The sequence below is a fragment of the Colias eurytheme genome, chromosome 12 (assembly GCF_061535395.1).
Source record: "Colias eurytheme isolate Ceu_HAF_F1 chromosome 12, ilColEury1 Martin Lab GWU primary, whole genome shotgun sequence".
In the NCBI taxonomy this organism is placed as follows: Eukaryota; Metazoa; Arthropoda; class Insecta; order Lepidoptera; family Pieridae; genus Colias; species Colias eurytheme.
Window position 1 is genome coordinate 1,637,392 of NC_142991.1, and position 72,089 is coordinate 1,709,480.

General features: G+C 32.6%; 1 protein-coding gene and 1 pseudogene across 1 annotated transcript; one reads left to right on the forward strand and one right to left on the reverse strand.

Moving 5' to 3' along the window:
• Nucleotides 1-15,223: 15,223 nt before the first annotated feature.
• Rgk3 (Rad, Gem/Kir family member 3) lies at nucleotides 15,224-52,842 on the reverse strand. The gene is made up of 5 exons (XM_090108184.1): nucleotides 52,818-52,842; nucleotides 51,910-52,119; nucleotides 22,760-22,845; nucleotides 16,720-16,909; nucleotides 15,224-15,599 (listed from the first exon to the last, which is right to left on the reverse strand). The coding sequence occupies exons 1-5, from the start codon at nucleotides 52,840-52,842 to the stop codon at nucleotides 15,322-15,324; spliced, it is 789 nt and encodes a 262-aa protein (XP_089964310.1). The 3' UTR covers nucleotides 15,224-15,321.
• Nucleotides 52,843-58,427: 5,585 nt separating this feature from the next.
• Nucleotides 58,428-59,778, forward strand: LOC149903808 (uncharacterized; annotated as a pseudogene).
• The last annotated feature ends 12,311 nt before the right edge of the window (nucleotides 59,779-72,089 follow it).

Genomic DNA, 72,089 nt, shown 5'->3' on the forward strand with positions numbered 1-72,089 from the left:
CAAAATTATATAATATATTTTATTTGAGTAGTGCTTATTAAGAAGTGATAACATATACCTACATACTTACATACTATAATTTATTCTTATATCTGTGTTCTTACAGCTATATCATTGGATATTAGAGTTCAATTTTATTTTTCCAAGTAGAAAAAATAAAGAAGGAAAGCATAACTAGGTCATACATGCACATTACCATGTCAATAATGAAGTATATGCTCATAATAAACAAGGTTTTGGCAACCGAGAGCGTCACGTTGGAGCTCATTATAAAATGGCCGCGCTCCGCCATCTTGTTGCTTGCCAACAACCATATAGTGTTCCGTTCCAAATTTGAATTTTCGAATGTTGTGAATTTTATTCTTTAAGCGACAGCCATTGCGACAGCTGTATTTTTTATGAAACACTGTGATTTAACGATATAGCAAGCCGAAGAAAAAAGATAACAACTTTCAAGCTCTTAGTTTTTGTATTTTTAAATAGTTTGGAAAATCCAAAAGTGCACGCCTCATAATTTTTTTTTAATAATTATTTATTAATTATTATTTTCGTTTATTTAATAACAATTAAACCACATCGAATCAGACCCTGAAAAATGAAAGGGTTCTATTCCTGAGCATACTCAAGCGTAAGAGAAAAAAAAAGACTCGATTAGTAAAGTATTTCGGTCGCTATCGTGTTAACAAGAAAATCCTCCGCACATACAGACACACGGACGTCCAAGACAGAACTTTTTTAAACTGTTTTTTAACTAGTTTAAATAACAAAAATGATATCAAAAATATCATGAATGTTAAAAATAGTGTTTTTTCTTAATATGTGTGTGTATGTATTATCTATACAAATATTATAAAGAGGAAAGGTTTGATTTTTTGTTTGTTTGTTTGTTTGTATAAATTGAATAGGCTCCAAAACTACTTGGCAGATTTGAAAAATTCTTTCACTGTTGGAAAGCTACATCATTTCTGAGTGACATAGGCTAGGTTTTATCCCGGAAATCCCACGGGAACGGGAACTATGCGGGTTTTTTTTTTGAAAACGCGGGCGAAGCCGCAGGCGGAAAGCTAGTCTTACATAAAGACATTTTAAGTTTGAAAAATCAGATGTTTTGCGCGAAGTGACAGTAGTACCCACCTCAACGCTTCGCTTATGAGGCGTGCAATAATAATTTGCTTTATAATAAACTAGCTTTCTGCCCGCGGCTTCGCCCTTATTACACCTTCCTTGAATCACTCTATCTATTAAAAAAAAGCATTAAAATCCCTTGCATAGTTTTAAAGACTTAAGCATACATAGGGACATAGACACAGTGACAGAGAAAGCGACTTTGTTTTATACCATGTAGTGATGATATGTGATGGATATAACATAGCAACAAAGACATAATTGATTATATTAGCCAGGTCAAATTTACTAATTAATACAAATCATTGAATTGATAATGCATAAAGCCGTAACTCAATTAGTCAATTGGGATCAATGTGATAATACAGTAGTACCTAATACTTATTAAAATATAGATTTTTCATTTGTTTTATAATATGGCCTAGGATATGCATTGTTAATAGGGAAAAATTATACCATGTAATTATCATGATTATAAAAATATTGAAAACTAGCGGTCCGCCCCGGCTTCGCCCGTGGTACATGTTTACGTTTTCTCTAGGTACATAAGAACCATCCTCGTACTTCAAGGAATATAATAAAAAAAGAATTATCGAAATCGGTTCAGCCGTTCTCGAGTTATGCGCTTACCAACACATTTTGCGATTCATTTTTATATATAACTAGCGGTCGGCCCCGGCTTCGCCCGTGGTACATGTTTACGTTTTCTCTACATAAGAACCATCCTCGTACTTCAAGGAATATAATAAAAAAAGAATTATCGAAATCGGTTCAGCCGTTCTCGAGTTATGCGCTTACCAACACATTTTGCGATTCATTTTTATATATAATTTAAAATTTAATAAGAAGTTTTCATTTCATTCATCCGACGCACAGAAAACGTCCTCTTTTAACGAATACAAAAACCACCCTAAAGTGATTTAAGCGTCGATGGAGATTCCACAAAATTTTTCCTCAACGAAAAATTTGAATGCATTAAGCTCTTCAGTTATTATTAATATTTGAGTTACTTTTGAAGACGTTATCGAAATTAATCGCTTTTCAAGTTCTGCCCCCGTACTATGATGTTTTAAAGCAGTATTATATCCAGTGTGGAAAAAAGACAGCGCTATAAAGGTCGTCTAGCGCCATCACGTTCCCACGCTGGAAATAATACTGCTTTAAAACGTATTGGTTGTAATTGAAATAAAATTGGCCTGAAGTACCATTTATGGAATAACTTTAACAAGTTTTTATGGGTCAACGATTTATAATTGAATGTTATTCTGGGGTAAGGATTTGCTATTTGTAACTAAGGGTTAAAGGAAATTGGAAAGGGTTGACCGTTTTCTTGGTATATGGGTTGATGTATATAAATGTTACGAATTAGGGTATTCTGTTGGCTGAACCTGTGATGTCACTAGCGAATTGAAATATTGGTCTGTGGAATAGACGTTCTTCGTGATCAATCAAATATAGAATCACTTTTGTGTTGTCATTTCTTTAAAGGTAGGAAATAAAATTATAACATCAGAAAAATATAAGAAATCTTACATGATATACTCGTACTATTAGGTATTATGTGCTCTTAGATTCTTAGTTCTGGTCATTTATATATACTTATTCACTTAATTATCATCAAAACATCGGGTTTTAAAATTGAAAACTATTGCATTTCATATTGTATGACTTTACTGAACTAGGTTAAAAAAATGGGATTCCCTCATTCATTGCTTAAAATTCACATAATTTACTATAAATTCCTTTTGGTAGTGCTTTTCAAAAGATCTCAATACGTAAAGATTATAGAGAGTATAAGTTGAATAAAAGTAACTACGTTAAAAACAACCGACTTCAAAAGCGGAAAAGTAAAAAATAAAAAAGATTTGATATTATTAATTACTATGTATTATTTAGATGTGCTATTTATTAAATAGGTTTGAAGTCGGTGCCAAGCACTAAGGCCTAAGCACTTGGTATTAAGCGCGTGCACGTAAAAATAAACGTAGTTAATTTTATTTAATACTTTTTAGTATATTTTTCAACACGATTCAAACGAGCCCAAACTGGTTAAAGTTGAGTCAATATATTACTGGAGTTCCTATGGCCACCTTCCGATTCCATCATCAAATTAGCTCTATGTCATGATAATGTTTTATCGCTTTCAAATTTACATACGTATACAAAATTTCAGCTCAATCGGTTACCGGGAAGTGAATCAAAGTTACATGCAACAATTTAATTAAGTCATCGAGATCAGACAAAAATGCTCATAAAATAAAAACTAGCAAGCCTATCCGAATCAAATTTATGGGACCAATTCGACACCATTCCGCATTAAACACGACAAGAATCACGTAAACGGGTTCAGAAATCTCGGAGTAATCGGTGTACATACATAAAAAATAGCGACGTATATAAAAAAGCTTAACCTGTATATCGACGTATGAAAAAAGCTCAACCTGTATATCGACGTATGATAAAATCTCACATGTAGAATGACGTATAAAAAAAAGCTCAACCTGTATATCGACGTATGATAAAATCTCACATGTAGAATGACGTTTAAAAAAAGCTCAACCTGTATATCGACGCATGAAAAAAGCAACCAGTATATCGACGTATGAAAAAATCTCACATGTAGAATGACTTATAAAAACAGCTCAACCTGTATATCCACATACAAAAAAAGCTTAACCTGTATATCGACGAATGATAAAATCTCACTTTATATCGACGTATAAAAAAAAGCTCAACCTGTGTATCGACGTACAAGAAAAGCTCAACCTGTATATCAACGTATAAAAAAAAGCTTAACCTGTATATCGACATAAAAAAAAAGCTCAACCTGTATATCGACGTATAAAAAAAGCTCAACCCGTATAAAAAAAGATTAATCTGTCTATAGACGTATGAAAAAAATCAACCTGTATATCGACGTATGAAAAAAGCTCAACCTGTATATCGACGTATGAAAAAACTCACATGTAGAATGACGTATAAAAAAAAGCTCAACCTGTATATCGACGTATGATTAAATCTCACATGTAGAATGACGTTTAAAAAAAGCTTAACCTGTATATCGACAAATGATAAAATCTCACCTTATATCGACGTATAAAAAAAAGGTTAACCTGTATATCGGCGTATAAAAAAACCTCAACCTGTATATCGACGTATAAAAAAGCTCAACCTGTGTATCGATGTATAAAAAAGCTCAACCTGTATATCAACGTATGAAAAAAGCTCAACCTGTATATCGACGTATAAAAAAGCTCAACCTGTATATCGAAGTATGAAAAAAGCTCAACCTGTATATCGGCGTATAAAAAAGCTTAATCTGTATATCGACGTATGATAAAATCTGTATACACAGATATCGACATAAAAAAAGCTCCACCCGTATAAAAAAAAGATAAACCTGTATATCGACGTATGAAAAAAAATCAACCTGTATATCGATGTATGAAAAAAGCTCAACCTTTATATCAACGTATAAAAAAAGCTTAACCTGTATATCGACATAAAAAAAAACTCAACCTGTATATCGACGTATAAAAAAAAGTTCAACCTGTGTATCGATGTATAAAAAAGCTCAACCTGTATATCGACGTATGTAAAAAGCTCAACCTGTATATCGACGTATAAAAAAGCTCAACCTGTATATCAAAGTATGAAAAAAGCTCAACCTGTATATCGGCGTATAAAAAAAGCTTAATCTGTATATCGACGTATGATAAAATCTCACCTGTATATCGATGTATGAAAAAAAATCAACCTGTATATCGACGTATAAAAAAAGCTCAACCTGTACATCAACGTATGATAAAATCTCACATGTAGAATGACGTATAAAAAAAGCTCAACCTGTATATCGACGTATAAAAAAGCTCAACCTGTATATCGACGTATGAAAAAAGCTCAACCTGTATATCGGCGTATAAAAAAAGCTTAACCTGTATATCGACGTATGATAAAATCTCACCTGTATATCGACGTATAAAAAAAGCTCAACCTGTATATTGACGTATAAAAAAAGCTCAATCTGTATATCGACGTATAAAAAAGCACAACCTGTATATCGACGTATAAAAAAAAGCTTAACCTGTATATCGACGTATAAAAAAAGCTCAACCTGTATATCGACGTATGATAAAATCTCACATGTAGAATGACTTATAATAAAGTCGTATGATAAAGTCTCACCTGTATATCGACGTATGAAAAAAACTCAACCTGTATATCGACGTATGAAAAAAGTTCAACCTTTATATCGACGTATGATAAAATCTCACCTGTAGAATGATGTATAAAAATAGCTCAACCTGTATATCGACATATAAAAAAAGCTCAATCTGTATACCAGTAAATCGGTCAGGAAACCTCGGAGAAATCGATGTACATACATAAAAAAAAACATACAAGCCGAATCGATAACCTCCTCCTTTTTTTTGAAGTCGGTTAACAAAGAACAAGTTATTAAGTCGCATGGGAGCTATTTTAAGGTATAATTTTTGAACCTGAAGATAGAAAAAGTATAGAGTGATCTAAGCCCCTTTTTTACAGCGGTGGAACATCTCATTCTTAGGGGATTTTCCTCTGGCTACTAAAATAATAAAAAAATGAATTTGTCTAGTTTTTTCAATTTATCCTTAACATACATAAATCATTGTTTCCAATTTGTTTCCTATAAATAGAAGATTAGATAACACAGCATTGTCATGAAAGCAGGTGTAGGAACAATAATTATTTATGACAATATAAGTCTTCGGGCTGTGACTGACAGTTTCAACAAAGGCACAGACAGACAATGTGACCGTACGTTGTAGCTGGAGGCTTAATATTAATGTCAAATATATATTGTATCTGTATAACTGACTTATCTGTGTAGGTGTTAGTATACATATAGTCTGTTCATTGTAGAAGCTGGTGATGCATTTTGGGTAGTAAAACTTGTTTTTTTTTAATTTATGTGGGGCAGAATAAATTTCTTTTAATAATGAGTAGCCTTCTAAAACCTAGTAAATTATATATGTACTAACACCTTCCTCGAGAACCACTCTATCTACTAAAAAAATCCTATCAATATCTGTAGTGTAATTTTAAAGATCTAAGTTTGTACTATGTAGTAATTTAAATGTATGAATGAATGAATGAATGAAATACTCTTTATTGTACATACACAGTGATAAAGTTACATAGTTAAGATAGCTTATAGTAGAGATGTACAAAGAGCGGCTTTATCACTCGTGAGCGATTTCTTCCAAGCAACTCGATGTAGATAAAGATACAGTGAGCAAGAATTAAAGAGTAGAGTAAGACAAGGAAAGAAGAAAGAATAAACATAGAAAAGTATTATACATAATGAAGGACACATAAGTTGATACATTAATATTACAATAAGATTAAAATTATATAGAAGGAAAAACTTAAATTTAGATTTATTTTAACGATTTGTCAGTGATCGTGCGAAGGTAGTAGTTCTTCAATTGACTTTTAAAGGAGTGAAGGGTCTGTGCTTTTCTTATCGTGACTGGTAAGGAGTTCCACAACCGGATTGCTTGAACGGAAAAGGAAGAATGGAAGAAATTAATATAAAATAATTAATATAAATAATAAATATAAATAATTAAGCACATTTTTTTTACTAACCTGGGCCTAAAATTATGGAATCAATGTTTTGTTTATCATTTAACAATTTATTATTTTATTTTATTTTACAGACCAGACAGAACGAGGCTATCGATGAATGAAAAATATTTGTAAAATATTGATTGAGAGCTTTTTCTATCAGATTCACTCATTGTTATGAATAATTTTCTTTTCTAACAGGATAATTTCTATTGCATATTATTTCTTTCAAATTAGTTACCAATATAGTATTCCAGCGATTGCTTCAAACGGGAACTTAATATGTAACAAATATAGACAGCACAATTAATGTAACGCGAGATTCGTTTCGATATTTCTGATAAATAAGGAAACCGTATTACAGTTTATTATGTTAGACGCTTTCAGGCTGAAATTGATGATGGGTTTACGAAATAACATTTGCGCTAAATGACGTAGATTTGATGTGGCTGCAAAATCGTTTGCTTTTTAAAAACGAATGAAGTATTCGTAATTAAGATAAAATTTATGTTTGAGCCATGTTTCAAATGGTTCCCTATTACTGAGAAGGAATATAGCATGTATATTGTATAAGCAAAAGTTAAGCTATCACGTACCTATTATTTTTTACTTTGATGGAATTTAAACATTCATAATGAGATAACAAATTATTGTCTGTAATAATTATTATGAAAAAGAAACGTTAATAAGTTATTATAAAGGTAATAAAGCTTTACCAGTTTAAAAAAATTAAAAAGACCTGAGAAAAATAAGCTACTAGTTTTGAACTTTTTTTTACAGAACTCTACATTTTTTTATACAAAAACCAAATAATTCAAGGTCTTCAGCGCCATTACATTTCGTGGTCTTGTTTTACAATTACGTTAGGCCACATGATTCATGAAAGAAAAGAGACAAACCTTACGAGAGAGCAAAATTGATGTCTTCTGTAGGGTTGACTCGTATTAGTTGAAAAATTGTGCGTTTTATTGTATTAGCACCATAATATATTATAGCTGAATATTCTGTCTTCGCTGGGCTGCCCTATAGGACACTCGGTAAATAATAATCATCTACTAGTTAGTATGTAGTAGGTATTTTATTAAATTGGTCGAGTAGTTTTTGAGTAATCGTAACAGATACAGAAATAAGTTACATTTCATATAAAAATAATTGATTCTAAAATATTAGTCATTTCTTTATAACATCGGTTTATACTTCTTAATACCAATTCTATATCTACTTTTATAAAAGTACACTTTTTATGGAAGAAACAATGGGCTAAAGTTAGTTAAAATATATTTCAATTAATTGACCGTAAAGAGGGAAGAGTTAATTTTATACGGACCGTAGCCTCGAATATGTGTTCAAGAGTGAAAAATTTTAGAAACAATTTCGTATAAATACACTTTTTAATAATAATCCATTCAGCAGATTTTGCCATCAAAACCATACACTTAAAAAATCATATTTATAAAATTAAGTACGGTCATTCTATAGGTATGTATTTGGGATAAAAAGAAAACATTACAGTAAACAAAATTTATTGTCAATCGGTTTATTTACAACGAGACTAGCATCTTACGTTAATCATTATAATACATTTACAACTGGTGATAATATATTAATTTCGGTATATCAAAACAATACAAATAAATAGATAAAAAAGACGTGTGGCACTCGGGGACTGCCGCGGTAAAGCTATTGCATGCTATGCCTTCAAGCCACACCACACCTCCGCGCCCGTCGGAGTGGGGAGCGTGAGGTTTTTCGTTACTAAATTTCTGGATTCGGTCCCCGCGCTCAAGGCCCGCGATAGAAGCTATGCAATAGCTTAAAAATACATTCCATAAAAATCAACATAATGTTCCGTACGCTGAAAATACTAGGAAAAAATATTTTTATATTTGCGTTAAAAATTCATAATCGAATGTTCATTATAAGCTCACACATTTGATTTAACATTTCCAATGTAAACAAACAATTCATTTATTATACTACCAATTAATAAAAGCATTCGCGTAATATGCAAATGGTTGAATATTGAAATTTTCTCTGCTCTAATTCAAACGCTGTACTCCTAAATTCTGCAGTATTAACGCTATTGTATTGAACGGGAACATTTGCGAGTTTGCTTCCATTTTGGTAATACATCTAAAATTATAATTTGAGCAGTATTTATGTTTATTAAAGATATTTAGGGCCGATTTTTCAATGCTTGGATAAAAGTTAAAACTTAAATCCGTCTAATAAAGTATTACACGATAATATTAAAATGTCACGTAAACTGTCAAATACGGGCAATTAGAATACTTACGTTTTTAAAATGGTAGTTTTATACATTATTCGACGAATAAGTTTTATCCAAGCATTGAAAAATCGGCCCTTAGAATATCAAATTATCAAGTTATAGTAGGTAATGGTACTTACATCCTTTTGTTTTGATAAGTACTGGGGCTGTATTATGACCACTTATTTCTAAACAGATTACAACGTAATTCATATTATGATCGCAATAACCAGCCATGGTTAATAATTATGGTATTATATGAATTTGCCAGTCAGTTCAATTCACGGCGTAAACTGACTGGGGATAAGGTCATAATACGGCCCCTGGATACGAACCCCTATTTGTTTTATAAAATAAACTACTTTTTATTAATTCCCTTGTTTACAATGTAGTTGCAAAAGTTTAGGTTTTCTATCTCGTTTTTATTCCGCATGCATTTTTTAAAAGTTTGTTTCAACAATGGTTTCAACTTTAGTTTTTGTAGTTTGATCAGTTGTAGCATTTATCATGGATTTCATTTTATCCTTTTATTTAGAAATAATTTTTAAAAACAATATGGTTTGAAAAACATCCTGTTTAATGAGTAAGGTGAAGTACCTATAGATAAAAAAATATATTATCATGTCTTCATGATAATAAAATTAACGAAAATGGGCATTAATTATAAATTTCCAAACATAAATACATCAAACGAGCTTGAAAACTCTGTAATTTGAAGCGATGTGCTTTTAAACTTTTACATAAGTAATTAACGGTAATTTTGAAATATACCGAAACCTTAGATTACAAAATAAAATACAGATGGAGCATGACAACCGCCCGTCGCCCTTGTCAAAGAAAATACGAAATCAAAAGCAAATACGTCGCTGCTCCAGTGCTATAGCGCATATAGTGTCATGCAATACGTCAAAAAGGGTTTGCAATTTTAGTAAAAAAATGCTGTCTTGTGATAATAAAACGCTGTAAAATTTGTTCCCGAAAACAAAAAAAAAGATAAAACATCGTTTCACAGGTTTTCTGTAGATTATTTGGCTGATTCATTTCTTTATACGAATAATAATTTTACAGATACGAAGGATTACAAAACTTCAACGTATGTTGCCAGTATTTTGAAAATGAATTTGCCATTTTTATTGGTAAAACGGTAAAACGGTTAAAAGATCTTCAGGGTAATGCTGTTGGATTTTTCGATCGTGAATGTGATTATTTGTAAAGTGCACTAAAGGTTCATGATCATTATTAGTTTATTTTAATAAGCATAATACATTATTTTGTTACTTTTATAAAGCTTAAAAACGCCATGGTCGTTTTCGCTAGTGATTTAATTTATGTTCAAACTCCATGATGGATATGATGAAAATAAAATATCCCGTATTCTCGACTAAAAACTACCGCTATCTGCATTCATATATTTTGAAAAATAATATAATTATTATAGTTAATATTGAAATTTTCTTTATCGGGGTTGGAAAAAAATTTAGTGTAACATTTTTTCGTTTCGTTAGGTGCCATCTTTTTCTTGTCCCTACCACGCGTGATTCGACGTATTTCTGTAAAGTTGCAAATGATTTTTTGAAAAATAAGGTCATAAAGAAGTTTCACTTCTTACGCGTGTACACTAGTACACGCACACATTTTTTTATGTAATTTATTTAATTAAATATTTAATACAATTATTTTGTCCATATATAACTTAAGTAGGCAGGTACTTTATATAATAAAAGATTTTTTACAATATTATAAAAAAAATATATCAACAAACCCGAAATAATATTAAAATAAGAATTAAAACTTGACTGCTAATTTATGTATATAGCCTACGTCACTACCGCCACTAACATAATAATTCAGATGATTGCAATGAAACCTCACAACTCAAAATCGGTCCAACGGTTTATACTGCAGGGCGTGTCAAAGAAATATTATACATACATACATAAACTCGAAAAACATAACTCTCTTTTTTCCGTAGTCGGGAAAAAATTTGGGAAATTTTTCAATATCTGGTAACATTACACGCACACAGAAGCACCGTGTACGTACAGTGCAGCGGCGAAATGACAGCACACATAGCTTTATTGAAAATGACGATAAATCATTCGGTTTAGTTCGGCAACGCTCCATCTGTCTTTTATTTTGTAATCTAAGACCGAAACGTTGTATATTACCACCAGAAATTTCTACTTAATAAATGTCAAATGACGTCATACATCAAATCTCCCCAAACACACGCTTTGTGAGTTCCTAATTACATTTTAAAAAGTTACAGTAATAAAGTAGGAAATTTAGCGAATAATATACAAACTTTTTAGAGATTTGCCGTCGTTTCCATATTTTTATATGGATTTATTTAAATGTAAGAATATCCAATGGTTTTTTCATTATATATTTGAATGATTAGTTCTTGTATCCAGCTTGATTTTAAAACATATCTTAGCTGTATGTTATTATGTACCAAAATACTGGCCAGTGTAATTGCTTTTAATTTATTTTGAATATGTACCTAGTCTTAATTTTAAGATATAGTAGATAGACTCTTCGTAATGGTAGAGAACAATTCAAATATTATAGCTTTCAAATTGTTTTTGTTTGTATATGTGATGAAGATTATATTCTGATGTGTTGAAATGGGCGACACTTTTTTTTGTAGTACACTTGGGCCAGTACAGTAGCTTTTTCTGATTGAAGTATTTTTAACAGAACTTTATACAAGAGTACATTAAATGTAAGGTATTGCGAATAAGTTGCTAGAATATTTGTATACGAGATGTAAAAACTTTATTTAAAATATTATCTCACTGTTATTAGAATGCTTAGCAAAGCACATACATTGTGACATTATTGCATTTTTATAAACACTAAACATACAACAAACCACATAATCTATAAACATAGTGACCTAGCGTCATATAAAAATTTGTATTATAACTAATCTTAAACATAGGTATACATTTGACGAACAATGAAAACATTAAATACATTGAGGTATTATTACTACGTATAGAGAGGACACAGGCTAGTGAGTCATACACTATGTAGATATTCTGCCTCTTATTACTTATAAATTAAAACCAATCAACGTAACAAAAAATATTGTTTATCTTATTAAAAAAATATGAATAAACTTATCAATTAAAACCAATCAATGTAACAATAAAAAATTTGTTTGCAACGATTGGTTCTAACTCGTGTTACAAATAGTCTAGTAGCGATGTCCTCTCTAGTACGTAGTACATAGTAACTCAATGATTAAATACAATAATTATTTAAGACATTAATAAGAATAAAAGGCACTACACATTTATATAAATTTAATTATAATTAAAAATTACAAGTATTGGTTAGTCAAATTGTACACAGACGATTCTTGGTAAGAATCAAGTAATACAATAAAAGTAATTGATAATATAAAAATAAATAAGAAATTATTAAATCGACGTCGTGAATTACGAATAACGTAGCAAGAAACATATTATATTGAAAAAAAGTGATTCATAAATGAAAATGTTATGTTTCTCTCATTTGTTCCAAGTATTATCTTGTTTAGATTATTTCCAAGAATCTGCTGCTACAATATATTTCTTTGTTCTTTAAATATTTGTTAAAATTAACATCTAAACGGGTATAATAATATGTGAATAATTATAAACACATTTAAAGGTATCATCTTGCTCTATCATTACACGAAGAAAAAGGACAGATGATTTTTCAGCTTTCGTGTTCAATAGAAGCTTAGCTTCCTCTGTCCTTTTTATTTACATGTGGTTAGAACGAGATACACATTTTGAAATATGGCTACATCAGTTTTTATTAGTGCTATAGTCAAATTTATAATAATAATTACAACATCAAATCCCTCTGTGCATACGCAATTATTATTTACATTTATTTTAATAAACACATATTATAACTATATTATTACCGTAATTTATATTAATTTTATAATACAAGGCAAGGATACAAAATCTATTGAATTTTCTTAATAAATAACGAAGGATTTGTGGTTTGGAAGGAAGGGATTACAATGGACCCTGAATAATTGTATTATTCAAATTTAAGAATTTTGTACAGCCTGAATTATATAGATTTAAATTTAATTATTTAATGGTGGCTACTCAGTGTCATTGAATTAAAAATCGGTATTAATGTTTGCATGATCAACCTAAGTCTCATGCTATTTGACTGTGTAGTTAGGCTAGGCTTCTTTACATTTTTAAACCACATAAGGAAAATATCTCTGAACGATTTTTAATATTCCAAACTATGATTATATTAATAAAAATGTAGATATACGTATATGTATAATACGCATTCACATAAATGCATCTTAAAACTAGGCCAATTAATCTAGTGTGCTATTTTGTTAAAGAAAATGAAGCATGTATTCATCTCTTTCTTACATTAGTTAGAGAATCAGCGTGCTATCTCATTTCTTTCACGAAAATGCACATTTTTTATGATTTTGAAAATAATATTTTTTAAAAGTAACTTTTTAATTATATAATCACACGCCTGAATCTATCGTTTATCGTTCCTTGATGCTATTGAAATTTACGTTATAAATTTTATCATTAATATTACTAGCGTACATCGGAAAAGATATTATAAAATACTAAATATATGATATACATTGTTATTACTTATTAACCTAAATATAATAAATAGGACTCTACAAACTCCTACTTAAAATATTGCTGATACGTTATTTTATGATAACACGAAGTTTATGCACGATTTCTATAGTCAATGGTCTATTATTTTAATAGATTTACTTGAAAATATGTAAAATATAAACCATAGATTATAGAAATCAGGCATAAACAAGGAGAAAATACTGCATCTCTTAATCCTAAATATTCTAAACATGTATTTAATAAATTCTTTCAAACGTTGGCACATATCACTAGGTATATCTTTGGCTTTGTTTTAAGGCCGCCATGTTAGATTTCATCCTGATGAAGCAAAGGTATGGTCAAATTGACATCTGTCAATCTTTTTTTTTAATTTTGCTGTGATAGGATTGTCTGAGGAAAATATTAACTGTTTCTGAATTAATTACCTTCTTATTTAGAGTTAACCAAGATTGCAAATTACAATAGAAAGTTGCAGCAATTTAAATTCAAGGATCTGGTTGGAGTTTAAGAAAAAAGAGGCAATTAACTTCGCGTAATTAACGCAATGGAAGGAAAGAAAAAATCCTTTTATTTTTGGCAAAATTAAAATATTACCTGAACTGTATAGCACAGATGTAGACTGTATAGACAGACGTAATATTTTTTAAGAACTTATGATTTGTGATTTCGACATTAATCTGTCTACTTAACTCAATCCAATTTGAGATTTTAATCTTTAAAAGGGGCTATCTAATTTGGATTCTAAATTGATTAAAATATATATCGATGAAATTGCATAAATAAATTAAAATCGAATAGCCAGATTGTTTATTACTTTATCTTCACTGTTGCTTCTCATTTAATATATTGAAATATTTGAACTGATTAATATTTGCATATAATAAAAGATAGATACAATGTGAACACACCTTTACATTTATTAAGAAGTTACACGACAAAAATCTTTTTCTTTCAAACAGAAATGGTTAATACAACGAATAAGTTAAGAATGTGACAGCTAGCTTTAGTAGAGCCCTCGTAAAAGGTTCAGATCGTCATAAAAGTTCTATTTGGAGGAAAATATATCCCCGGCTTTGGCTTTATTATTATAAAATTATGCGCTGTAAAAGAATTTTTCAACAGATATTCGTGAATTCTTTTAATTTTCAAACGTAAGCGTAATTTTCAGGGGGTCAAATTGAATAGATTAATAAAATGTGTAATTTTGGGGACGAATGTAACAGATGTTCGCTAAATTGAGGAAAAAGCGACACCTGAAAGAATATAGATAGGAAATTTATTGCATTCATCTCAACTAAATTTCTATATTTTCTTCATCTCATATATCTATATTATTAGTTGTGGTAGAATTGTATATATTGGTTGAATAGGTAAACTTATAACTTTACGTACCTACATATTACGCCACAGTATTACGCCAATATTAGGATGAGTATACATTCGTCTTTAATATAAACAGCATTTTTATAATTGAAATTAAGAAATTAAACTGTTAAAGGTATACAATGATTTATTACAAAGAAAATACTCTCTTGTCCTTAGCCTTATAAACTGTAAAAAAAAATAACTCAAAAATTCGATCACGGATTCGGAATTTAACATGGCGCGTATTTACACTTAACATGGTAACACTGTCCACCCGCGTTTTATAGTCTATACAAAAACGGGGCCTTCGCTCTCCACTCACAGGACGTGTAAGTTCTCACAGTTTTTGAATTTCGAATCTTCCTTGCCGAAAATCCACGTGAGCATTTGCCGCGCTTTCATACTGGCGCGAACAACGCCTCGGGATTTGTACCAATGTGCAGGGGAAGATTCCCGGCCACCTTCCGCGGAGTACTGCTGCTTCTTCAGGCGTATCTGATTGAGGATTCCGACGAGCAACTCGTCCACATTGTGGTTGATACCCACTGACACTTCGATGAACTTCGCTTTGTATGTGCAGGCTAGGCATTTGCCGTCTGTGGACAAAGACGATTGATTAGTATTTAATAGTATTATAATATTATCTATGATAGGTTATGTCTAAAGTGACATGGATTGAATATAATGGACTAATAATTATTGAATTGGCCTCTTAAGTTAATAAAACTCATATTTGATAGGCACTTAATTAAGTCAGATAATAAATATGCTTAATATTACAGATTGAAATTAATGTTGATTCTTTTCTAATTGTTAAATCACTAGGGGATCACTACCTAAATTAAACACTCACAAAACTTGTAAAAAAACCAAACTAAGTATATTTCATATACCAGTAAAATACTTATTGAATATTAAAAACAATTCTATAGCGCTATATAATTATTATTAAGGAGACGTAAGAATATTAAAGAATAAAAGTTTTGAATATTCAGTAAGTACTTAGGATAGTTCATAAAGAATAATTAAGATACAATATTTTCTTCTCGTTAATGATACAGTTACGAAAACTTCAAAGTCACTTTAGAATCGTTAACAAAGTCTTTGTATAAACATCAGATAAAATACATAATTACTTAGCGAAGTAAATTTCCTGTAAAGTTCTGAAGTCATTTTTCTCTTCTATAATGTCATTAGGAAAAATATGGCGGGAATAATTTGAGGCCAGAGTCGACTCTGGGGAAATCACTTTGCCTTCATAATAAGAGCTAATGAATGAAGCCAATTTTGTCCGTTAGTCCGTCCTGGAGACTGGCTTATTGATTGTGGAATGACAGTGTAATTGAATTCAGAGGATTTGGTTGAGGATTCCTACGATTCGTGTCTCTGAGAGTCGGTATTTTCTGAGGGGAATTTTCATACAGTAAATATATTGAAATAGTAATATTGTAACTGTGAGCATAATTTTTAGTTTTGCTAAATTAATCTCAATTGAGATAACAATTTTAGTGTTAATGAATTACTTACATGCAGTAGTTTCAAACATAATTTTAAATTTTTACATAACGTTACGAAGAAAGAGAAGATACAATTGGTAACCTTACATGATACATCGCATACACCTTTGCTATAGATTTGCTACATCTAAGACCATTCACGTTCCAAAAAAGTGTCCAGAAAAGTATAAGTAATATAAATAATACGATAAAATATTACCTTGTGTAGACACAGCACGACTCCTAGCCAAGTCGATCTTGTTGCCGACCAGCACAGCTGGCCTCGACCGCAGCATGTCACAATCCAGCAGTCTGGAGAGTTCCTGTTCAGCCTTCTGGAAGGATGCCTTGTCTATCACGGAGTAGATGATCACGAACGCATCTGGAGGCTCCGAACGGTCTATTTCCTCCTATAGAAAGATAGAAGAGAAAACATTTTACAAAAACACTTTATTATAACTAGACATTTTTAGGGTTCCGTAGCCAAAATGGCAAAAACGGAACCCTTATAGTTTCGTCATGTCCGTCTGTCCGTCTGTCCGTCTGTCCGTCTGTCACAGCCGATTTACTCGGAAACTATAAGTACTACAGTGATGAAATTTGATGGGAATATGTGTTGTATGAACCGCTACAAAAATATGACACTAAATAGTAAAAAAAAGAATTGGGGGTGGTGCCCCCCATACATGTAACTGAGGGATGAAATTTTTTTTTTCGATGTACATACCCGTGTGGGGTATCAATGGAAAGGTCTTTTAAAATGATATAAAGTTTTCTAAAAAACATTTTTCTTAAAGTGAACGGTTTTTGAGATATCAGCTCTCAAAGTCGTAAAAAGTATGTCCCCCCCCCTCTATTTTTATAACTACGGGGTATAAAATTCTAAAAAAAATAGAGGTGATGCATGCTAATTAACTCTTTCAACGATTTTTGGTTTGATCAAAGTATCTCTTATAGTTTTTGAGATAGGTTGATTTAACTGTAATTTATTATATTTGCTGCTACGGAACCCTTTGTGCGCGAGCCCGACTCGCACTTGGCCGGTTTTTATTCAGAAGTGCTTTTGAATCGAAAATATACATAGATAATTTAATATTTAACGCAGAAAACAGTTTCTATAGAGAAGAGACATGTTCTGTTAAAATCATGTCAACATCATTTTACTTTATCGTTACATTTGAATAAATAATTAATTAAATAAATATAATATGTATAATAAACTGAAATGAAACACAGGTGTTTCATAATTTCAGATTAATTCTGAAACATGATCAAGCAACGCTATTTTATCGGTTAGAAGAGTATTTTTTGTGTTTGATTTTAAAAGCGATTCATTTAATACCCTATTTTAGTCATGAAATGGAAATAATGTTTTACTTTAAATATGTGATGAAAGTTCAATGACCTGTGATAACATTACCAGCGTAAAGGTACAATTCAAATAGAATTTCGATCAAAACTGGCCCAGCCGTTTCAAACATAAGCTATAATAAACAAAATGGATAAGAACTTTACCATTGAGACTCTATTCTTTATATATAAAAATGAATCGCAAAATGTGTTGGTAAGCGCATAACTCGAGAACGGCTGAACCGATTTCGATAATTCTTTTTTTATTATATTCCTTGAAGTACGAGGATGGTTCTTATGTAGAGAAAACGTAAACATGTACCACGGGCGAAGCCGGGGCGGACCGCTAGTTTCTCGATAAAAATGTTCTTGTCCAGTATATCTAAATCTCTATAACAAAAACGAGGCGTGAAAGAAACCTTTATCTAAAGGTCAATGTATCATTATTGGGGAATTTGAATGATAAATGAACGTTGATTGTTTCAGTATTTGATTTATAGGCGCTATATGATTGATTACGAAGCGATGGTTCCTATTGTTGTGAATTTGATTTAGTTGATATGATTTATCAATCTTCTTTGTTAAACTTATTACCTTCATAATGTCAAAACTAATAAAGTCTAGACAATTTTGTATAAATATAAAATGTTCCTCACGTAGTAGTTAGATATGAATATAAAGATAATTCTTAGTTAAAGTTCGTTGTAAAAATAACAGTTTAATTTTAGATAAGCAATTCTTAAGCTGTTTGTCTGTTTGCATGTATCTTGTTAATCACCGAAACGCTCGAATTTCTTACGGGTTTACGTACTCTTGTTTAAGTAAATGAATTAGGGCTGGTATAAAAATTATCTTATTAACTCCTGACGTTTGCAAAGTGATGGATGACGGCTCTAGCAAATTCAAGGAACTCCGACCTTGGTATTTACATAAGCTAATTAGACGAAATTAATAAAATATGTAGAAAATGTTGTACAGAAAATAATAATTATAATAGTCGTACTTGTAAAGTGAATCTTAATGTGCGTGTTTTAATAATAAATATGCGCAGATATTCGTTATCACACCGATTTATTCAAAAAATATAATATAGTGATGATCAAACAATCTGGTAAGAACAAGTTGGTATAATAAAAATATCAAATTAGCCCAAAAACAACAAACTAAAAAGTAAAAATATACTTTTTTAAATGTCCCAAAAGTAACTTTAATGTGACCGTGAAGCTTTTTACGTTCATGTCTACACCTCCAAAGGTGTCCTATGTTATCTAATATCTAAAATAATACAATTCTTGAGCAAACACTGAAAGAATTTTGCAACGAAAACGTTATTGGAAACACCATTTGTATAATATTGTAAATGGCATTTCGTGAGAACAATATAGTTAGGGAGCCAGCAGCAGATTTTATGACCAAGTTCCTCTCAAGCGGTAATTTGTAAAATGCATCAAAGTATAGTATTATGAAGCCTCGTGAACGTCAGCTGGAGCTCGGTTGGGGGGATGAGCGGCTGTAGCCTCCCACGCACGTAGGAAAAAAAATATATATTCAGTCATTTCCTCTCAGCTAAAAATTTGTCAAATTGTAGCTAACCCAATATCTCAACGAAAAAAAATAATCAGCTGGTTACAACGTGGTGTATTGTACGTCAGCTGGTGTCTCGAACATGAAAAAAGAACAATTATTTTCCGTGATTTCCTCTCAAACAAAAATTTACCTGATGATAGCTTATATGTAACTGTGGATAAATATATAAGTCAGCTGGCTGTATCTTGGTGGAAAAACCGTCAGCTGATACTTTGAAAGTTATTACATAGGAGTTAGACAGAAGCATCTATTGCCAATTTATATGCATCAGCTGACTAGGTTTTCCTCAACTTATTGCTAGCTGATTTTTTTTATTTATCGCATCAGTATATTAACAATCAGCTCACAAATTTTCATCTGAGAGGAAATGACGTATCTTTAATTATTCGACATTGCGCTTCAATATAAGAGTTAAGTTGAAATAAACATTCAGTATCAATATTTTTGAAACGAATAAGTATGAAATCAAATAATTTTATATATTTAAATAATTAAATAATCAATTAGCAATAAATGAACTAGTTACTCGATAAATAATATTTATTATATAAACTTGATAAAACATGATAATGAGAACAATATGATTTATTCGTTTTCGCTCTGGCTTGAGTCACTTTCCTCTCTTTCCGATTCATTATCAGAGTCGTTATATACCAACGATGTAAGTTTTGCAGGACGTCAACATAAAGTCAGATTGAAATAATTTCTCGTAAATGTTAATAAATGTTAAATGAAGAGTTTGTTTGCCATATGTACGGATTTAATCGTCTAAAAAAGATCAATGATTAACGTAGTTATTTTTATTTAATACTTTTTAGTGTATTTTTCAACACGAATCCAACGAGCGCAAACTCGATACCTAAAGTTGAGTCAATATATTACCGAGTTCCTATGGCCACCTTCCGATTCCATCATCAAATCAGCTCTATATCATGATAATGTTTCATCGCTATCCAATTTACATACGTATACAAAATTTCAGCTCAATCGGTTACCAGGAAGTGAATCAACTTTACTTGCTTCATTTCAATTTAGTCATCGAGATTAGACAAAAATGTTCATAAAATAAAAACTACTGGGCCTATCCGAATAAATCCGAATTCGAATTTTTATGGGACCAATTCGCATCAAACAAAAAAAAAAGAATCACGTCAATCGTTTCAGAAACCTCGGAGTAATCGGTGAACGGTTTGGACGAGAAACTACAGTGGGGAGCCCATGTCAACACCGCTGCAGGTAAGCTCAGTTCTGCTGCATATGCAGTCCGAAAAATAAGGCATCTCACCGATGAAGATACGGCTAGATTGGTTTATTTCAGCTACTTTCATAGCATTATGTCCTATGGAATTCTACTGTGGGGCAGGGCTGCAGATATAGAAACTATTTTTATCTTACAGAAAAGAGCCATTCGCTCTATATAATATAATTTACGTGCTCGGGACTCACTAAGAGATCATTTTAAGAATACTGGTATCCTTACTGTACCATCACAGTATATATTTAATAATATCTTGCATGTACACAAAAGCTCTGACTTAGACACGATTATGGCACAAGGAACAAGAATAGAATTGAAATGCCATTTTTCCGATTAGCTAAAGTTAAAAATTCATTTATGGGTCAAGGTATACGCTTATACAATAGAATTCCTCACAATATTAAAGTTCTAAATTTAAAACTTACATAAAAAATGTACTAGTTCAGAGAGCGTACTACAGTATTCAGGAATATATGGACGATAAAGACCCATGGAGGGTTGTCGCGTAAAAACCACAGGACAGTTCTTTGGCATATTATGTAGTTAGGTAGATATAAGTTACATATTATGTAAATTTATTGACATTATTTAAAAGAGCAACTATGGAGTTTCTTGCCGATTCTTCTCCATAGATACTGCTTTCCGAATCGGTGGTAAATGTTAAAAATACTATGTAATGACGATTCGAAAGTGCTACTAAATAGTAGTCTAATTGAATAAATGAATGTTTGAGTTTGAGTTTGTTTGTTTGAACATACATAAAAAAAACATACCGGCCGAATTGATAACCTCCTCCTTTTTTTTGAAGTCGGTTAAAAAATCAGCTAGCAATAAGTTGAGGAAAACCTAGTCAGCTGATGCATATAAATTGGCAATAGATGCTTCTGTCTAACTCCTATGTAATAACTTTCAAAGTATCAGCTGACGGTTTTTCCACCAAGATACAGCCAGCTGACTTATATATTTATCCACAGTTACATATAAGCTATCATCAGGTAAATTTTTGTTTGAGAGGAAATCACGGAAAATAATTGTTCTTTTTTCATGTTCGAGACACCAGCTGACGTACAATACACCACGTTGTAACCAGCTGATTATTTTTTTTCGTTGAGATATTGGGTTAGCTACAATTTGACAAATTTTTAGCTGAGAGGAAATGAATGAATGTATTTTTTTTTCCTACGTGCGTGGGAGGCTACAACCGCTCACCCCCCCAACCGAGCGCCAGCTGACGTTCACGAGGCTTTATAATATTATACTCTGATGCTTCTGACGAATTATCTCTTGAGAGGAAATAATGAACCCAATTTGCACCTGGCTCCCTAACCAATAGTTATTTCGTTGTTTCAAATCATTTGAATACGCGGTTTCAAATTTAGTGAGTTTATTTTGATGCTATATGAAAAATAAATGTTAGAGGTGTTAAAAAAATCTATACTATAATATTATAAAGCTTTAGAGTTTGTTTGTTTGTTTAAACGCGCTAATCTCAGGAACTACTGACTAACTGGTCCGATTTGAAAAATTATTTCGGTGTTAGATAGCCCATTTATCGAAGAAGGCTATAGGCTATATATCATTACTCTAAGACCAATAGGAGCGGAGCAATGTGGGTGAAACCGCAGGGCACAGCTAGTAAAATATAAAGCTGTAGTTCTATGAAATTGTTCTTTGACACACACGCACGAAAGCACAATAATGAACATTGATTTTCATATTTAAACAGATATTTTCGTATGGAATCGATGGAAAACTAACATAATCCCCGGAGCATTTAAAAAATGTGCTTTGATCTAAATAACTAAAGTGAAAAGTTGCAAAAACAGTTACAACATAATTAATGGGTAAAGAAACTACAGCTACGTAGAAAAAGCGCTCAGTCTGTTTCTGCTGTGTTCCATATGCATTTCACATTTGTTTCACTGATTGATTTTCTTTAGGGACAACAACATTTGATCAGATCGAGACATTTTTGATTAGTTTCCATAGGAAATCGAACCCAGGATTCCTTACGATCACGCGACAAAGAACTAGAGAACTTGGTAAGTAGTAAAATAATATTTACCTTAGTACCGGTGCAATTAACAAAGTAAAGTTCTGACTCCTCGCCGTTTAGTAGAATCGATACTTTTTGCTCTGTGCCATCTGCATCTGTAAAGGAAATATTAAGTCAATATAATTTATTTTAGAATTTTATTTAAAACTAGCGGTCCGCCCCGGCTTCACCCGTGGTACATATTTCGCAATAAAAGGTAGCCTATATGTTCTTTCTCAGGGTCTAAAGATTATCTGTGCCAAATTTCATCAAAATCAGTCCAGTAGTTTATGCGTGAAAACCATACATACATACAAACCTTTCCTCTTTATAATATTATTATATATTATATATAATATAATATTAGTATAGATATAAATTGTTTGTGTGCTATTTCGAATCAAGTTGAGATAACATTATTTGGATCTGCAATATTCACAATGTAGTATATATACATTGGAAGTATTTAAAGAACTACTGACTGAACTAAAATATGTAGAATTGTCTTAACATGAATTAAAATGTTATGAAAAATCCTTTAACATCGTCTAAAGAAGCTTTAATTACCAAGTGTACGTATACATTAATTGTGAATTATCACATATCTTGATACTCTATAAAATAAATACTTCAAGTAAAAATCATTGTCTAGTTTCGATAACGCAAATTTTGCTCATCTAGCTAATTTTGTTGTGTGAAATATCCAAAAATAGCATCCAAGCTTATTGAGTCATTTCCTGATTTAAATAAAAAGCGTATAATTTACGGAACAGTCCAAAGTTTTATTTTATACGATGCTGGCGAAAAATAAAACTTCACAAAATGCCTCCGGGAGTTTTCGTGACGTTTTTATATTGTGGACCAAAACAGACCCTCTTAAGATTTACGAGACCAACTTTTGGTCATACCGCAGCCATTTTCTTAAATAACGGTAATGGAAAATTATTAAGGAATTGGTAAATTTTAATTGAATAATCGGCAATCGGACTTTAAATTATTTGTTTCTTCAGTGTTTTTAGAGGGTGTTTTAAGCAAAAGTATAAATAAAAGAAGATACAAAGAAATAGATGCAAAAAGCTATGAGTAGATCCAGAGATTACACTACAACGTTACAAACTCACAAACTTTACCTGTTTATAATAAAAACAACATATTATAGGCTACAATTTAAAAACTTATCAATAACAATGTACTCAAGGCGGCCTTGTCGCTGGCAGAGATGTCTACCAGGCAATCAAGAAAAGACGAAGAAAATATAGTCATGGTGGTGCATAATAAATAATATAAGTATAGATAATATTATGTATTTTCACAGTTTGTTAAGTATCACTTTATGACGTGTAACTTGTAGACAACTAACAAGCAATTTCTAAGGAAGTTGCTCCTTTGTGTGATTCTTCAGTATAATTATGTTATGTTCATGTAACTTAAGTTAAGGTAAGTTTATAAATTTATAAAGAATAGAAAAAAGGTATAGGTTAAGGTAAGTTGTCTCAAGCGTAATCTATGACTTTATAGTGGTAGGAACATTCTCAGTTTAACAGTCAGTTAAAAACAATAAACTGCAGAATATATGTACATACCTACCTACATAAATATTCTTAGAATATAATTTTAATGTTATTAGAAATTGCTTATTTTTTGTATACAATGTGGAAGGGACTTTTTGAACAAAGGTTAAAATTAAACAGATCTAGATTCAATAGCAATTTAATAAATAAAACATTCCCAAAAATTATATACTTAGATGACTGAATTTTGATTAATGTTTCATTTATTTTAGGTCAAAATTCGATCCGAACGGAAAATTAATCCCTGAGAACTGGAGTATAAGAAGCTAAGTTCAGATTCGATGTCAGATTGAATTATAGAGTTATTTTACTAAATTTTAAGTTTAGTAATAAATATAGAACTTTCAATAATTTACACCGAAGTTGTTATAAAACACGGGTTTCCCTAGCGACACAAGGGTAGATTCATATCACAGAACAACAATCGATTACAATATATTTATGAACACTTTACATTCACGTTGAAGGAAAATGTAAAAAGCCGAGCCCAGCTACTGTCTATGTATTTGCTAAATTTTTATTTCCGATCCAAACTAAATTACTGCCTATTTGTTAAATTTTTATTTTTGGTTGAACAAAAAATAATGTATGTTAAAAATATATTTTTTATTGTCTTAATCCTGTTTTCTTTTTCAAATTTTTGTAAAGATTTGTGTGTGTTCCTGACAAATCTACTATTCCAAAACTTCATACTTCTAACTAATATATGCACGAATTTAAACTACACACTCAAAACTACAGCTCTTTAAGTTCTAAAATGTTGTACACTAAATATTTAAACAAACATTAAGCTCAAATACGTTCAGAAACAAGTCAGATTATTCAAGTAAACTTGAATCCTTCAATTTCGTTTATGAATATATTTCAAAGGACGCGCGTGTGAAATGTTAGCCTCAAACGAGTCTTGAATATTTAGGTTATATTTCGGCCGTTCATTATACAAATTAATTTTCCGTTTGAATATTTGCTTGATTACAACCTGGGAATGTTACTGTTGATTTGGAATTACATTTGTCATACGTGGTACTTATGAGTCGGGCTTGTTCAAATCATTCTAATCTATACTAATATTATAAAGCTGAAAAGTTTGTCTGTTTGTTTGAACGCGCTAATCTTAGGAACTAGCTTATTAGTAGCTAGCTTGATAGCCCATTTATCGAGAAAAAAGGCTTTATATCATTACGCTATGACCAACAAGAGCGGAGTCACGCGGGTGAAACCGTGGAGCGCAGCTACTAGCTAGTATGTATGTACATACTTTTAATGACTTGGAAAGAGAAAATATTTTGAGTTTCTTGTCATTGGAATCTGATCATGTTGTACAAAGAAGTAAGTATATTACTTTTTAATTTTATTATATTATGTACAGCAAGCTATTACTTTCACCTCATGAAAAATAAATTTATTCCTTTCTATTTGATTTAAAAAATATTCTTATTACATAATAGGATACATTTTAAAATAACATTTAATATTAACTACTAAACATTAAATATTCGTAACTGTTGAAAAAGTTTTGTACAACTATTACAACAGTGCATATAACAATACTTTTGCATTTAAAATTAATTACAAGCGAATTGCTACTTATTACGTTGACAAATGTGTAATTTCGCTTTTAGTGATTTAAATTGTTTAACCATTAACCACGAGTATGGTTAATAATGTCGAAGCAATATATCTATCTATAGGTACTAATATTATAAAGTGGAAAGGTTTGTAATGATGTATGTATGTTTGTATGGTTTTCACGCATAAACTACTGGACCGATTTCAAAAACTCTTTCACCATTCGAAAGCTGCATCTTCACTGAGCAACATAGGCTATATTGCATTTTCAAAAAAATTAGAGATCCTTACCAAAAATGCAATAATGTAACCCAAGGTGTAAAAAATTCCTTAATAAAAATTCTGTCATCGCGTGCGCTGCGGAATCTATTCCTTAAGTACGAGGATGGTTCTTATGAAAAAAAAAAACGTAAACATGTAGGTACCACGGGCGAAGCCGGGGCGGACCGCTAGTATTAACATATATTTTATAGTGGCTGGCTGAAATCCTCTTGTGATAGAGGTTGGCAATATTATAGGCTTTTCTCGTTTCGTAGTATTATTATAGTTTTATAGATACGTTACAAATAGCGAAGATAGAAGTTAGGTATTCCGACAATGACATTTATAAAGGTTTTATTTTTACCTATCTTGAATCTACTGCAATGTTATTTTCAAATTATAACTACTGTGTTTTTTATGAAATATCTAATTAGTTTCATGGCGTATTAACAATCGAAATACACGTAATTCAGATAATAAATCTATTTTCAGATATATTTAACACAAATAACAAAGTTTGAGTTTTGTAAGAAGTCAAAACACTTTCAAATAAAGGCAAATATTTCGACATTTATTGGTCTTAAACAATTCTCACTACTATATAATTTGGGTATATTATTTAGGTACATGAGTGATGTAGCGTGTACAAGCTCGGACAGCAAACAGATTGAATCTCCGGTCACCAGTTTACATGCACGTCAGCTAAGACACACAACGATGTGCAATCATGGAGCGATTTGCAACTAAATAGCATTTAGATCAACAGGTTGACTATGTAATTAATTTGTATTGCTAAAGCTTAAAAATTAAAGCTCAAATTAAATTTTTCCTAAATTAAAGTAGACTTTTTTAAAAACCGCTTTGTAAGTAAGGAAAACACGCGACCCCAGGCATCTTCGAATATAAATAAAAACTAGATAAACTAGACTAAAACATAAATAACTCCATGTAAACAAAGCATGTACCTAAATTGAAATAGGTAACTACTAGTCAATTCAGTTTAAGCAATTTTTTGAATAGGTATATTATTTTTTTGCTAAAGATGGATCCAAATTGAAATATAATATTGTAAGTTTAAGTATTAAATTTAGATTAAAATGTAGTGTAAATTGTATAAGAAAGATGTATTAAAAAGGGGCTACATCTGCCAACAAACTGTTTTACAGTTTAGCAGAGTACTATGTTGTTATGTATGTGTTTTTTGTTCTGGAATGAAAAATAAAATAGTGTGGACACTGGCAAACGAATATTAAGAACCGCGTCGAGGGTCGAATAAATCTCATAAGATAATATCTAAATAACTTGGTTAAAAATAAGATACCTCTACATTTCGGCGGTTTATATTTTCCCCAAAAGATAAATCAATTTCAGAAATTTCCCACTAGGGACACAGGATTTAGTTACTATATTTAATAGAAAGCCCTGCTTCGGGAATGAACCCTTAACCACAGACTTCCAATATATCGTAGATTGATATTTAAACCTATTTCAGGTTGGCTAAGTAAAACTTATAAACAACCAATATACATATTTTGGGAACAAATCTATAGGTAGGTACCTACTAATATTATAAAACTGAACAGTTTGTTTATTTGAACGCGCTAATCTCGGGAACTACTGGTCCGATTTGAAAAATTCTTTCGGTGTTAGATAGCCTATTTATCGAGGAAGGCTATAGGCTATAATATATCATCACGCTAACAAGGAGCGGAGCAATGCGGGTGAAACCGCGGGGAACAGCTAGTATTAGATTTAAATAAAAGTATTCGTATGAAATTCAACAATGAATTCATATTGTGGTCCATTTTACAAAGGCATTGAGACTATTTATTCAATAGTTTCTTGTCTCATTATAAATATTTATCAAACTTTAGCCATATAAATATAAATATTTATAAACTTTAGCTATACTATCATATAGTTATATCAACCCTTTATAGAATATTTTTCAATTTATTTTCCTTTCTTTCTTTGTACAATTTGAGATATAAACTCATAAAAAAGAGTTGGTCTGGCGCAGCACAAAAGGCTGATATCGTTCTGGCTCATAGAGAGAATCGATTTCAAAATACGCAGCTTATAATGCACCAGGGAATGCAATGTCCATTTTAGACACAATAAATACTTTACTAGCTTTCGCTCGTGAATTCGCTCGCGTGCTTTACATAAAAATATATAAGTCCACCCTTAGTACATATCGACACGTCCCACACATAACTCACTAACTGAAAATCGCGAATTTTACAGCAGCGCCGATTGAATATTGACATTGCTCTAGCGTCTAAAATCCTGCAGGTATCAACTTGAAATTTGGCAGTTAAGCTTTTTTAAATATAAATTTCATATTACTGTACTTGTTTTTGATCTAGTCCTTTTGGAAATGTGAAATATAGCATTTAAAGAGTTATGTTTCGGAATTGATCGTCCATTTTGTTGTTTATATGCCAGATAGATAGTTATACATGGGGAAAAAATATTAAAGGCAAAAACTAACTGCCACATAGAATGTTACGCCCTGGCATTCTACCCTTACTGTTTTTTGTAAGTGGCACATTACGAGTTATATTTGGGAAAATAATACGAAAATTACGGTATAAATACTTCAGTAAGTTATTTTAAGTATATAAATTTCGCCAATAAAAAACGGTTTTGTTATATACTTTTATTGAAATAGAGAACAAGAGAACAAAAAAAAAAGTAAGTAGGTATTCTTCCATATCTAATTAAGTAGGTACAACGTTATTAAGTAGGTACAACGTTATTATAACGTTAATGATGAAGCTGAAATGAATGATAATTTTTAATAGGTACTAAAATTATTAAAAATTATCATTCATTTCATCTTCATCATTGCCACCAGGCACCAAAGATTGATAGAAGCTATGGTATTTACCTGGAATAATTTGGTGGTCACATAGATATTTTAAATCTTGAAATTTATTTTTTGGTACTGGAAACTTATTCAAATAAGCTTTACACAAGACGTCGCCAACAGTTTCTCTTTGGCGACGTCTGGGGTTGAGTTGGCGATGAGTATATAAAATTATTGAATCATATTCATGACTACAAAAATCAGTCTTATAGTAAATCCTATCAGTCTCATTTGGTAATACCTGAAGTTGTCGAATTTGCGACCAGAAGACTCTATCACCTTTAACATTAGTTACCCAGTTAGGGCCAGATAAAAGCTTCTTAAAGTCAATAAATTCCGATGTTTGCATCTCTACTACATTATACGGTTTATCATCTTGTTTGGCCCATCGAATCATATTGTACCAGTCATCCGGAATGTATATCATTTTGTTTTTAGCAAATCTCTCAATGAGGGCGTGTACAGAATCACCTTCATTCTGGGTATGTCCACGCTCCAAAAATGTATGGGTGATAGTTACCTTGAAGTTTCTAGCCGCAAGCAAGTACGCTAAAAATACGATCCGATTCCTGTTCTGACCACCACAATTATCACTAATAAAATTGAAATTCAGGATCCCTTTTTGTCTATGTTCACTAATATATTTATAAACACAACTGGCTACTTCTGTTGCCCCCTTTTTAGCAACTGTCTCATCCCAAACATAACATGTACCTTCTTTCTGACCAAGGCTGTAAAAAGTGAGATTAAACACTGATAACTTCCTCTTGTAGTAGAGAATGCTGGCTTGACCATGTGGGATCCCGTGAATTTTTTGAAAATCATAGGTCGTTGTGAGTGTTTTATCATAATCTGAAATGGATATTTCCTTGTATTTATTTTTTAATGCTCGGGCTATTTCCTTATTTCTAATATGGTCACTATAGGTTTTAAATTCAGTTTCCGGAACAGGTTTAGGTGAGTTTTTGTAAACGTGGCATATATCGCATTGATCCTTACGAGGGGCATGAAACCCTATATTAAAATGATTATTTACTATATCCCTGTATTGCCGTATGGTTCTAGCTGGATTACTATATTTTGATGCATTTTCATGAATCCACTCCTTATACAACATAAACATGCGACTATAAGACAGCCCTTCATCCAAATAAAGTTTGGATGTGCGACTGCGAACGTAGTGTGATTCAACCAGGTGAAAACAATTAACGTGGTCACAGACGCTGTTGATCATTTCTGAATCAATAATCAATTTTCGATTATTGGCGCCACCTCTGCCATCGGGTGTTATTACACCATTTCCATCTTCAACCTTCTTCAATGCGGTTGTAACCATACCAGCGCCAATTCCCAACGTGTTTAAAAACATGACTTTACACACAGAGACAGGGTCAGCAAAGACATCCGCAGTTGGCAAACTATAAGTAATAGTGTTCTGTCTTCTGGATGGCATTTCTGTGGTACGCCTTCGTTTGGTGATTTTTTTGCAATATTTAGTTATAAAATCCCATTGTCTAACGTTACTCCCGATGCCCCAAAAACGATCAAATATTTGTTGTCTATGTATGTCAGAAAACTTTTTTGGACAGTAGAATTTACATTTATTACAAAAAGGTTTCATTGTCCTAGCTGGTCGTTCAGTGCCATTCCTACTTACGTATATTTTTCCTGAATTTCTATTTGCTTTCCTTTTGATGTCCTTCCACTCATTTTTATGTTCCCTTCGGCCTTTTCCCTTATATTCTTTTATTTCTCTATTATTTATATTCGAACTGGTAGTCATTTCAATTGATAGAGGGCTATGTATCGGCAACAAAGAGCTACCGGTAGCGCTGGTCTCTAAAGGTGACGGTGGAATAGAATTAATTCCATCTAAATCTAGCAGAGAGCCAATGCATGGCACTGGGGTATTAAGTGTCAAAATTATTGGCGATTGTGGTACTGATTCCAAATTAATTAAAGTGTTAACACAAGAATCAGGGCCATTGTTTGATGATAACATAGGGTCGCTATTGACACATACGGAAGCATTGTGATCTTCAATACAATAGGAAGAAGTATTTTGATCCTGGTCTTCATTTTTATTTAACACAGTGTATGTCTTGATCACACCCTGGTCTAGATCTTCAATTGAGATATTTCGGTTTTGGTCTTCTATCTCTAATGGTAAACTTACTATATCTTTGTGTACATTGTTGTCTTGCTCTCTAAGTTTAGGTTCTTCCAGGTCCTCTAAATTACCATCTTCGAATGGATTATTATTGGCCCAAAACGACTTTTCTGCTTCGGTGAAGACCGGCACAGGTGATTCTGAAAATATCCAATTATATTTACCCAACCACCACCATGATTTTAAGTTAGTTAAATCATTCGCATGCCCTTATTTGAAGTTAGTTAAATAAAATATTTTATTTACTGTACTGTACGGTAACTGTACTTAGACGGTTCGCCACAATTAATATAGGTACCAATAAAAACTCTCTAAGTGGTAGATACCTATATAAATATTTTTCGAATACAACGCATATTTTAGTAAGTAGTAGTTAGAGCTATATTTTAAATAGTTGACCCAACGCATACATGCTTATCTGGCAGATAGCTAAAAGCTGTGATTATATATCCCAAGCAAAACTCAATAAATGCATCATACTTTCAAATATTCCGAAGCAAAACTCTTTAACTGCGGTAGATAAAGAGTTTTTCGTCGGACTTTATAAAAACTATAAAAAGTAAAAGTTATCTTATAGATTTTAATAAAAATATTAAAAGAACATTTATAATACAAATATAATATCATCAAGCTAGTGACTTATTAAATAAATACTTTAACTCCATCAATAAATATAACAACATGTAAGTAAATACATACCTGTTTTTCTAGTTCCACTTGAATGAAAAGTATTTTTTGTTTCACAAGCCTTTTTTAAGTTTTCCCTAAAATGCATTCGTTCACGGCTCATTTTTGATCAAATTTTATTAACTCTATTTTATACTCTATTTTATTAACTCCCGCGCACTTCGATCGCCGCAGCCAAACTGAGTAACTGGTAGATCCCCTCCCACCCGCGCCGTTGTACCCCGCGCATAAATATTGAACTACCAAGTAGGTATATATGCAGCGGTCTTTCTAGTTATTTGCGAACTTTTGCTAGATTAAAAATAGGACTTAGAATACTAATTTATTATATTTTTTTAGTCTATCCTATAAAAACGATGTCGTAGATCACGAAAATGAAACAATCGTATAACTCGCTAAGTGACATTTACAGAGTTATGCGTGGGACGTGTCGATATCATGTTCATAATCTATACTAATATTATAAAGAGGAAAGGTTTGTATATATGTATGTATGTATGTATGGTTTTCACGCATAAACTACTGGACCGATTTTGATGAAATTTAGCACAGATAATCTTTAGACCCTGAGAAAGAACATAGGCTACCTTTTATTGCGAAATATGCACCACGGGCGAAGCCGGGGCGGACCGCTAGTATGTTATAATTATAGCCCTCAGGGCTCACGGAACGGTGAAATATTTTTTTTTTAAATCGGTCCAGCTGTTTAGTTTCTGAGATTAACGCGTTCAAACAAATAAACAAACTCTCATCAATTTATATCTTTGTAGAAGTATTAATGTATGCGAGCTATACCGTCAGTAATAATAATAAAATCTATAGTCTATATACTTAGATCATTATCTATATACCTACATACATAGAAAATGTTCTCCAGACACATAACAAACATTAACATTCATAACAGTCGACATACCTTCACTTTATTTCGAATAGTGTATGTGACTATTAATCAAAATTCAGCTTTGCAACAAAACGCCGAGTCAGCAAGCTCTTAGCGTAGCCTAGAAAGTTCATGTTTAAGTTGTTAACTCTGTCTTTGCAGCTAATGTTAACTCTAGTAACACTAGTTTGTTGATAGACGCTTCTTTTTAGTGAAATAGCTGTGTTTTACCTGAAAATAAAACACATATTAAATACTTACCTATATTTGAAGCTTACTTCATTGAGAAGGTACCTAGCTTTTTCCGCCTATTTTGCCCTCTCTTTCCGTTGTATATATGCTATCTCTCTCGCACACCTCTCCACCAGGTGGCGGGGCGCACGATAATGTGCGGGCGCTGGATGTTTTTTCATTGAGTCGAAATCCACAACAGGTGGACGTTAAGTGTAAGCTTCAAATATAGGTAAGTATTTAATATGTGTTTTATTTTCAGGTAAAACACAGCTATTAAACACTTGACCGTAATTTGAAGCTTACTTCATTGAGACCTGTTTGTTACCCACCTGGTGTACAATGTGACGCCAATGTGAATTTGAATACATAAGTAATTACTTATTTCTTTATTTGAAAGAGTAAGGTGTGCAGATAGTATACCAGCTAATAAATCACACAAATTTGTATATTATATAATATATTAACAATCCCAGATGAAAAGTTAATCAAATAAGAACCAAAAAGTTAATCATAATGATTAAAAGTATTAGAACTTATGAGATTGGTTCAAGCGTACCTTAGTTAACCTTTTGGGCTTGAAAAGTTAAAGTTACTACAATTTTCACTATCTTTAGCGTAAATCTGCGAAAGCGCCAGTACCTAACGACTTTCAATTACGCATTTAGATTTTACTTACAAAATGAAGCAACAGCTGATCCCGACGAGGCAAAAATACCTCAAACTCAAACCTTTATTTATTCAATTAGAACTCTGCAGAAGCATCATTGAATCATCTTAACATAGAATTACCAAATGTCTCAACTCACACAGTTTTAACCCAACCTGCTACAAGCGGACAAGAAGAGACCTTGGTCCTTACTTTTGGGGTCAGAAGTAAATTTAAAAGGTCACCCCTTGAATAAGGCAATAAAATAACAAAACAGGTAAATGGTTTAAATTATAATACAGATTTTTAACATCCAACTAAACCGTGCGGTATCTTTTAATGTTTAGAGCCAACGTCGCAATCATAATCTAAACATGGCTGGTACTTTCAGTACAATGCATGAATTATTTATTTAAAACTGATAGGTCATAAACTCTGTACTGGAAACAAATATACTGAACTCAAGAGACTAAAATGATAAAGAGCTTATCTGTGTCCCAAAATTGCAATTACTACAGCTAAGTACGTTACTTTTAATCAATTCAGTTTTAAGATATAATTATGATTTACATCAGAACTTATATACCGAAAGTCTCGGGACTACATAACGTGACTTATTTATAATAGTGTTTGTGCATAACACTAGGCAGTCAACAGCTATACGAACGTCAGATAGGAAAAGAGCCAAATTTATCCAGTCAGTAATAAAGGATTTTAACTATACTTATTATAATTCAACCAACTACTACTAGCTACTCCGTACGTCTTTTGGGTAGACGGAGGCAAATAGGATTTTTATTCCAACTATATCATTTGATATTTTGAAAATGTACTCCACATTTTCATACCGTCAGAGTCATTTTGCAGATTATAGTGGTGCAGCACTGAACACTGTCTATTAGGTGACTGGTGCTGCTGACCGGGCCTTCAGTTCCGCTTTCCAGAATACCTTCACCCTTCTAGGTGCTACTACTACTGAAATAGCGGTACTCTATCGCGTCGTTCAGGTCTCTAACTGACAGGATTTCTCATATTATCGTAACAACCTCGCTCGTTCTAATGCTGGGGCCACACTAACGGGAAATGCCATTAATTAACGCGATAATGGACGTTAACTTTAGGTGTAGCCAGTATTATTTAACAACGGCATTAACATTGCCGTTTGGCGAGGCGATAGCTTTATCGCGAGAATTAACGCAATGAAGCGGTCACACTACGTCCATCTTGCTAGAATTTTAGTAAAATTAACGCTGTTTTTATCGCCAACAATCGGCATTCACGTTGACCGTTCAAGTGTAGCCACTCACTTAACGCCTTAAAAATTATCGGAATAATTATCGCGATAAAGGGCATTAGACGTTAGACGTTAGTGTGGCCCCAGCATTACGAGAACAAATTATCGCCAAGGAATTCTGCTGCAGGATAATGGCAAGAGAGATTATAAGCTTAACTATGCATTATTATGCTCGGGAATATGGTGGATTTTGAATACTATCGTCGTCTGAAAGTATCTCCTTTCGATTAACTTCATTAAGGATGCAGATCTGATCCCATCTTTGTTCCGTAGGAATGCTACGACAGTCTAAACGTTACACTGGACAAAGAAAATTGCCCTAAATATAGTCGGTTGTTCCAACATCCGTAATATGGCTAGCCTACCTTGCTAGCCCTTGATTGTAACTGCTACCAATGCAGGCATTGCTCTCGTGTTGTCCACAGTTGTGCGAGTGCAAAAATGAAGAACAGAGCTCGTGGGGAGCTATGTCCAATGAATCTGTGTTAAGATTATGACAGTATAGGACAGTTAGCTGTGGATGCGAAGACAGGACATTACTTTGTTCATCCGTAAACACGCGAGGCAGCCACGGACAGCGATATAGCAAGAACTAAACTAGCAAAGTTTAGTTCGCTTACCAGACTTATATTTTAAAAGCCGTATAGTCTGTACCTACTGCATTTCATTTATTGCCCCCCCCCCCCCCCTCAAAGCAAAGAAATGAACAGTCATTTGGCAGAGCTTTCTCGTTAGGGTAGGGGTTCCAAGTAATATCTAATAATAAGAGGCTTTTGTTTAGATAGATTGACTTTCCGTTATTTATCCTCTATCCTATGTAACTCAACAGTCAGTATTCTCAGTATTCGTTGAGTACTTAAACGTTTTACGTAAATAGTTGTATATAACTTTATTATACAATAAAATAATCCTGGTGGGATGACAAGAAACTTGTCTAACAAACGATTATCCTAATCCCTCAGCGATTTATTGTTTGAGCCCTGAAGAAAAATCTCATGGGTGCAATAATGAGGTCAAATGGGTTGAAAAACGAGTCAAATAAATTGCCTACAAGACCGGGCAACTAAAATAGGCCTATGAGAGGTCAAATATACGTAATCAATCGTTTGAAATTTGAAATTTGATTTTGAATCAATCGTCATTTGTTACATTCAATCGCTTTGCGATTAAAAAATCTCTTCCGATGTTTTTATATGAAAATTGGTCGGCTAGTGCCATTGAATGACGATACCAAACATACCGTTGACACAAGGCTTGGTGACAATCCTCGAAACCACCGCCACAAATCATCTGCGAGATGATATTTGATCCGACTCGCCTTCCTTTGTTGTGAATAGGCTTTACATTGGTAAATACGATTTGTTCAATTCCAATTTCCATAATTGGTAAACCAATGGTGGTTTCCTGATTCCTGAAGCGTAAACTTTTAGGATACGAAGTATCAATTTCATGCGCCCATTATTTGACGTCTCTAACCTTTATTGTATTTATTAGGTCATATTACTATACTGCCCACTGTGAAGAAGATTTCAAAACCTTTTTCTGCCTACCTTAGAAGAGTGAAGATCCGATACGGTCATATCCAAAACTTCTTTCGTGGGTCCTCGTTGACGAAAGCAAATATCTATGATCATTTTAATGATCAATCCTTTGTATATTTGCACCAATCGCCATCAAAGCCCCGCGAGGGCTGATATATATTTGCACCATGTCTCCGTGAGGTACTGTTGTAGTCAAAGCCCCGCGAGGGCTGATATATATTTGCACCATTTCTCCGTGAGGGACGGTTGTAATCAAAGCCCCGCGAGGGCTGATATATATAAAAGATGGTGCAAATGCACCATCTTTTCCGTGAAGGACGGTTGTAATCAAAGCCCCGCGAGGGCCGATATATATTTGCACCATTTCCCTGCGAGCGACAGCTGCGCGAGGGATGTTTGTAACTAGAAATAAGTACGGCCTGCCAAAAAATGCTTAAGAGACACCCTGCGAGGGTGGATTTGACCTGGCTAACCCCTGCGAGGAGTAGTGGCCACATTTATGTATTCTGCTTCGAGCAAGAATACACCTTAGTGCTAATATAAAATTAGCAGTAAATAATCATTTAAATAATATAGCAATTAACAAGGTCCTTTAACTTATTTTCCAATGTTAGCGACAACTGTCCAGGATGAATTAATAAGAATTGATTTGACAATGGTAATTAATTATTATGTTTATATAAAAAAGAACTAACTATTTAATAAATTCATAATTCAAATCAATTCACTAAATTTTAAAATGAACTTCGATTCATATTTATTTTTGTTCATGCAATCGATGTAACATTTAGTTGCTTTATATCCGTTAACATTCCTTACGAACGCAACCATACCGTCGTAGGACGTTATATTTAATTGAACAAAATATTCTCCACTCACCCGCAATTTTTTACTTTTTGTCAAGGTGTACAAGTTTATAATATTATTCTAAAACGTTAGAAGTGAATTGTAAATCCTTTGAAATAAATGTATCTAAATCTAATTTATATTAAGGTATCTCGATAATTATTATACGATAACCCTTTCAGCACAAGTTCAGTAAACCAAAGAATTTAATTGTAAAATTTTGGTACTTACTCGTTTAAACAAAAAAGTTGCATCATTTGAAACATAGGAAACGTAATTTTCAATCAAATTAGCCGTGTGTAATATGTCTATTTTCACATAAAAACGGATCAGAATAATACTCATAAAAGGACACGTATAGACTACGGATAGTTTTGAATGTGTGGTACATTCATGGTACGTATCTACTATACATGAGCGAATCCATCATTATTCAGTTGAGCGATAACTCCCGTACGATTTATAAAATAATATCACAACATGTTCTGACATGTCGTGACTCGTGACTTCTTGGAGCTGACTCATCTCGTTCGATAATTTTTAGTAATAAACTATTATAGGAATTCCGAACCGTTCCTAGCGATAACGACAATGTAATAAAGTCGTAGCAATGGATTGTATGCCTGTAAAGCTTTGAGTTGGCTCATATCCATACTAAGTAGGTATTAATTGTAATTTTTCCAAGAAAAATTCACTTGTAACCTTGTAATAAAAACACATTATTAAAAATGACATAAATAATTAAAAATATCTATATACAAGAGAGGGTATTTGATATATCTAGTAATATCAAATAATCACAAAAGTAATATTAACGATTCGAGTAAAGCCGAACGGTAACACCGTTAAAATAGCTTTACTCACAGTATTAAAAATTCAAATATTAATTAGTACATATTGCATAATGAAATATTTCAAAAGAAAAGTTACTATTTCAAGTAAAATGTAACGGTTGTATCGTTAATTTTAAATATCTTTATTCATGCTATTAAGTATTTAAGCATATTGAAAAATAAACTATTGCTGAAGGATTCATTAAAAACCTCAGCATTTTAAATAAAGTCCAACGATTATACCGTTGACTTTAAAGATTTTTACTCATTTTTAAGTAAAATATTATTTGAATAGATGTAAAAATAACTCACTGTACCGATCCGACGGGATACACTTTTTAACACTTTTAGCACTTGCTTTAAGCAATACTTAATAGCACCAAGGTTGTAGTCTTGTAGACAACCTTCTCGCGGCGGAAGCTAGACGCCAATGAAAAAACATCCAGCGCCCGCACATTATCGTGCGCCCCGCCACCTGGTGGAGAGGTGTGCGAGAGAGATAGCATATATACAACGGAAAGAGAGGGCAAAATAGGCGGAAAAAGCTAGGTACCTTCTCAATGAAGTAAGCTTCAAATTACGGTCAAGTGTTTAATGTTTCATTAATTTTGCTTTTTTACTCCTTATTCATGATATTATCTGGATTGAAAATAATTAAGTTTATAAGTGAATGGAATGCTTTTTAACCGTTCATAGATTTCAAATTTATGTGGTTTATTTGTAAAATTTATAGTAGTGTGATTGTGTCGCTAATTATATAAACTATAATATTATGTTATTGTGGTGTTTCAAGTAGAAAAATCGTTTTACAATCGGTGGTAACTTATCTGTATATTTGACCTAAATTCAGTCTTCGTAATTTAAAAGATTGTCGCTTCAAAACTATTTTAAGCATGTTACAATTATAAAGTAACTAATATTCAATAAATCGTAAAGATATCTATGAAAAAAAAACAATAGTTTATTTTAATATAAAAAAGAATATTAAAATGGATGGAGATATTTATGTAAAGACTTTTCAAAGGCCGCCATTAAGTGATTCAGAAGTTTAAGTTATAAGTTATAAGTTTAGTTATAAGTTACAGGTGTATAATGAATAAGGAATATGGGTTACCCTTAAGTTTACAAACTGAATTTATAGTTATAAATCTTTTGAGATAGTAAAATGAGCAAAACAGTATTTAACTATTTATAAAAAATTGGCAATACCATCACGTCATGGGGCGATAATTTTGGTATCTTTGAATATATTGCAAAGAAGTTTCACTTCTGACAGGTGTGCTCGGCACACACGCTCTTTTTTCTATGAAATGCAAATGTATGTATATATAATACTAGCGGTCCGCCCCGGCTTCGCCCGTGGTACATGTTTACGTTTTCTCTACATAAGAACCATCCTCGTACTTCAAGGAATATAATAAAAAAATGTTGTGTGGTTTTATGAAACCACGGTAAAAGTGAAACTGTTCAAACGGTTCCGAACACTGCGTTGTGTAGCGCATGTCGCGTGACGGTCGGCTGCCGAGTAGGTATACCTACTCGGCAGCCGCGATACACGCGACATGCGCTACACAGACCAAAAAGTTTGAGACGATGTAATAAAAGTTTCACTTTAAAAAAAGAATTATCGAAATCGGTTCAGCCGTTCTCGAGTTATGCGCTTACCAACACATTTTGCGATTCATTTTTATATATAAGAGAAGATTAAGGCCTTTTATTTCCAGCAAGTATTATATTTATTGTTTGTTTACGCTGAACTCCGTAATCATAGCACAGACTGTCAGACAATCTACAATAATTTTGGAAATAAGTATATATGTTTTTCTAAATATAGATAACAGTTGTACAAAATCAAATAAAAATCCTACAACTTCACGCATACATGAATACTGAGTAGTAATACAAGCATGAATAAAATTTCAGAAATATGAAGTGAAAATGTTTCCAGTTTTCAATAGAATATTTTCATCTATTCACATTTGTGTACTCGTTTACAAAGTATGAAAAATCTATTTAAATAGCATTGAAACGTGAAAATATTTAAATAACGTTATGTTAAATGCTCACTGAAGTAAATAAGGCTTTGCAGTTAGCTAATATCAATTTGAACTTAATGCATGAATGCGGTTAATGTTCGATTCAAAAATAGACAACTTTAAAAATCCCGTTGATTATTTTGATATTTTACAGTTGCCTATTAAATAGAATATAATAAATTATGACGCTTTTATCAGTACATAAAATTAAACCAAGTCGCTCTCGAGTCTCGTCGTCGTTGTCGTCGTCTCAATCTATATTAGTCCGCTGTTGGACGCAGGTCTCTCCTATGGCACGCCATTTAGCCCGATTTTTATTATTCTCTTGCCGCAAGTCGCTCTATGTACCTATAAATCTTTAAAACTATACAACGGAATTTGATGAGGTTTTTTTAATATACTAGTTTGCTCTACCAAGTCTATTTACCAAAGTTATCTAACTTCAAAAACCTTACACAATACCTACTTTTCCCAAATTAACATACATTTCGAAACGTCCCAAAACATATTTTATGTAACATAACATTGCCTGCGTGGTCTTGGCATTTCGATAAGAAACTCTTCACCCGTGGGATCCTTTTTATGAAGATAAATTGAATCAATTCACGTGTCACATGTCTCTAGAGGGGCCTGTTCCTAACTCGGTATTAGCTGGTAATTAAGTTGCTTGTTCTATCAACTTGTTCTGAGTTGTATTGAATAAAGATACGTCTTTTTAAGGAGACAAAAGGCGGTTTTGTTTCACGCATTTTTGTTTTGTATTTGGGCGTCTTATACGTACCTTCTATAGGCTTTTAGCTCACTTTAGTACGTCGTTATGCAATGTAATGTGACATAGGTCTCAAATTCTTCTTAGTGATAAAAATGGTCCGACAGTTTAAAGTGAAGGATCTTTCGCATAAATTTTCCATCATCAAGCAAATGGAAATATAGACACAATACTTTCGCAGTTATCATTCCCAAGATAATACTTATAAATTATTAAATACTGGCAGCAGATATATAATTGAAGTCCTGTCGGAGGCCTGTGACCTAAACCCAAAAACCCCATAGCAATTTGTCAACCTATCAATACAAAGAAGTAGGAAGTAGTAACCACCAAAAAAATGCAGACTTACACACAAGAGTAGGAGATAGACACCGATATGGCACAAGGAACAGAAATAAAATTGAAATGCCATTTTACCGGTTAGCTAAAGTTAAAAATTCATTTATGGGCCAAGGTATACTTTTTTACAACAGAATTCCTCATAGTATTAAAGATTTTAGTAGTGCTAAATTTAAAAATTATGTAAAAAACGTATTAGTTCAGAGAGCCTATTACAGCATTAAGGAATATATGGAAGATAAAAACCCATGGAGGGTTGTCGCGTAAAAACCACAGGACAGTTCTTTGGCATATTATGATAATATATACGTACAGTTACTTACATATTTTGTAAAATTAAAATTGTAATACTGAAATGATTTAAAAGAGCAACTATGGAGTTTCTTGCCGATTCTTCTCCATAGATACATACTGCTTTCCGAATCGGTGGTAAATTTTAAAAATAATATGTATTGACGTTTCAAAAGTGCTTCTCGAAGAAGTCTAATTGAATAAATAAATGTTTGATTTTGAGTTTGAGTTTGAAATAACCTGCAATATTACGTCTAAGAAAACATAAAATAAATAAAACAAACATAGCAATCAGCGAACACTGAACACGTAATTTGGCGCTTTCCTTATAACATGTCGGTAGCAATAAATTTAGGAGAGAAATGAAATAAATTCGTCAGCGGTCAGATAAGCCACAACACGCAAGGAAACTAACTCCTTGAATCAGTTACGAACTATTTTATTAAAAGGAAGTCCAATATTGTATATAATGTTAGAGAAATTAAAGCGTAGAACTTGTTAAGTTCAAATATCATAGCTTTGTGCGGTAAATTGATTTGAAAATACATCTAGAAAGAAATTGGACGTGCGTGAGTTTGAGATGTAGTTTAAAATTCGATTAACGTAAAATAATTTCATATTGAAGCTTTAGAAGTAATTACACTAATAAAAGGCTTAATAAAAAAGTAGCGTATATTACACAGAAAAGATGTAGGTAGTTTTAATATTAAAATAATATTTAAAAGCAGTGAACTAGATTTTGAGTTAAATGGTACCTTGAAAACGAACAAAAAATCAAACTAGGTACTTTGTTTTTCTATTGAACAAACTAGTCATTAAAGTTTCTGATTAGCATTTCAAAGAAGTAATGTATCAACTCAAGACTTCAATAAGATCTTATTTCGTATCTTACACAATATCATAATAGCTAATAATGCAAATTTTCTTGGAAAGCGCAATAAACTGTATACAAAGGTAACCAGATTTATATGAAATATTAGTTTGAACTAGATCTAACAGTGGCTTTGATCCTACTGCACTATGCCAAAGAATAATAACTAGTAACCTAACTAGAGTTAACCATGCGCCCTTTTATTTAGATTGAGAAAATATTTCAATATGTACAAAGTTCTCGTGTAACAATGTTAGTTACCATACTCGTCCGAAACGGCTGGACTGATTCTTATGAAATTTTGTGTGCCTATAAAAATAGATGTTGGCTGATTCTCAGATATTGGGTAGATCTGAGAATCAGCCAACATCTGTTTTTCATACCTCTAAGTGATAAGAGTAAGGCAAGACAATTTTTGCCGGGAAAATATTATAATTTAATAATGTAGGTACTATGTAGCACTGAGAAATAATTTTTATAATCTCGCCCATAGAGAGCAAGTTAAATATATTGGGTATAGATTGATAAACAGTTGTATGTGCTTGAGAACCCTTCTCTAATGACGTCATTTGTCTTGTTTAAGTTACAGCTGATCCCCCGACCCGAGAGTGCCATAAATGACACCTTAAACTCATGGGCTAAAAATTAAGAATATTAAATTTTTCCATTTATTAGGAAATAATACATACTTCTTGTTTTGAAAAAAAAAAACTCAAAATGCTCGAAAATTGGGATGGAAGGCGTTGCGAATTAAACTGTAACATATAAATCTATCTATTTAATTGAAATAAAGTTTTGTAATTAGTTAAAAATGGTTAAAAGTTAATTTAATTTCATCTTCGTGTTGCCTTGGTTTCCAATAAAAACAATTAATATTTACTATATTATAATTGTTACAGTGCGTTGTGCGTTGTTATCCTATGCCTTCAATAAGAGCAATTTTCACTGCGGATATATATCTGTTTCTTTTCAGCATGTCTGAAAATGTATCTCTGTTTCACGCGTGCACAAATATTTATCGGTAACTTTTGAGTGTTTAACAGAATAGGCAATAAATTAGATCGATATTAATTATTTGAGTAATGTACTGTGTGTGAATTGGTAATGTTAATAGCCAAACAGATAATTTTGTTTTTGTGCATATATATAAGCTGAACATGGACGATATTAATAAGTGAAATAGGGTGTATATGGGTTTGGGGAATAGCAGCTGTCGCACGATAATATGAAATGCAGTAGTCTGAAGATAATTGGTTGGCTTCTATAAACACCCTTTATACTAAAAATGATACAAATAAACCGCACCATTCTATTGTATAAAATAAATACTTAAATCAAAGAACACTTCAATCATTTTATGTATATAAGAAATTTAAATGCCAATCTTATTATGTCCTTTTCATCTTTTATACTAACAAAAAAGACCACATTATTACGTAACGTAAAAAAACACTTTATTCATGAAAGCGACTTTGAAAAGTTAAATAATGCGGTCCCGTTTTAACGCCATAGGTGTGAGGGGGACGGAAATATCCATTATACTTGTATTTAATTGGCTTGAGATGTTGCTTACAAATGGAATATAAAGAGACCATTTTGTTCAATGAAATATTTATAAAACTATGAATTAAAATTATATTCACTTTTTTACGAAATGTACTTTAGGGATAAGAAAATTTAGTACCAAGTTGAGAGCTTTTCTTAATTATCATTCTTAGAAATTTGTTTCAGTTACTTTTTCGTAGATACATGTTGGATAATCTCCTGTTTAATTAAGATTTTCTAGAATCTTCTGGAGGTTTTATCACTAGGATATATGAACTACCTCCTCCTCTCTCCTCCTCCTCTCCTCAAACTAACTTCCTTTCGTACGTCTGGTTGTCTGGAAGAAATCGCTATTTAGCGATAAGACCGCCATTTGTTTTAATTTATAATTAGATTAAGTTCCCAGTTAAGCTTTGTCAGAGCAATAAAGTATGAATAAATAAATAAACTAGTTAAAAACTATTAAAATATATCCTTAAAAAATTACGAAATATTCCTCAAATTCTAACAGTTTTCTATACAGATATGGTGCCTTTTTCTTTTCATTTAACTTTCAATCAATTTCGTCGGCTCACATGAAAGCTTCTTTTTTCTTTTATATCCTTCATCATAGAGTGATAAAAATATTTCCTGCCTACACGTGAAACGATATAGAGCAACTATCTCTTTGAACATGGTTTAAATAAAAGGTATAGTAGCCTAGGTTCATATATGGCACAAAAAAACGAGTATTTGTTCCGATGGAATGATTCTTTACATCGCAAAAAACTTTATCCTAAGAAATTCTTGATAAAGTCTCTTTCTAATACCGATATGAATAATTGTAATAAGGCCTTATTGTAATCAATCTAATGCTTTTCCATTAAAAGCTAAGAATTACATCTGTTAATGGTAAAAGCCCTAATTCCCTTATGAATGATCATTGTGTTTGAACTAACCTTAAAAACCTAAAAGTACCTACATTCTAAATGATAAAATATAAGTTAATAAACAAACAAAACTTTTTATTTTAAAACATTTATTTATCCTTGTTCTAAGAATAATTTCACAATCTACGAAACAAGCTAATCAGTGAAAACAAACACTTTAATTATGTACATATCTACTGCGGAATTTTCCAATTAAAACGAGGCGTTCTGAGGTATTTAACCACATTGCTAGATATTATACAATTTATACAAAATATGAGCTTCGTATTAACGCTTAGCCAAGCGTAACGTCAACTTGTAAAGCCGAGTTCGCACAGAGTATTTGTGGAGTACATGTAATGTTTGAATAGGCTTAATTAACATACTTTGAAAATATGCCTTTAAACGTACATTTTAAGGGTTTAAGTGAAAACTATGAAATAGCTTTGCAAAATTTTGTACGACATTTGGATTGGATTCAATGCTTTTTATTACACGCTTTATATTAGCTTCACCTGTATGTTTGTAACCGACTTCTTTGGGCGCGATTTTGACCCACTTTAAACGGCCAGATTTCGTTCAAACTTTGTAGATTTATTTAGGACCGATGACAATACACTAATTTGATAAAATAAATAATAGTTAAAAAAAATAAAAAAACACGCGTTTTATAGAAAACCGAACTAAAAGCGTGTTTTTTAGTTTTTTTAAACTATTATTATTATATTAGTTTTCTTTATGATCTACAATTATTTTATTAAAGGGAAATATTTGATTGGTTGTTAGATTTTCAGTAACAGTTTACTTTAAAACTTACATCAATTCATTTTCCAATTACACGAATAATAATGGCTTTATTACAATAAAAATATACGTAGTTTAAAGTTTTGGCCATTGCTACTTCTTTCATTAATTTCGTATAGTCAATGAAAAAAAAGTCATATAACTTTTGGTACATTATACTACGAAACGTATTCACCACAAACACATTAAAACCTGTAACATTAAACATGTTTTCATCTTAATAATTTTTCATCCAAAATACGTGAAACACACTCAAGATGTACAGCTTTAAGTGGGTATTTCAAATCCGTTTTTAACGAGACGCAATGTGGCTTTGTGAAAGAAATCCTCCGTTTTTTCTTTTGATGTTCAACCTTAGAAATGTGGGGAATCTTAAGATAAAACCTTGTATGTTTTGTGTGTTATTGTGTTTTTTATGTGATCACAGGTAAAAAAGTTCACGTTATTGATCATGCTGTTTGATTTTTCAATGTAATCGTACCTCATATTTTCAATTTTATACGGAGAAGTTTTTATCCTTCTTGTTGTTCAGAGTTAAAATCCCTAGAACTCTACTTCATACGATTACCGTATTCTAAAGAGAAACGAAATTAAGTACAGGCACAGCCTTTACTATATCACTTTGGAATAATGTAGTTTTAAGCTCGTAAATAAGTCAGTCCAGTAGTTTCAGATATTTCAATCATGCAAACATAATATCTTTCTTCTATAATATAATGTTAGTGACGACCACTGGTTATGGACCAATCGATAAATAAATAAAATAAATATAACGCAAATAACATAATATATTATTAAATAAGAAATTTTTATCCCGTGATCGCTCTTCCCTTTTCCAAAGCGTAATCCACTGCCTTTACAGCATTCGTTCGAACGTGTAATCAATCACTTACAGAGCAGTCTCTTGTCGGCTCTCTATGTGGTTAATGCACTTCTATAACTGCCAATTTATTTATAACTCTTTATTACAACGTTACATAAAGGAAAATCAGTATGTAATAATTCGGCCTTTTTTTGCAAATGGCAACGAATAACAACACACAAGACAATAGAGCGCGAGAGAGAAATATAACATACATACACATACAAAGAATATTTATCTTTTCAAGTTCACGTATGTACCAAACACCCGAAATAATAGCCCAATTTTGGTCGCAGTTGAGTAAAAACTATTAGTTAGTTACCGTACATGTGTTATATTTTTGTCAAGAGATTGTACCGTACCTTAACCGTACCTCAAAATACGTGTAAACAATTACACTTGTTTTTCCGAAATCGAGTAACAAACACGCAATAAAACAAACAGATTCACGACTATTCATAGAACAAACTGCTTTATTTCAAGCCACAAATACATAATTAAACGCTAATAAAACAATGTTTACGTTGTCACGGTACAGACTAAACAAAAATAACGCTTCCAATAACTTTACGTTTCAATCAAGATTTATTAAGATGTTAATCTATTGCGTTTTATATTATACTAGCTTTCCGCCCGCGGCTACGTCCGCGTTTTCAAATAAAAACCCGTATAGTTCCCGTTCCCGCGAGATTTCCGGGATAAAACCTATCCTATGTGTTATTCTAAGTTACCCTCTATATCAATGCTAAATTTTATTGTAATCAGTTCAGTAGTTTGCGTGTAAGAGTAACAAACATACATACACATACATCCATCCTTACAAACATTTGAATTTATAATATTATAGTAGGACTAGTAAGATGTCTTCTCTAAATACTGTAACACAACTTTTAAGTCATGTATTACATACATACGTATTATATAAAAACATTTACAAATCTATACTATGGTCATACACAAATCTTGTGCGTATTTCAGAATGTTATAGTCACGTTTTGCGAGTCGTGCGCGAATTTATTACTTCGAATTTACTAATTATTACATTTTTGGTTTCAGATTACAAAGCTGCTTGTGGAATGTTATTACTTGACGTGGAGTTACGTTTTCTAGTTTACCTTGCTATACAAGAAAGAAATAGAACGATCTATCTCTAGAATAATGATTATATAAGACAAATTAAATCATAATGGTCTCTAAATTAACGCCATTATTTTTAATTGAGTCATTAATGGCACTTTTAAACTATACAAAAGAACGCAAATGCGATTTTTTGTTTAAAAATTAAAATGATCATAGACGTTTGCCTTTCGAGAAAATGGAGGGAAATTGCTAGCTTTATATTCACGCTTTCACTGCATAATTAGTGGGATTTTAAAAGGTTTCCAGATATACATTAGCTCTCTTCGTTAAGCTAATTTGTAGCAATTTCTTGAGGCATTAACTAAATCCTAGTTTTGTTTTACTTTGAAGTTAAGGTAATGAGTAACTGGTGTATAAAATGGTATTGTTTGAGTTTGAAAACTGAACTGAACTGCAACTATCTCAAGTAGCTTGCACTTAAAATGTTTATTGGCAAGTTTATTTTACGAAGTTTGATATTGTAAGTAATAAAGCTTTTTGATTGTAATGTGCTTTAATTTATCTTAATGTTTTTTTTGGTATAAATGTTGCTGTAACAATGTTTAAAGTCGAAAATATTACTGAAACATGACCGTTTTAAACCGAAACGCGGACTGTTCTTGGCAAAAACAAAAAAAAAAAAAAATTTTAACAACTATTGAGATGTATCTATCTGTATTTTATAAATATTTATGCGGATTTTTGTGCCAAATAGTAGTTAGTTGGAGTCTGGAGACTATTGTTTTGCACAAATTTTGCACGAAACGTATTTATATTTCACAAATACGTTTCGTTTTAAATAATAATAAATAATACATGAAAGTCAAAATTGTCCGTATTTATGCAAAATGGAACCACTCGACAAATTTCGTTTTTTACTTTTATTGAAGAATACTCATTCAAAAGTGGTCTAAATTCTTATAGAAACAAGAACCACATGATTTTTACGTTGGAAACAAGGTATACTAAAAGCAGAAAGGAACCACCAGCAACAACGAATAATACCATATTAAGCAAAACCGAACCACAGCACCACGGGACTGCTTTGTTCAAACAAATAAACGATATTACTATCATGTCATTTTATACAAAACAGATCCACACCTACTTGGTACCATTATACATTACACATATTTCTATTAATAACAATTATTTTTAATACACAAAATGGAACCAGGTTTCTGTGGTATGGTTATGCGTAAAATAAATACATAATTTAATTGTAATTTTTTATTGCAAAATAAAACCACAAGCATTCGGTTCTATTATGCATAAATAAATATTGTAAAACATTCTGAAACCCATCATCGCTATATGGAACCAAATGCCTTGACTTGTTACAATGCTTCTCATCTTTAAACAACGTATTTCATTACTTAAATAGCTCAAAGTGCAAAACTCCAATTTTTTAAGTAAAACGTCGAACATCTGTCAATATAGGTGACATTCAGCGAAGTTATTCGAATACGTGACGGTGTTTTTTTCCTCCGCGAAGTAAGTTCTATTGTTTTTGTTAATTACCTTTAAAATTAAATGTGAAAATGTTTAGTAATAAATAAATAAGCAAGCAATTGGTAAGAAAAGCATTGGAGATGAACACCGAAGATAATAATGAAGATACAACGGGTAAGTAGTTTTATTTAATGCATTTAAGTACTTATTGAATCTGAGATGCAGGTACGCTTTATCCACTTTTGATTCATTCCCGATTGTGGTGTGATTTTAAGAAGATAGTTCATTAAGTAAGTACAAGAGGAATCCTCTATGGATTTACGTATTTTAACGACAATGTTGTTGTTCACGAAGGCGCGGCGAGTCGAATTAAGAGATCATTTTGTTACGATTCATCTGTCATTGTGAGATGAAACTACTAAAGTCTAAACCCTGTTTTAAAAATAACTGTCGATGATCTAGGTACCTACCTACTATTTTGGTAAAATACGTTTAGATTCAGATTCAGTACAGTACATTCAGCCACATCATTCAGCGGCCAGCGCATATAATTATTTGTTTGATTTTAAAACTCGCGCGGCTACTGTTTTGACCGGAACAAGGCCTAGCCTGCGAAATTCAAAATTTTATCAAGTTTATTTAATTTTTTGCTTGGTTGCCACTGTTGCGTATGATTTTTAGGGTTCCGTACCCAAAGGGTAAAACGAGACCCTATTACTAAGACTCCGCTGTCCGTCTGTCTATCCCTCTGTCTCATGAACCGTGACAGTTAAATAGTCGAAATTTCATATGATGTATTTCTGATGCCGCTGTAACAACAAATACTAAAAAACAGAATAAAAAAAGACGTGTGGCACTCGGGGACTGCCACGGTAAAGCTATTGCATAGCATGCCTTCAAGCCACACCTCCGAGCCCGTCGGAGTGCAGAGCGTGAGGTTTTTTCGTAACGGAATTTCTCGATTCGGTCCCCGCGCTCAAGGCCCGCGATAGAAGCTATGCAATAGCTTAATAAATATTTAAGAAGCTCCCATACAATAAGCCGTGATTTTAATGGCGTTTTTATAGATAATGGTACGGAACTCTTCGTTGCGCGAGTCCGACTCGCACTTAGCCAGTTTTTTGTACATGGCGCATGTACATACAACATACTTAGTCGTCTAGTAGGGACACGGCTTTATAAGAACTCATAATATTTTGTTGTCGCCATATACCTACCTACGTATAAAAGCCACGCGGCTTTATTATTTTGATTTAAAGCTTTTTTCTTTTTATTACAGAAGATAACGAAGAACCTTATACGTCGCTGCCTCTGGAGAAGCTTTCTTCACCTTCTAGCGATATTCAGTCCATATTACATCTCATTCCACAAGATGCACAGTTTTTATAACGGTCTCATTAGTGATGATGCAATAGAAGACCACATAGATGGACTAGACACGGTGGATTTCGAAATCCAATTTGATGATAACGTCGAATAAACGTCCTATATAAGTATTATTTTATATATTTTATTAATTAAAGCTTTAATTACGATATTATAAATACATAGTTTCATTTATATCATTAAATCCCTGGGATGTGGTTCCTTTTTGTATAAGAGAAAACCTATCAATTGATAAATGTTAAAAGGAACCACATGCACATTTTCTTAATTATCTAGAAAGTTTAAGAATATTCAGAGCAAATTTATATACACATACTTAAATAAGTAATTTATCAATGAATTTAAATAAAATAAATTTTAATTTTACTTCATCTAACAGAGCTGCAAATGTTTTTTTAAATCCTTTGATATCTCAGAAGTGCGTTTTTGCTGGGTGGTTCCTTTTTGCTTAAATACGGACAATTGTACATTGTTATCAGATCAGATCAGCAAGTTTTGAAACATAACAGATATCCATTACGTTTTTATTTCTTTACAGAAGTTTAACTTCTATATGCTTTTACTTAGGTACTTTAATTGCGTGAATAAATATACAGTTATATGTGGTACTTTTTGTTATTAATAAATGTATTTTCCTTAACAATAAGGGTGCTTTTCCGCCAATAGTGTGCGGGGATGTGTAGCGAGGAATGTGTTTTTAAATAATCAAAAGTATCACTTCGAACGCTAAACGATTCAAACTTCAAACTAAATGAAGCGATATGATTGGTTCTTTACAAACAAAATAAATAAATAAATATTTCAGGACAAATTTCACACACGGCACGATCTAATCCCATACTAAGCTTTCGCTTATGTTATGGAAACTAGATGGGTGATAAACGTACATACTTATTTAAATTTAAATAAATATTTAAATCTTCTTAATCCTACTTACTATTATAAAGGCGAAAGTTTGTAAGTATGGATGTATGGATGTTTGTTACTCTTTCACGTAAAAGCTACTGAAATGATTTCAATGAAACTTTACCAAAATATAGCTTATACATCAGAATAGGTAACACATAGGATAGGTTTTATCCCGGAAATCCCACGGGAACGGGAACTATGCGGGTTTTCCTTTGAAAACGCGGGCGAAGCCGCGGGCGGAAATCTAGTAGATAATAATTAACACTCAGACACAGAGCAAACATCTATGTTCATACTTCATCACACAAATATTTGCCCCGTGTGGGAATCGAACCCGTGACCTCTGGCTTGGAAGGCAGGGCCACTACCTACCAAGCCAACCGGTCAGTCGGTCACCTTCACCAACATCTTCCTCGCTACACATCCTCGCACATTATTGTTGAAAGAGTACCGCTAATTAATGCATATTTTATATTACTAACCTCTCTGTCTATCATACGCGTTAATACATTCGCTGGTCTGAAACTGGCTGATCAAGGCTGTTTTCCCCACTCCAGGGGCCCCCACCATGGCCACCCGATGGCAGGCGACCGGGCGCCGCTCATGCGTCTCGGGTGCTGCGGGTGATGCCGGTGCTAAGCTGCCGGACCGGGAGCGGCGGCGGCGGAACGAGTCACCGCGGTTTACTATGCCTGAAAACAAATGAAATGAAATAAATTTATTTGTCCATTTATGTTTTACAATTAATGTACGACAGTGGGTCCCAAACTAAGTGAAATGTATTGCACGCCTCATAAGCGAAGCGTTGAGGTGGGTACTACTGTCACTTCGCGCAAAACATCTGATTTTTCAAACTTAAAATGTCTTTATGTATCATACATTGCACTTGTAAGATAATACATACACACACATATTAAGAAAAAACACTATTTTTAACGTTCATGATATTTTTGATGTCATTTTTGTTATTTAAACTAGTTAAAAAACAGTTTAAAAAGGTTCTGTCTTGGACGTCCGTGACCGTGTGTCTGTATGTGCGGATCCTTTTTCTTGTTAACACGATAGCGACCGAAATACTTTACTAATCGAGTCTTTTTTTTTCTCTTACGCTTGAGTATGCTCAGGAATAGAACCCTTTCATTTTTCAGGGTCTGATTCGATGTGGTTTAATTGTTATTAACCCGGCGTCATTGAGGTTGGGTCAAAATGACCCGGCTTGTTGAAGATTAGGTATATCTTTGTAATTACGTGCAAGATTGTGCTGTTCTTTGTAGTAGCTGGAGCTAATAATGTACATTAAACGTTTTGGAAGTGAAATCCTTTCGACGTCGTGTGTACTGGGAGCTACACGCGTGTATTTTCGAAGAAGGTAAATATGACCCATCCTCACAATCGATGTAACAATTTCGCGCCATGGCTAAGTTATCGATTTTTGCTGTTGTGAATGATTTCTTGGTGTCTGCAAACATTTTTTTTGCTTGTTTCTGTGAATTTAATGTTTTTGTTTGTCCAACAGGTACTTATTATAAAATAGGTACTATAAATGGATAGAATAGAAAATATCACGTATCATGACGAGTTTAGACTCTTGTCTGACTCAGACTTACCTTATTATGATGATGAAGTAGAAGAAGAGGATCATGTAAGAGTGCGGAGTGTGTTTCAAGTGGAGAAAAGTGAAAACCCGAATTCAATACCTTTTACAATAAAACTAAATATGGGGTTGGCGTCGCTGATGAACATTGCGCCTCATATGATGTGAGTCGTAACTCCAAAAGGTGGCCCCTGACAATTTTTATGCCATGTTGGACACACAGGAATTAATGCGCTTATAATACGTCGCATAATTAAAAACAAATCAAACGATAAGCAACGTAATTTTTTGAAAAACTTAGGTCTTGCTCTGGTCATAGAACATTTGAAAATTCGCCAGAAATTGATCGATAGCAATGACAAATGGGCAGAGAATTTATTTGTGGATCATCAGAGGAGCCACCTGCAATTTCCGAAAAAGATGTTAAGTGTGTCCGGAAATAAAAATAGTAAAACAAAACATTTTTGTCAAGCTTGCCCTAAATTTATTTGTCCTGAACGCATCATGGCTTTCTGTATTGATTTCATTTACAACGAAGATTCTAATTAGCTTTGTTAAAGTTTTTTTCTAATAGATTAGACTTAAGTTTATAAAAATGCTATTTGTAACCAAAATTACTGGTTATTAGCGTAGGAATGACATGAAAACGTAAGAGGTCTATATTTTGTTCCTATTTTTATGAGTTTATGTCAAAATTGATTAAAGTGAATAAAACGTTGGTTAATTATTATTTTTATTTTATATTATCAAAACCAGAATGCCTATAACCTATAATAATAACACAGAATACTAATTTTCTTAAAAAGTTTAAAAATAACGACTATAAAATTTGTGGGTAATATTGACCCACCTCAACGTTCGCGTATTTGTTTTCTACCACAATGACGCCGGGTTAAATAAACAAAAATAATAATTAATAAATATTTATTAAAAAAAATTATTAGGCGTGCTTTTTTGGATTTTCCAAATTATTTGGTTTTATTGTTGTGTAAGTGTGGAATGTATTTGGTTTTATTGGCGTTTTAGTAAACATAGTTCAAAATTGATTGTGAGTTGTATAGTGTTATGTGATATTTCATGTATAGCTTGTTTATATGTTGACTACGAAACATAGTAACCAATTAGTGGTTATTGTTAATATGGTTTTAAGTTATAAGTGGGGATATTAACTATACTTGTAATTTATTTGATTTATTAATGGGTATAATCTTACATTGCCATTCCATTTTGATATAATGTTAAATACACAGATCACAGAAACTAAAGGGATACAATCTTCATAAGATATTAATAAAATTATGAAAACGGTGATATTTTCGTTTAATTTACATAGATTACGACGTGATAATTTAAATCTAATTATATGAAAATGAACATAATTCACCCTTCACCAATAAATTGTTCTCAACAAATATCGTTCTGACGGCAAGGTCTAATAGTTCGATATAACAAGGCTTAATATCAAAGAAGTATAAATCAATGTTCAAAACTTCTCACAATAGCCCAATTGCGGATAATAACTAATATGTAATAATAAGTCCAATGTTCAGAACAATACAAAATAATTAGCGAACTTATGAGTCATGTAATGCAGCTGCAGTGGGCTGACGTCAATCTGTGTTTACTCACAATTTCGGTTATGAAAGCTAAATCCGGAGCAGACTTTGTTAACTGTTGCACTTAAACTGTAAACTTGTACGGGAATTCACCTGCTTTATGTTTCTGAGATCTTGTGATGAATTGAGAGAAATATTCATAGTAGCTAAAAGTTCTTTGAACATTGCTGTGAGATCTCTTATCTATACTTAATATTATAAAGCTGAAGAGTTTGTTTGTTTGTTTGAACGCGCTAATCTCAGGAACTACTGATCCGATTTGAAAAATTCTTTCGGTGTTAGATAGCCCATTTATCGAGGAAGGCTATAGGCTATAATATATCATCACGCTAAGACTAACAGGAGCGGGGCACAGCTAGTATAAGATATGTGACTGAAGACTTTCAAGATTGCGTGACCCCGAGTAGTATTTGAAACTTCCTGTCAGATGATCACGTCTTTAATTTCAGACATACTAGGTAATATGTCAATATCGAAATAGGATGTACGATATATTTGTCTATAACAGGTCTATACATATAATAGTATATTAGACGATATATTCTTCTTCTATCGATTATATTAATCTTTGTTTACATACATATTATAATACTATTTCAACAATTTTATTTTTTAACTCGATCCTTTAGAAAGAACGAGATATCAGTCATTCACAGATAGATATGTAGAAAACTAGCAAATTAAGAAGCAGAAGTGCAAATAAAAGCTATCTTGTAGATACTGTGGAAATTATCAAAAACGTAAAAGATATAAGTATTTGATGTCACACGAGATGATAGCGCTCTTACATCCAGTATTAAATAGAGAATTTATACCATGTTTGGTAACTTAAAAATTCCGCACCAATTTTCCAGCCAGTTATTCGATGAAAGGTATAGGTGAATGGAAAAATAATAAAGTTTGCGTGTTCAATCTGTCGGGAGCCAGGTTTTACGAGCAATTGACGTCATGTGCCAGGACGTGTTGCCTCGGGCGACGTTTAGTGTTCCAATGATGTCGATGCAGACTTGATTTTGAACGTTGTTGGTATTTTGTAATTCTATTAGATTTATTGGTTTTTAGGTATGAATTAGGTAGTGCATGCATACAAAAAGTAAACTGCTTTTGTAAACTACGATTACAATGACTTAAATTGCTTTGGTTTAACATATCTATAAAGGAAAAAGTACTAATTCATCGCCCAAAATTTGTTTAATTATTTTGATATTTATCGTGTTTTGGAAGTACAATCACTGATTAGTTCAAATTCATCATTCTTACAATAACTGCCAACGACGTTTCACATATTTCGTGACGATGAAACATCTTATTGTAATATCTGCTTTGTAATACGAAAACAATAATATACGTATTATCACGATACATGTGGGGAACATTACAATACACACGACCCATTTCGTATAAACATTCTTTGTTAGATTCCCTTCAGAAAGTGAGAAGGAAGAACCCAAAACAAAGAACAATTATTTCCACACCACATTTAATTGTCACCCTATACCTACGTTCAAATTGTCATATATCAGACATTCAAATAGTATCTTTGCTGCTTCGCCGGCATATTTCGTTTTGCCGTTCCCGTGGTTTGCGGAACAAGTACCTACCATATTTATACCAAATTTGATCTGATGTTCAAATTGTAATAGAATAGTAGCTTTTTCCCCGCAGCTTCACCCGCGTACTTGAAGAAAAATTTGCATAGTTCCCGTTCCGTAGGATGTACGTCCTGTGTACTTTCTTTTTTTTTTTTTTTTTTTACAGTACAATAGGGGAGCGCTTGGTTATAAACGGTATTTGTACCAAATTTTAACCAAATCAGTTCAGTGTTTGAGGTGTGAAGAAAAGACAGACAGAAACAATCACATTCATAATATTAGGAGCATGGAGTATGGATTTGTACTATTTTTTTTACAAACAGAATCTTAATAGACAAAAAAACCCCTTTAATTCCACTAATGCTGTAACATCTCTGTTTGTTTGTGCTCAAATACTAGTCTGAAAGCTGTTCAGTTCCCTTTCATTCGTTTGATATGGTATATGTATAGTTTACTTAGATAAATTGATTGTGATAGAGCACTAAGAAATATATTATTAAATCTATACTTGAATAAATTTTCATGTCTCTACTTCTGTTACTTTTTATGACTGAACTTACGAGCCATTTTATCAAAACTATCGAGGCGATTATTAAAGTTCGAACACAAACATAATCTTTGTTAAAAATTGAGAGAAATTGGAGATCGAAGTTTGAATGAAAAGTTACGTTATGCAATTGTAATATCGTAATAATTCACTTACATAACGTAACTGTATATATGTATACCTTATATTGTCTGTGTTGACAATACTTGGTGCAACAAAATACCTCATAACATATCTAACATATTCCTTCATTTATAAGAATTATGTTTCGGGTGTATTACAAAAAAAAAAATAATAATATGTTGTCCTTGTTCATGGAATAACGAAAACACATGTTAAATGCTTTACATGGTTCGTATTTGCAAATATACTTTAGTAATAAGCATACAAAAAAGCCATTAATTTTTCATTACGTTTACACGAAATTAAGTAATATATCACAACAAACACTACCTAATGAATACACTAATGTGTCTATGACACGCAGTGGATCGGAATTTCCGCGCTTTTAAAATCCAATGAACTGAATAACTCGATAGCAATCCTTTACAATAGTCCATTGACACGATTTTGCTGATATTGCATTATAATACCGCTTTAATATCATACAATAAGGGTCGGTGCAAACGGGCCATCAACCACAGCCACTGGTGGCCAGCGACAGCCACGTGACACTTTCTTTTCATATATTTTGTATAGACGTGTAGCCGGTGGCGACCACTAGCTACAACAGTGTTCACGTCACAATATATGAAAAAATGTGTCAAGTGGCTGTCGCTGGCCACGAGCGGCTGTGGTTGGTGGCCTGTTTGCGCCGTGCCTAAAGGTTTATTAACGCTAGGAAGCTTGCAGTTAGCCACTTGATCCTTGGACGCGGTTGGCTAAGGCACGTGAAATTCATAGAATGTCTGATAGTATGCAAAATATCTTAACTTTAAAGGATATACTTGCATCCAGGGAACTATGTTTAACAGTGCATGATGACGTTAATTATTTTCAGCTTAATACAGTTATAAATTAATAGCCTTGTTTAATTATTACTGCAATTACATTTGTAGCCCCGCAATTATTTTGTTTATTTAAACAAAATTATCCAGAAGACTTATTTACTACCAATGTAGCTTTTAGTACCCTATGACGAGAAGAAATATATTTCCTTCTAAAAATGTTATGAAGGCTCGGTGATTACAATTACCCACTTGCGTGTCGGTATAGTAAGAAAATCGATCAACAAAGCATGTGGGAAGCATCAAGCACCTTTTAACGGTGGTTTTGTTTGCTACAGCGCTAAATCTATTTGCAGCGGTCTGCTGCTATGCAATTAAATATTCGTACCTACTATAAAATATAAAAAAATCTTAACTAGTAATATTGTAAACGAGAAAGTAACTCTATCGGTCCGTCTGTCGCTCTGTCTATTCTTAACACCTTAACCACTTAAATAGTTTGTATGCAATTTGGTATAAAGATAGTTTGAGACCTAATAACGGATATAGGACAGTTTTTATCCTGGTAATCTACGCGGGTGAAGCCGCGGGCAGAAAGCTAGCGTTTATATTATAAATCATTGTTATAAGAGATGTTACATTTGGGAAAATATGAGTTGATGATAATATCTCTATATGTTTTTTTTGTAAACATAAAACAGTCGTGCGCTAGACGCGTTCGGAATTGGACGTGATTAGTGCTAGCACTGCAGTAAGGAATAACAATTCGCGCCACGCGCGGCTTTGCCGCTGCATGAACTTTTATAATGAGTTGTAAAACACTCATTGTAAATGAGCTGTTGGCGTTCATCCAAAATGCCATCGATACAATGGACGAGGTTAGCATCATGCAAATCTGCAAAACTAACTTTACGAGGAGGAAATCAGCAGTGGCAAGGTGCTACTCTTCCAAACGCTAGACAAGATTGCCACGATGCCGTCCCGCCGCAGGAACGGGGGTGAAAAATGCATACAGGACATCATCAGCCTATTGAAGGTGACTGATCCCGATGACGTGCCCGATTTCGTCGCAAAGGAGTTGCATAAACTTCCACCGGTGGGATTCGACCACGTCGATGTTACGAGGCTCCTTAAGGACATCACATTCCTTAAGGCGAGTCTGGCCGAGGTACACACCAAGTTGGAGGCCTCAGAGAAGACCATCTCCGATTTACGAGTCGAGTTAGCGACATATCGCGATGCGCATGCAATATGTAGGTCACCCGTGCCGTCATATGTGAATGCACGTCGCGGAGCGCAAAATGCATGCGTCGGCATTTTAACTGCTGATGTTGACGTGTCGCCGACCGCCGATGACCCGAGTGATGCCCCGCGCCCCGCTCCTGTTACCTCTCCCCCGGAGAAGACATCGCATGTCACGTTGCCAGCTGCTCCTCAACGTGACTACGCCGCCGCAGCCGCAAAAATGACTGCGACCCCCAAACCAACAAAAGGAGTAAACGCACCCGTGCGGAAAAGTTTACCTTCAAAAACGAAGGGCGTCGACGAGGATGGCTTCACAAAAGTCCAGAAGAAAAGGAAGCTGACTCGTCAGAACAAGTGTGGCACCGCAACGAGGGATCCAAACTTGCGGATGCGCGCAGAGGTGCCGACGACGCCGCTCTACGTGTCTCGTGTGCACTACTGTACCAAGACTGAAGATGTTGTCGAGTACTTGCATGCGAAGACAGGTTTGAGTCTGCGAGTGGAACGGCTGGAGTCTCGCCATAAAGTGAGCTTCAAGTCCTTCGTGGTGAGAGTACCGACCGCCAAGCTGAGCGCCTACATGGACGAAGGGTTTTGGCCACAGGGAGTTGTGTTTCGCCGCTTCCGCGGACGGATACCCGGCCCCCCGGAATCGCGTCACACGCCGAAGACATAGCGTGTATTAATTTAGTTTAGTTTTAAATTATTATATGTATGTTAGTCTGTAAGGTATTTATTCTATGGGTCTGTACAATTTATTGTCTGTTACCTGAAATAAATGTTATAAATAAAAAAAAATAAAAATAAAACATAACAAAAAGATTGGTAAAAAATTATGTTTGAATAACAGGAACATTTGGGTTAAATTATCTCCATATTTCTTTTTATTTACTTCATTATTACACCCGAGGGATGTTGAAGAGAGCAGTTAGTCAGATATAAAAATATGAAATGGCACATGCATGAAGACGCTAAAACTTAGATCATTAAGTAATGGATAACACACGCAGGCGTTTCCCCTTTTGCCGAGGTATAAGATTATTCGAATCGAAAAATCTTATGCTTTCATAAAAACTACTTGCGTAATCGATTACGAACACTCTGCGTATTCGTAAAACATCGAAAGGACGTCTGCGAGTGCTCCGCTAAAAATGCCGTTTTGCACTGTCAAGTCTTGCAGAAGCAATTCAAACATGTCGAATATTAAAAAAGATGGAATAACCTTTCATTTGTGTATATTTTTTTATTTTTTTAACGTACATTTCTAATTAAATGCAATTTCTAATAATCGTCGATGTATCGTTTAGCGATATGATCAAGACAAATAATCGAGTCATGTGTGTACTCGATCATTGATGCGGCCTCACGAGACTATCATGGAAAGAAAATATACAAATTTAATCTTTATGAACTAAGCGATAAAGTTGAATTTAGAACGCGATATTGAACCGCACTCCCCACGAGACTATAAAGTGATGTAGCGAGACTATCTTGAAGAGAAAATATACAAATTTAATCTGTATGAACTAAGCGATAAAGTTGAATTTAGAACGCGATATTGAACCGCACTCCCCACGAGATTATAAAGTGATGTAGCGAGACTATCTTGAAGAGAAATTCAAATTTAATCTTTATGAACTTAGTGATAGAGTTGAATTTAAAAACTCGTCGCTTAAAAGGTCGTTAATTTTTACGACTTTCTTAGTGACGGACTGCTTTTAACTTGAACGTCGATAAAAAAATATTTTTCTAAGTATAATTTGAAATGAGATGAGAATTAATCTTTATTATATTAAAATTTTACACAACTGCATAAAAAGGAGTATAATGTTTATTTTGTAAATCTTGTATATATTTATTAAAATTTACGCTCGGTTACTTTTAACTGGCAGAACATTTTAATGGTACGGAACCCTTCGTGCGCGAGTCCGACTCGCATTTAGCCATTTTTTTGTAATGTTAATCTTGTAATTATTCTATTATGTAATCTATACTAATATTATAAAGCTGAAGAGTTTGTTTGTTTGTTTGTTTGTTTGAACGCGCTATTCTCGGGAACTACTGGTCCGATTTGAAAAATTCTTTCGGTGTTAGATAGCCCATTTATCGAGGAAGGTATATATCATCACGCTACGACCAACAGGAGTGGAGCCACGGGGGTGAAACCGCGCGGAGCAGCTACTTTATTTATATGTATGTACGAATATTGCGTATATTTCAGATTTACAAAAAATCCTGCTTTAAGGCTAAGGTGGATTGAATGCTGTGGCAGAAAATCAGAATGGACACCTCGGTACAGAAATAATAAAAATTTCTGGACCGATATTTATTTTATTGAATATAATATGTGATGTGTTGAATAAATACATATTCAAATACAAATAAAATGGCGTTTTATTGTTTTTTCGTATGCATATAATAATGATGAAAACGTTACAAATGACCTGTGTAGTATTTTTTAAGAATATAATATTAATGTTATTTCTAATTTCAACAAAATTATTATTTTTGTAATATCGATATGGTTACATCCCTTTAGAGCGATTGTATTATTACGTATATGTATAGAGATTTTTCTGTGTAATCGATGTATGTGTGCAAAAACATGCTAGTCTGTCCATTTTGTAATAGTTTGAGTTTGTAAAGACACAAATTATTTTTGTGAATGTGTGAGAGTGTTTCAAAGTGTGAGTTACCCTCCCCGCACCAAAACCGGCAGAAAGTTTAGTTAGAACATTTGCCAGCGTGCTCCATCCATTACTTAATGATCTAAGCGCTAAAAGGACTCAGGTCACAGTAGCATTCGGGAATTGGTATTATGCTGAAATAGCTTCTCTCTTGTATGGAATAAGAGCTAGATTACAATATTAAATGTCATTTAACGAGGTCAGATAAAGTTCAGTGATGTACCGTCCACACGAAGCTAATGAAGCCGATGAGATGATATTCCTAATCGTCACGCTATTATTAAAATGGTTATGTACCTATAATAATAGTAATTTCATATTGAAATAATGAATCTGGCTCTACAATTTTATGTGTAATTTGTATTACAATATTGTGAGTATAATTTATACATTTAGACGGAGAGTTATCTCATTGTACTTCGATTCTGAAACAAGAAAAGTTAAAGCCAAAATAGGAAATTATTTGATACAGGTTTTGCAATAATAACTTTCATAGAAGTTTTTATAATAGGAGATGATATAGGGAAACCCATACGTATTACCAAACTAAGAAAGCTATATCTTACTAAAAGATATACATGCGACCAAATTATGCAAGCCAGTTGAATTCTTTCGTAATAATAACCTTTCATAAAGACAATCAACATTTTCGTCCATACCACATCTTCAAACAATCTCCCTTGGACAGTAATTTTCACTACATAGCATAATGCATAATAGCATAAAACAAAGTCGCTTTCTCTGTCCCTATGTCCGTATATAAGCTTAAATCTTTAAAACTTTGTAGTGGTTTTTTTATAATAGATACAGTGATTCAAGGGGTAGGTTTTAGTATATAACTAGCGGTCCGCCTCGGCTTCGTCCGTGGTAGGTACATGTTTAAACTATCCTATCTCTCAAGTTGGATCGAACTGCACATGGTGTGTGAATTTTATTATACCTAATCGGTTAAGTGGTTTAGGAGTCCATTGAGGACAAACATTGTGACACGAGATTTATATATATTAAGATTTATAAGGTTTTAGACAAAGCGGGCGAAGCCGCGGGCGGAATGCTAGTTAATGATAAAATCGTTCCTAATTATACGCAAGGCCCAGTCTAGTACCATCATATACGGACGTCACGGCTCTCTACGTATATGTTTATGTCAGATTTAGTGAGCTTCAAAGAGATTTTTATCATCATGACGTGGGTGCAAGATATATAGCTTATGGCATCGATTCATTCTATGCTGCGGCTTGGAAAATTTTGTAGTGCTTTTGATTGAAATTTAATAGGTTGTGGTTTGAGCAATTAATTAATTATTATTTAAGCTGTTTGTTTAATATTTTATACTCAATAATATATTTGTCGATGTATTTATATATCACATATTTTTTATACTTTTCATCATGTTGTTTTATTTTTATTGCCAAAATCCAATTAAGTAGTGTTAGTTCTTTCTTAAATATTGACCTCACTAAACTATTGTTCTATCTAAAGAAGCTGCACTAACGAGATAATAAATAGTTTTTGCTACCATCAATTTTGTTTTTGTGAAAAATAACCCATCCAGACTCTATTGCACGCCTCATAAGCGAAGCGTTGAGGTGGGTACTACTGTCACTTCGCGCAAAACATCTGATTTTTCAAACTTAAAATGTCTTTATGTATCATACATTGCACTTGTAAGATAATACATACACACACATATTAAGAAAAAACACTATTTTTAACGTTCATGATATTTTTGATGTCATTTTTGTTATTTAAACTAGTTAAAAAACAGTTTAAAAAAGTTCTGTCTTGGACGTCCGTGTGTCTGTATGTGCGGATCCTTTTTCTTGTTAACACGATAGCGACCGAAATACTTTACTAATCGAGTCTTTTTTTTCTCTTACGCTTGAGTATGCTCAGGAATAGAACCCTTTCATTTTTCAGGGTCTGATTCGATGAGGTTTAATTGTTATTAAATAAACAAAAATAATAATTAATAAATAATTATTAAAAAAAAATTATGAGGCGTGCACTTTTGGATTTTCCAAATTATTTTATTTTTCTCTCGTAGTGCAATCGTTCTGTTGTCAATATCAAGCAATTTTTCATCAAAAATATATTAAAATAATTTGTTCTTATAAATCCTTACTAATATTAACAAAGCTTAGTGTTTTTTTGTTCATTTGTCTTTCTTTGCGGTCGTAATAGAGCGATTCTATGTCATGATTTTAGTCTCTAGAGATACTGACATAAGCTACTTTTACCGCGGTGAAACATATTCCCAAATCCCACGGGAATTTTCCTTAAAAGCTACAAGCTTGTGTAAGATATCATTTCCCATGGAAATTCTTTTAACCACGCAGTAGAATAAATACAAATGTCACGGTTGATTTCAATCAAGAAGCTTATATCTTATACACTGGAGATTTCGGTATGAACATTTGACGTGTAACAAGAAAATTGTTGTGTTCTATCACTTTCACACCTAACTTGGTATTGCCACTGTTAATACGAAGTTTTCCCAAGGCTACTATGTATGCTGTAATATTCTGTGCAAAAGGTTAGTTTTTGTACATGAGTTTGTTGATAAATTGCCAACAACGTCATTCAGAAGCATAGTTGGATGAGACAATTATTATTTATGCTAAATAAAATAAGTATCTGAACCAATTATTAAAAAGCGATATTCCCTGATTATGGGTAGTTACCATAATAAAATTGTAGCAACTCTCACTTTGACAATATGGCATAAGTGTCAAAAAAATTGCGTCGCTTCGAATATTTAAGTTAATATTGTTGCGTATTTAATAAGTATTTTCCGAATATTAATAATGTATTGCATTGTGAAAAATTGCAGAAGTTTTTGGACAGCAAATTCTGGCCTATAATTTCACAGGCAAGTGTATATTTACGTTATTTACAATATTCCTCAATACTCATGCATTTACCTGTTTAGAATCATTTTAATGGCAAAAATCGTCAAATTTATCATCATTTTACTAAGCAATCATGTTAAATAAGTTCTTTTCCTAATACTTTCATCATTTTTCAACAAGTTTTCAACAAACAAATTTAACAAGTAAGGTAACCATGATGATGGGTTTTTACGGATAGCGACGATAATATATTGCTAAACAATATTATGATGAACATTTAGAACACCATTTAAAAAAATTTTATACTAGTAATGAAACAACACACGATATCGGTATTGCACTCACATATTGTGGTTTGTTCTTTTTTACATTGAAATTTATACTTTTTAACCTAATATTTTTTTTGTTTTACGTATTTCAGCTTTCCAAAAATGAAATAAAAAGAAATAAATGGCTGTCCATAGTGCCTATCAAGGGTAAAATTTATCAACATGCCAGAATATGCAGTTTGCATTTTAAGCCTGAGGATTACGGTCCAGAAAAAAAATACCTTTTGAAAAGTGCTATACCTTTTTATTTACCACATTCTTGTTACTGCGTCTCAACTGTTAAAGTAATTTTAATTATATTATAATTAACCACCATGAAACCATTAGTAACCGTAAGTACAGCTCCTGAAAGACATACGAATTTCTGAGAACTGTAATATCGTTACCACACATCAACACTAGCGATGCAACTCTCCCTTTGGAATATTGAAAAGTTTTACACTGAAGCTTGAGTAACCAAAACGATGTTTTAATGTATGTAGCACTCATTTTAATTAAAAAATCGTAGTATGAGATCAAAAGTTATCAAGCGTTATTTAAAACTATCATTCTCTACCAATTAAAATATTATCTATACTAATATTATAAAGAGGAAAGGTTTGATTTTTTGTTTGTTTGTTTGTATGAATTGAATAGACTCCGAAACTACTTGGCAGATTTGAAAAATTCTTTCACTGTTGGAAAGCTACATCATTTCTGAGTGACATAGGCTAGGTTTTATCCCGGAAATCCCACGGGAACGGGAACTATGCGGGTTTTTTTTTTTTGAAAACGCGGGCGAAGCCGCAGGCGGAAAGCTAGTGTACCTATAAAGATGATAATTATTCATGTAAGTTGACCAGTAATATTATAATATAAATACTGTTAAAAATATATGTCGTTATTATTTATAGACCATGATTTTTAGTTTTTTTTATTTCGAAAAATCCTGAATATACAAACCAGTGTGGTCACCCACAGAAAGAGACAAAAAACAACACTGACGTCATTCAAGGTTATATTTTCTTGTGACAAGTTAATGGTCATAGTGCAATCTCCAGTGTATTAGATATAAGCTTCTTGATTTCAATTCATCCCCTGTTATACACTGACACCTCTGAGTTCTGTCTTTTCAGACGAAATAAACTGGAGTTGTTTTGGATAAAATTTGATATAGGTCGTGTGTGCGTGACAGAATATAAGGATCATTTCACCCTGTCAAAGTTATATCTGTTGCTATGACGTAGATTAATTATTGTGTTACGGTGAATTCGCCTTTTTTCATGTCTGTAACTGTATTTTAGTATCTTTTAGTCCATAATAGGGATGGAAAATAGTGTTAAAATTTACGAAAGTACCTACATTATTTATAATACTTATAAAATTTTATTTAAAGTACAGTGGACAATATCTTCTGACTTTTAGACAACTTGATTTTGATCCGAACTATTTTATACGTATTATAAATTATCCATTAGATTGTCCAGATCCGGACTAATATTAAAGCCTATCCTTCTTTTTTAATCAAATAGATAATGTAATATAACGAACATTGACCAGATGTTTCCCTTGAGGCTTCTGTACAAGATAAGAAAAACAAAATACTGTTCGGATTTCAAGGCGCGACTATCCCAAGTGACAATTAGGCTTATTCTACTGCGGAGCAACACTTATGCAAATAAGCTCTATTTACTAGTGGAATAGAATAATATTTATGTTTATAATACCTACCATAAAGAGGGAACGACTTGTCCAAATTTGAAGGTACTCTCAAGAGGTTGAAGCTATATTTAGGGCTATATTATTGTTGTGATAATATTGTTATCGTTTTCTCAACTTTATGTGTGTTATTAGTTGATAAATAAGATTAGTAATAGGTAGGTTTCTATAAAAAATATTATAGAGAAATTTTAATTACCGATTCCGGCTTACTTTTTATTACTAAAGCGCTAAACAGATATTGATTAATTTCGTTTTAAGATGGATACTCTTAGATAAATCACGTGCTTATAACTGTTACTGAAACATTTATCGTGTATAAATTATTCATGAAAAACGTTTATTTTTTCACAAAGTGAAGATCGACTGCGAAAAAATTCGAGCTTTAAACATTATCAATTTAGGCTCTCAAAAGGCGGCCATATTGAATTTAATGTGACGTCACAAAGCCTGTGGACGTTCTAGACGGTTCTAACGATACCCCATTTGTTAAATTATGATAAATTTAGTATTTAAATTCTGGTATAATAGGCATTCATAACTTTCGTTTTAGCTTCAACGTTTTAAACAGAAAGTGCCAAAAATGTGATATGAAAGGAAAACAATAGGTACGCTTAAGCTTTTCATCCATTATGATTATCATTTTTTAATTTAGCCCACAAGTTCCATAGTATGTCCATTATAATTTTATAAAATTTTCATAACTTTAAAATTTCTTCAACTCTACATTAAAATTACTTACTGAATTTGGCAAATTCAAGTGATGGTGAATTCGGCAAGCTCAAGATAGTTAAGGGAAATAAGGATTTATGTATATAGAGCGCTATAATATATATTTATTGTTTAATACAAGTATTGGTAACACTGTTAATATAACACAGGAACGACTGACTGAACAGATTTACATGATTTTTGGTCTGTTTGAGTTATCTCCGCTTAAAATAAGGTTAATAACGTACAACTTATAGCTGGAAACACAAAAAGAAGTCTACCCTGGATAGTTAGTTATTTATAGAAAATATTAGTTTCAGCTTGTTATAAAGTGACATTCTATTTCTATTATGTGCTAGAAACATAACAGACAATGTCATCCGGCTTCGATCCTTATCTGGAGCACGACAACCAACCTTGATCGACTTTCTATAAATGTCATATTAATTTAGATTATTAAGGCTCTTTTCACAGCTTCTGTGTATGTTCAGCTTAACATAAGTTGTCAGCATAGTGTAACTTATTAAATCAAGTAAGTTGTCAGTTAAATTCCTGCTGTATACGCAAAAGTTTGGATATATGGATGAAAGAAAGAAACAGAGAAGCCATTTATAAAATTATTCTTATTCTTATTTTAAGACACACAACCATTGGTAACATTATAAACTATTTAAAGTAAGAAAAACATAAATTAATGTGTGGTTGTCTGCGCCAAAAAAAATGTATGTTTGTTTCTCTTTCACTCAAAAAGCTTATCGAATCTGCATGAAATTTTGTACATGTTATAGTTTGGATAAGCATTGAGCATAATTATAATATGTTAGTTCTTAGCTAGATACCATGCGAGTGTCGCCGCGGGTTCTAACTAGTCTAATACGTCAAAAACTGTTAAATAGACTATCAGAGACACTATCAGTATATAATAAAATCAGCCTTTAGTCATCTGTAATGTTGTTGGAAGCTCTAAAACGATTATGTAGATTCTAGACCCATTTATTAGTGGAACGCTTAATACAATTATGAAGTTAGTTGTAATGGCCTGCCAATTTCAGTTAAAATGACTGACACATAATATTATATTTTACCTTTGATTTGCTTTGATTATTATCGCAAAAACATATATGAATATGTTTACTAATTTTCATAAATATGTGGTCTCTTGTTATCACAAAAAAGGATTTCAAACGAAATATAGGAAAAAGTTGACAAACAAATATCGTGAAGAAAATTGTCTAATTATAAAATGCTTTATACATTTATAATTTTGTTGTATTAGCCAAGTAACTCATTACGCTGACCGACAGAATCCCTTCTACTTAAATTAAAGAAAAATAGCTCTTATACACATCTAATTAAGATCAATTTGCAAGATCGTAAACAATGGATACTTGAGTTAACGAATATATACGAGGGGACCGAGCTCGGTTAGACATGCTTAAAAAGGCCTGTAATGTCAGGTTGGGTATGAATTACTGAGGGTTTTTAGCCAAATGGATAAATGGCAAAGATAATATGATATTTTGAATGATATATTTCCCCCACAATGTTTTTTCTTTAATATTTTTAGCGCAAGAGAACGGACAAAGTATTTTTCGGTTCATAAATAAATTTGAAATTTCTGTTGTTTTTCATTCATATTCATGAACCTCTCTCGCCGGAACGTCTCCTCTCTCGCCGGAACGTCTTACGTGCCACACGTCAAATGTGTTCTCCGCATTAAAAACTTTGATTAAACAACTGCAGAACTCAACAATTTTAACTAAAGTTTGTGTTCACTGTTTTTTTTTTTTTTTTTCTAATAATCAAGTGATTTTAAATAAATAAGAAGCCGATATACTTCGATTTTGCACGTCGTAAGTGAATAACGCTTGCGTTGAATCTACAGTGTGTCGTATTCGTACGTATCTTGAGAAGACAGTATATGTAAAATATCCAGATAAAACATGCAACGTTCACCTGTGACCAGCCAATCGATGTTTTCTTCACAACCTAACCTAAGTGCAAACTCTGAAATGAATGAAATGAATTTAATAAAAAATGTGAACATCAGAAAGCGAAGAAACCCAGATACCGATGCAGTATCAGATCTGAAAGATTCATTACTTCTCGCGTTTAAAGACATGCTTAACGTAGAGGTCACGGAGATGAAGCAACAAAATCTACAAATTTTAGCCTCCAATGCAGAAATTTTGCAATTACTTCAAACGAATTCTGCAGAGATCAAAATTGCGAACGAAAAAATTGAGAGCCTGGAGTCTAAGTATGTCACTGCCTTAAAACGTATAGCGGAGCTTGAAGTGCAAATAAATGAGACTCAGCAACACCGCCTCGAAAACACAGTTGAATTAAGAAACATACCCAAACGTACAAATGAAGATGTACATCAGATATGTGAAACTCTTTTTACAAAAATGAATATTCCGCTGCATGACACTTCTACTATCTACAGGAAGGGTAAACACAATAATTCTCCGATTGTTATTGAATTTTCTAATATAAAATATAAGGATAACCTCCTAAATGCTGTCAAAAAATTCTATAAAAATGATAAGAACAATAAACTGACCGCCGAACAAGTTGGCTTCAAAGGAAACACAGATTTGATTTATATTTCTGAGGCACTCACTCCAACAAACAAAAAAATTCTCGCATCAGCACGTGAATTAGTCAAATCAGGACAATATAAATACTGCTGGGTTTCTCGGGGTAAAGTCCTCATTCGTAAAGAAGAAGGTGTGTCTGCCATACTATTAAAATCGATTGATCAAATAACTGAGCTGCATACATCCTGACTGGAAGATGAACAGTGCAAACCATTTAAATACATCGTAATTATATTTTTTATTTTTTTGCTAGTAGCTAAGTTTACTTTTTGTTTTTTTCAAATCAAGGTCGCCATTAGCATAAAAGTGTACAGGAATAACACGAAACAATATACTATTAACCCATATTACAAGTACTTCCTTTTTATGTTTATAATCCTATATATTATACTATTCTATTTATCTCATAATTTATTGTTCAGTCTCAAAGAAGTCTATAGCGTTCAGGTGATATTTCTTCAATGTCCTTTTATTGATGGGGGAATGAATCATATAAGAAATTACTCTTTAAAATTATTCTTTATTATTTTAAATGATCAATGATATTGAATTGGTCTCCACTGGCGTGGATCGTGAGATAAACGCTGGTGATTCTTGTATGATCATTGACCCTATTCTATTTCATAAATTTTGTCTTGATTCCAAGATTTCTTTAAGAGTAGTATCACAGAACATTCGAAGCATTAACAAAAATATGACTGATTTTGAAGTGTTTTTGTCGCGATGTACTGAGAAATTTGATTTGATCATATTAACAGAATGTTGGTTAAAAAACTCTGAGGCGGTACCATCCCTTGAAGGTTATAATTTATATAAAACATTGACATATGTTAACCAAAATAGTGGAATAGTCACATATGTTCGCAACGACATAAGTGAGATAACGGCTCTTGAACCTAATGTTGTTGATGCAGACGTCTTGGTGATAAAAATTGGTATAAACTATGCTTTTGTTTGTGTATATCGTTCACCATCGTTTAATTCAATCACAAATTTTCTTAATTCCATGGATGACTTGCTAACTACGTTAAAAAATATTCCTAATATATATATTATTGGTGACATCAACATTGATATATCGGAGAATACTACGGATAATAGATCTGATGACTATTTGGACCTACTCTCGATTCATGGATTCCTACCTAGTCATTTACTGCCCACACGAGGTCAATCGTGCTTGGATCATTGTTTTGTTAAATCTAAGATAAAAGTTCGGACTGCTATTTGTGTATCTTCCATTACTGATCATAATTCGCTTTTCATGGCAGTGGTAGCTTCTGAGCAATTTTCACTAAAACGTACGAAACTTGCACATAAAAAAATTAATTATGCGAAAGCGATAAGACTATTATCCGAGGTAAACTGGACAGGCTTACTGGAACTGTCTGATCCAGAAATAGTCACCATCATGTTGATAAGGAATGTCACGGAAGTTTTAGAAAAATGTACACGAATATCATCAAATAGACAACAAATTAAGCAACCGTGGATCACGTCAGGTCTATTACGTTGTATGAGGTTCCGTGATACTCTTCATCGACGACACAAAAAATATCCTCAGGACTTAAATTTAGCAATAACGTATAAACGCTACAGAAATTGCTGTAATAATTTGTTACATAAGTTAAAGAATGATTATGACCGAAGTGAATTACAATTAAATAAATCCAACATCAAAAAGCAATGGAATATTATTAAAAGAGTCTGTGGTATAAAGAATAACAACAATAAGGATGTCCATAATGATCTATGTCAAATTGAAAGTACACCACAGCAATCTGCCAATACAGTAAACGACTTCTTTATCAATGTAGGCAGCAAACTTGCAGAGAATATTTTGAATGAAATTAAAATTAGTCAAGATACTTTAGCGCAAAAATACAAGTCCTCCTTAACTTTATCTAACTCATTTTCATTATTGCATACTGATGTCGGAGAAATTAAAAAAATTGTGGCATCGTTAAAAAATTCATCATCGTCATCATGGGATGGTATATCTGCAATATTCTTAAAAAAGACTATAAATATCTTATGTACACCAATCTGTCACATGTGTAATCTTTGCTTTTCTCAGGGGATATTTCCAAAATTATTAAAGGAATCAGTCGTAATACCTATATACAAAACAGGTGATAAAGGCAGTATTACAAATTATCGCCCGATCTCTCTACTGCCAACTTTTGCTAAAATATTAGAGAAACTCATAAATGTTCGGCTTAAAGGGTTTTTAGAGAAATA

Coding starts and splice junctions, on each gene's coding strand:
- Rgk3 (XM_090108184.1), bottom strand. CDS start 52,842: ATGGCGCGAAATTGTTACATCGATT. Junction 22,846..51,909: donor CGCGTATGATAGACAGAGAG/GTTAGTAATATA, acceptor TTTCCTTTACAG/ATGCAGATGGCACAGAGCAA. Junction 15,600..16,719: donor TCGTGCTGTGTCTACACAAG/GTAATATTTTAT, acceptor CTTTGTCCACAG/ACGGCAAATGCCTAGCCTGC.